This window comes from Eptesicus fuscus, chromosome 8 (genome assembly GCF_027574615.1).
Source record: "Eptesicus fuscus isolate TK198812 chromosome 8, DD_ASM_mEF_20220401, whole genome shotgun sequence".
Classification (NCBI taxonomy): domain Eukaryota; kingdom Metazoa; phylum Chordata; class Mammalia; order Chiroptera; family Vespertilionidae; genus Eptesicus; species Eptesicus fuscus.
In genome coordinates, this window is record NC_072480.1 from 78,840,652 (window position 1) to 78,912,107 (window position 71,456).

The 71,456-nt window shown below is 47.0% G+C and overlaps 1 protein-coding gene across 2 annotated transcripts; it reads left to right on the forward strand.

Annotated features, from left to right (window-relative positions):
• The first annotated feature begins 1,726 nt into the window (after window positions 1-1,726).
• SFRP1 (secreted frizzled related protein 1) lies at window positions 1,727-40,210 on the forward strand. 2 transcript variants are annotated; one of them, XM_028148659.2, is made up of 3 exons: window positions 1,727-2,506; window positions 7,604-7,681; window positions 39,883-40,210. In XM_028148659.2, exons 1-3 carry the CDS (start codon window positions 1,963-1,965, stop codon window positions 40,203-40,205), a joined length of 945 nt encoding a protein of 314 aa, XP_028004460.2. In that variant the 5' UTR covers window positions 1,727-1,962; the 3' UTR covers window positions 40,206-40,210. The 2 variants fall into 2 exon arrangements, with proteins under 2 accessions (XP_028004460.2, XP_054576284.1); XM_054720309.1 differs by lacking the exon at window positions 7,604-7,681.
• Window positions 40,211-71,456: the final 31,246 nt, after the last annotated feature.

Genomic DNA, 71,456 nt, shown 5'->3' on the forward strand with positions numbered 1-71,456 from the left:
CTAAATGCCCCTTGAATTGAGACACAGTTGCCCGGTCTCCTGCAGGCTGTTCTCTGTGAGGAATGTCTTCCCCAGCTTCTCCGCTGAGCTCTACCAATTGTTTAGGGATTAACCCTTTGCCATCCAAACTCTAGCTTTATCTCTCTCCGTCTCTGTCCCTCCATCTGCAATGCTCGGCTTCGGTGCACCTTTCATTAGCCTAAAAATGACAAGAGAAGTTGAATCTGCAGATGCGTTTTGCATGCACAAGTGGAATCACAATCTCCGTATGGGCATGAGTGCTTTAAGAAAATAGTCTCGCTTCTTCACAAACTCAAGTAGCTTTACTTGGAATCTGTCCATCCAAAAATTTGGTCTGCAGAGTCCAAAGCCAGCTTCCCTGGAGCCTTACAAACCAGCTGGCTGGCAAGGCAGCGCCTCCTACAGTGTCTGCCTTACGCGATAGGATCTGTGGCCCATTTGCCCCTCAGAGGCAGGGTTTTCAGCAGTGGTTGCCCCCTTTCACCTACACTTCAGGGCACACGCAGTTCAGACCCACGAACTTCGTAAACTGCTTGCTGATGTCTCCTGTCCCTGGGGTCAGTCATAGTCACACTCAGAATTCCCAGGAACTCTGAGGTGGAGGGTGGCAAGGAGACTTCTGTTTCGGGGGGGCCAGGTGAGAAGGCCCAGCTGTGTTTCTGCTAATACTCTCCCCTTGCTGTCTGCTGTAATGGGGACCCTTGGTTTTGACTTGAGGTTCGTTCCTGGGCCAACTCTGAATGTAGCATGTGTGCCTGAGTGATGGATTTGATATTTACACACACCACCCTGATAAGTGCACATGTGTTTTTAATGTTTTGGCTTTCTACACCACAAACATGTCAGTGTGGATATGCCTGCACACACAGACATGCTGTCGGGCTGGGACTTGAGTATAGTTTTTTTTTCTCTTTTTTTCTTTTCCTTTTTTTTTTTTTTTTAAACTGCCCTCCCAAAGCTAACACCTTTGCACCTTTGCAAGCAATGTTTCCCACCACACTGAACAACATTTACTTAATGCCTCCGGTGTTGTTGGAGGGCCACCATCCGGTTGTCCCACCCGGAAAAGTCCTGCATTTTGAAACCAGCAAACAGCCCCAACTACGCACCTTCCTCGGGTCTTTGCGGGGAGCCCAGCCCGGCCCGCTGGGAATGTAAAAGCAGACCTCCGTGGCTTCTGCCTTCCCGAGCCCCGGTTTGTCCGGGAAACGACTACTTGTCTTTGAATTGCAGCTACAGAGAACAAAACCGAAGAGGTGAGCTGCTTGTCTGGTAGGCTGTTGTTTGAAATGAGGAGAAGGTGTAAAAAAAAAAAAAATAAGTCTTCATTATCTCATGGGTTTGCAAGTACAGTTCAATTCCTCGCTTCTCTGCGATCCGACGCAAGTTAATTCCAGCGTTCAACATTCTCTTTATCCACGCTACACTTCTATTTCCCCTCCCTTTATTTTCCTTTTCTCTCTCTTTGTTTCCCTTCTTTTATTGACTTATTATTTTTTTTTAATTTTGTGTTTTAAGGGGTGTTGACCTGTGTTTAGTTCTAGTAAACCGAGCCCTGTTGCCAGTGAAGCGATTGGCTAATTGCGCGGGTGACTGACGTGCTAAATGAGTGCGGCTCGCCGCAGCCCCGAGCTGATTGGCTGCGCGGGAGACTCAGAGGGCTTTGCAGCGGGAGCACCGGGCACTCGAGTCCTGCAGCCTCGGGAGTAGGTGCCGCGCTCCCGGGAGCCCGGGCAGCACTCAGGCCGCGCGCTCCCCTCCCCGCAGCAGGCCGAGGGCCGCCACCCGCCAGGGACTGGGCAGGAGCGCGCCGCGGAGCCGGGTCGGGGTGGGGACGGCGCCTTTTGTCGCCGGAGACTCCTGGAAGTTTGCGGCGGGACGCGCGCGGGGGAGGCGGCCGAGGCAGCCCCGACGTCGCGGGAGCGAGTGCGCGGAGCCAGCATGGGCAGCGGGCGCGGCGCGGGGGGCCGGCGCGGGGCCGCCGGGGGCGTGCTGCTGGCGCTGGCCGCCGGGCTTCTGGCCGCGGGTTCGGCCAGCGAGTACGACTACGTGAGCTTCCAGTCGGACATCGGCTCGTACCAGAACGGGCGCTTCTACACCAAGGCGCCGCAGTGCGTGGACATCCCGGCGGACTTGCGGCTGTGCCACAACGTGGGCTACAAGAAGATGGTGCTGCCCAACCTGCTGGAGCACGAGACCATGGCCGAGGTGAAACAGCAGGCCAGCAGCTGGGTGCCCCTGCTCAACAAGAACTGCCACATCGGCACCCAGGTCTTCCTCTGCTCGCTCTTCGCGCCCGTCTGCCTGGACCGGCCCATTTTCCCGTGCCGCTGGCTCTGCGAGGCCGTGCGGGACTCCTGCGAGCCGGTCATGCAGTTCTTCGGCTTCTACTGGCCCGAGATGCTCAAGTGTGACAAGTTCCCCGAGGGGGACGTCTGCATCGCCATGACCCCGCCCAATGCCACTGAAGCCTCCAAACCTCAAGGTAAGCCCTCCCCCTCCGACGCCCCGGGCGGCTTGGGACCCCGGGATTCGCCGGGCTGCAGCGGAGGCTGCGGGAAAGCCTTTCCCTGCCACCCGGATCCCCCGGCTGCCGCTCCACCCCGGAGTTCGGACGTGCTCCCTAGAGATTGCTCTTAAGCTGTGCAGAGGGATTTCTCACAGCTTCCAGTCCGTCCTAGGTGTTGCCTAGCGCCCCTCGCGATCCAGGTGCATGGACCTCCGGGGCTCCCCCCTTCCTTAAACGGGGTCCCGCTTCTGGAGCCGCTCTTCTTGGGGTCCAGTCTCTCTTTTCCGTACCTGAGACAAAGCCTTAAGCTCCAAATAAAAGGAGAGCCCGTCTCTCCTCTGGGAGAGAGCCGAGTCCCCATCGCAGTGTTGAACACCCCAGACAGGATGTGCCAGGAGGGAAAAACCCAATACGGTAGAAAGCCCAGAAAGGCCGAGAACATGCTAAGGAGCAGCTTTATTTTCATAGGTTCCATGAGGATTAAAACAAACAAAAACAAACAAACAAACAAACAACTTTTCCCTTAACTAGTCCTTCAGCCTAGCTGCAGTCCTGGCTGAGGAAGAAAGTTTAGAAACCCGGGATTTCTGTTTCTCCACCCCTTTCAGGTAACAGTTTGGGGAGGGTTGGGGGATGGAAAGTCTCTTCTTTCTCATTCTTGCATACCCCCTGCTTCTCTCATTTACACAAATCCTCAGGTAATTAGAAAGATAAAAATGTAATTAGTTCATTGTTCATCTCTCCTTGGGGAGTGGGATTTCTGATACTTTCTTAACTGTCTCAGGGACCACCCGAGGTTCCTCCTCGAAGTCCCTGCCACTTAAAGGGCAGTTCTTGAGTGGCGGGGGGTGGGGGTAGGGTGTGTGTGTGTGTGTGTGTGGGGGGGGGGGTGGGGATATCTCGGTGAGGCAACAAAACAAAACAAACCAGCAAACCCCCCAACTTGGTGGCCTGACTTTTATAGGAGTGAATTCAACCCTGAATTCTTTGGAAGCAGAGTTGAGATTTAAGGATGTGGAGATGGTCTGAGATGGGGAGACATACCCAGGTGTGCTTATTAGCACCGGGGCCGGTGTCCGGAGGGCTTTTCAGGTGTGGGGCTGGCTGCGTGCTGACTTCACCCATCCTCATGTGAAGCCAGAAAGAGATGTCCACTGACGGGCGTGTTCCCGCAGAGTGAGGGTGGGGGTAGGTATGGAGAAAGGGGCGCCCTGAACCTTGAATGCACTTACTTACTCTAGGAAGGGAGGTCAGTCTGATGCACTTGATGTTGGGTGGCGTGGGTCCCGGCCGGTCGGAAGGGCAGCAGCCTGCCTGCAGAGGCGAAGTCCGGGCACCTCTAGCTCTCCGCTTCCTGGGTGTCTGCACAGGGTTAACCTTTGGGAAGTGCAACCCCCGAGCGCTGAGCAGTTACCTAGAGCAAACAAAGCACTTTGTGTTCTGTGTGGAGCCATCCCCTGCAGCCCACAGCATTTTCCTTCTTCCCTTCCTCCGCCGCCGGCCACTGGGGGATTAGCCCAGCCCAGCCCTGCTCCGGGAGGCTGGGGCCAGCTCTGCTTGGGCCGAGTCCACTCATCTTTCTGGGACAGCTAGGTGGTGGGCATGGAGACCTTTGGGGGAATACTTTCTGGGGGAAGACGGGAAGACTGGCTGGGGAGCCTACTTAGGAAGAGGAAAGAATCCTCCCAGCTGAACTCCAAAAGGCTGGGTGTCTTGGCTGCTGTTCCGCTTGTCTGCTTCCTCTTGCCTGGGCCTTTTGGTACATCCTCCCCTCTCCTTCCTCCATCCCAAGTAGTCACCTTCCCAAGACCAGCTGCCGAACAGAGAGGCTGTGAGAGGTCCAGTCAGGTGTGGGACCAGGGGACTGGTTCTCCTTCAGCATTTTTGGTGAGAGGCTCTGCTTTGAGAAGGAAGCTCTTCCTCCTCAGCACTACAGCCACTCAGTGGAGCCCCACAGGACTTCTCTGAGGCAGGATGGCCACTGGAGGTGGAAAGGCTGTGTGTGCATGTGCGTGTGTGTGCGCGTGTGTGTGTGTGTGTGTGTGTGTGTGTGTGTGTGTGTATTGGGACAGGCTGAGATGACCGCACTACTGTTCGTTGTAGCCTTATGGCTGGTAGCTCCCGAATAAGAACTGGTACTTTTGGATGGCAATAAGTACACATGCACTATTTTATTGTTTTATTCTTAAAAATTAAAACAGAGTTTTCAAAGCAGCATCGGATCTCTGCATGATTTAGCTGATTTCTGTTTACATACTTTGGGGTATTGGGCCTCCCTTTGTGGACATGTGTTATTAAAGATAAACTTAGTTATGAGAAATGAGGCAAAAGACCCCCCCCCCCCCCCACTTCCCAAAGGCCATGGCCTGAGCCACATCAAGCATCTGTTATGGGAGAGGCGATGGTTCTTTCCCCAGGAAAGTTATTTCTAAGTCTTGCACTTACATTAGACCTGTGCACTCTGATGAGTTGTCCCCCCTCCCTGCCAGGTTTTACTGATTGAAGTTGTTTGAATAAGCAAGTACTTTTAGTTTAGTTTTGTTGTTGTTTAGGCATGTTGTGCGTTAAATCAGCCTGGCTGTTATAGTCACAGATCACAGCGGCCACAGTGTGAGCATTATGACCAAGAGCCTTCCACAGAGCCCCTTCTCCATGTATCCAGGAGCTGGCTGGGGAAGAGCTGCTGTGTGCATGTGTGTGTGTGTGTGTGTGTGTGTGTGTGTGTGAGGGCGGGGGAGAGGAAGAGGGGGGGGATGTGCTATGTTTGAGAGAGAGGAGGGTAGAGAATGTGCGAGGTGCATGTGTGTGCATTGATTTTTAAAAAATGCACTTAATCCCGATTCCACCTTGGGACTTTCTCTTCTACTTCCCTTTAAATATCAACAAAACACAAAAACATTTTAGGTTTTGGTTCCTTTGCTTTAAACTTTACTTTAAATACACTTTAAAAGGGGTTTTGTTCCACCTCTCAGATAGATGACTGGGTGGATTTCTCCTGCTGAGGCAGCCTGCGGGGCCCCAAGGACAATCGGAGGGGCACAGATTAATATTGCATTACACATTCCTCCCTTCTCTGGATCGAGCTGCTGTGCTCCAGAGTCTGCGGCTGCTCCAAAGTTGGCTATAAGGAAAGCAAGATGGGGGGAAGCCACGTTGAACTCACCTCAGCAAGATCCTGCAGCCCTGAGCGGCACTGCCGGCCAAAGGTCACTGTTGGCACTGAGGGAAGTGCCCCTGTGGGGAACGCAGTGTGTCTACACCACATGACGTGAGTGTGTGGAGCAGATGGAGACCTGGTGTTTACATTCTGATGGCCCTGGTCCCGCTACTTGTTTAGTCAAGGTTGTTTTCATAGAACCTTGCAATATGATCGCTTCCACTTTTTAAAAAAATGAGGAAACAAGGAAAATCCCACAGCAAAGTTGATGCTCCCACCATAAGTAACAACGTCCTTCCCATATTGAGGGACTTCCTTTCCCTGTTTTTCTCCCCATGGAAGCAAGAACCATATGTAAGACGCTGGCTAAGTTTTTCCCTTGGTTAGAAACACTACCAGTTTCAAATTTGATTTTGTGTGAAAAGCAAATTTCCAACATCTGGGCCAAGAGACAGTCAGACAGTCTTCTGCTTGGAGTGTGGCTATGGCTCCTGCTGCACTGAGAATCTGGACGGTGTTTGGCTCTGGGTACAAAGACTAAGGCATGTGGTCTCTGCTAGGCCATGTAGGGACCCTGCTGGGAAGTTGGGGGGTGGGTGGGTGGCCAGCTCTGGGCCGGTTGTGTCCTGGGAGCAGCATTGATCTGGGAGGGCTGTGCAGCTCCCTACCTACCCCCCATCTTGGGAGGCTTTGCTCATTTCACTGAGCCATTGGGGAGCTCACTGAGGAGGAGATGCTATCCCAGAAGCCATGGAGAGGGAAGGGAGGGAGCAGGATGAAGAGCCTTATATTTGAGCAGAGGTCACTCAGACGACATCCTTCCTTGAGGTGACTTTCCTTTGCTCCTTAGCTCCAGCCTGGCATGGCCTCTAATGCTGTGCCAAGGATGGAGTGCCCTTGGAACATGCTAATGCTTTCTTCCTAGAGCATGGATAAAACTCCACGTGGTTTGAAAGATGGTGACAGTGATGGTGATGATGGTAATGATGATGATGATTGTGGTGGTGGTGGTCATGGTGATGGTGGTGATGGTGGTTGTGTGGTGGTGGTGAGGATGGTGATGGTGATGATAAACTACTATGCCCTTCTGGGGATTCCACTGTATCACCTTCTCCCTGCCCTTCCACAGAGACAATTTATCTCCCCAGGATCCCTCTAGCATCAGCAGCATTTTGGCTTGGAGGAGGCCTCTAGCCCTGGCCTCAGATGCCTCTTCCCCTGGAGCTTAGCCACCTACCAGTGGCCCCCAGGTCGGCCATACACACATCTCTTCAAAGCACTTCACAGTGCTGTGAAAGTGCCTCCAGAGAGTCTCTCCCATCCAGCTCTCTCCTCCCATTTGGCAGCTCTTGCTAGCAATTGCCCTTTTGGAGAGGGGTGTTCTGGACCTGGGGTTAGAGTTCATGAGTTGACTGAGTTTTTATTTCTTGGCTCCTAAAGAGCTGGTCAGATCGACCTGCTGTCTTGTTGGGAGTTTGGGAATGGGCAGGGGGTGGGAATTGGATGGGGGATATTTAAAAGAGGGGGAGGGGGGGGAAAGAACAGGAAACCAACAACTGGAATAGATGTGTTTGGTTTATAAGTCAACTTTTCCCGGAGACCCACCATACCCCATTAAGCCACAAGTTACAGGTCTGCCTCCACCCAGCCCCAGATATTGTTGCTGTAAATAGGTGTGCCATGTTCAACAGCTCTAGCCCCGAAATTTTTAGGAAGCCATATGTCTGCTTATAGCTTTAGGTTGTGGGCGTTAGGAGTCTTCTTTTTGATTTTCAGGTTGCCCTTCAGAAATTCCAGAAGACCTTTAACTGCTCTCATTCTGGTCGTGGGCTGATCTCTTTCCCAGGGAAGGCTTCTCTCTGCACCCATTAACCCCATCACTCACAGCTCCTTTTTCTCCGCCTCTCCCTTCCTAGGCACAACTGTGTGTCCTCCATGTGACAACGAGTTGAAATCTGAAGCCATCATTGAGCATCTCTGTGCGAGCGAGTTTGGTAAGAAAGCATCCCTGGCTGCCTTGGGGCGGTTTGGCATTCCCTGGTTCCTCCTGGCCCACGTCCCTGCTGAGCAGAGCCTGTTGATGCATCTTTTTGGGGGCGTTATGTTCTCTACCTCCAGCCACCCTTGTGGCTACTTTTCTCAGGCAGATGGAAGACTAGACAGGGTGGGGATCCGGGCGGTTGTTATTGAAGTCAAACTTTGCTTTTGTCCTTCTGTGTGGGAGGTCCCTGGACAGGTTTATGGCGACCTTCTCTAGGAGCAAGGGAGGTAGACTTGGGGACAAGTGAACAGGAACTAGGGGGAAGCACCACTCCTTGGACACTACCAGGAGGTACGGCGGGCAGCTAGGGCTGGCCTTCTCTCCGCACCGGCTCTTTCTCCATCCACCCCTAGGTGTCAGCATCACTCTACCCAGGATCTAAAATGGCTGGTGGCTGGGTGCCTTCCTAGGGAGGTGAGTCCACTGTTAGGGCATTCAGAGAAGGGGCCCCTGTCAGGTCCTTCCAGGCAAAGAAAATGGAAACCCCACAGTATTGGGATTTAGCTTCCTTTTCCCCAAATCACTCTGGGTTAAAAGGGAATTTCGAATCAGCACTTAGAGCCCAGGAGAAGGGCTTGATGTGTCCTGGGCAGCTGATCTCAGGTGGCCTTTCAGGGATGGTCCCTGGTGGGGATGTGGTGGAAGATCTGTGCTCCAGACACCCTGGGCGTCTCTCCTCAGGGAGAAATAAATGTTCACCGCATCCATTTGAACAGCTGACTCCCTCGTGCCTGCCTCTTATTTTATGGTCCAGGCCAGGCCTGCTTTGCTAAGGACAGGTTCAGCCTGACACGAACAGGGGGTTTCTCATGATGCCTGCACTGTATCCCTGGGGCTGGATTTTGTACAGAATTCTTACCAGGAAAAGCAGCACGGTAGGTAACGCGAGTGTGCCCTTTCAGAACCACCTACTCCGTGTTTCATTAACCAAACATCATCAAGTACACGAAAGGGCCCTTGTACTGGCAGAGTGCCACATCTGAATGAGCTGCACACGTATGTGCGTGCACACGCAAGTTAAAGGACATTGTACATATGACAGATGTGCTCTCAGGGTATTTGCCATGGTGACTGAAGACACTTTGGGGAATTGAGACCCTTTGCCATGGAGAGCTTCTTGAGGAGGGATGTGTTTTGCGTGCTTCATTTCTTTTTTTTAAACCTATTTTTATTGATTTTAGAGAGGAAGGGAGAGATAGAAAACTAACGATGAGAGAAAATCATTGATTGGCTGCCTCCTGTATGCCCCACACTGGGGATCAGCCCGCAACCTGGCATGTGCCCTTGACCAGGATCGAACCTGGGATCCTTCAGTTTGTAGGCTGATGCTTTATCCACTGAGCCAAACTGGCCAGGGCTGCATGCTTCATTTCTACACTAGGTGTCTCTGTCTGCCTCCTTCATCCTTGGGGAGGACAGCAGGACCTCAAAGGTTTGGTCTATTCTGCATTTTGCTGCTTGTGTTTATCACACACTTCTCCTTGTTGTCATCTTAAATGAACTCAAATGAAATTGGTATAGAGGGCTCTGATTACCCTGCCATCTGACCGTAGTGACGTTTGCTTCTTGATGGCCACACTCTTGCTTTGTCAGGAGGTGTTCAATGCCAGGCTGAGCCTGGCGGGTGACCTGTGATAAAGCCTGTGGGTACGCAGCCCCTCACTGCCTTAGCAACAAGCTTTTCATCCACATATGGGATTGGGATTTCTTCCCAAAGACGCCTTTGGATATGGAGAAAAGGGACATAAAATCACTCAGAAATCCTGATGAGAAGCCTTTTGCTACATGGCTGGGGCAGGAAGAATCTGCTCACGTATGGCTGTGTTCCTGAAGGATCCTTAGGAGAGATGACTAAGGGGCCATTCTTGTAGATTTCATTGATCCTCTTCAGCTATTGTAAATCACCACACTTACTTTCAGAAATTGGCCCCCTGGCATTTCATCAAATCCAGGGAATCATATTAAACTCTGAAAGATAATATATTAGCTGATGTGCATGCTCATGTGACTTCTATCAGGCTCAGCTCCTGAGGGAAGAGTGATGGAAAACCCTGGAACGGAGTGTGGAGGTGACTGGCAGGGGGTGTCTTCCTGGTATGGAGCTCAAATCCAGTGCATCTGATTATTCATTGATTCACGTGTCTCTTCATTAAATGTTTCCTGAGTGCAAATTGCAGCCCTGTGCTAGATGCCATATAAAAAAAACTTACCTAGGATAAATTAAAATTTAACTTTCAGAAATTTTAAATCCCGACCAAACACTAACCAATGATTTTTTAGACACTATGGAGTCATTTTATAACTCACCAGCTGAAGGAGAGGGGCTGTGGGGACTCAAGGCCAAAGTTAATGCCAAGGCGGTGTGAGAAGAGATCCATGCTTATGCCCCATACCAACCTGAACTTGTCATCAGGTCTCCTCTAATCTCCCCCAATTACCCACCAAAATTCTGGTAACAGGGGGCTTTGTGGCAATTAGTGACACTGCAGACATTCCCTAGAGGTGAGCTGAAGAGTCAAGCCTTGGGAAATAATTTGAATGTGAAAGGTTGACCTTATGGTGTAGGGCAGTGGTTGGCAAACCGCGGCTCGCGAGCCACATGCGGCTCGTTGGCCCCTTGAGTGTGGCTCTTCCACAAAATACCACGGCCTGGGCGAGTCTGTTTTGAAGAAGTGGTGTTAGAAAAAGTTTAAGTTTAAAAAATTGGTCTCTCAAAAGAAATTTCAATCGTTGTCCTGTTGATATTTGGCTGTTGACTAATGAGTTTGCCGACCACTGGTGTAGGGGATGGACATCTTTTCCCTAACATGGTAGGTGCCTACTAAGTCAGCAAGCACCTCCTCACGGCTTCCAGGAGAGAGGGCTCTCTATCTTATTTTAATAACCAATCAGGTCTTGGTGAATCTGAGTGATTAGCTGTTTGGGACTGTGTTCTTTTAGCTCCGAGATTATTTTCTTCTTGGGTTCATAGAACTTTTGACTTCCTCCCGGAACGTACAGGTTATCTTATCCAGTTCACTTATTTCATAAATAAGGAATCTGACTTTCCCAACTGGAGTTCTTTGACTCTCTGTCACGTTGCCTTCCTCTTTAAGAAAAGACGAACGGCCACTGGACTTGGCCATAGAGATGTTTATCTCTCCAGCATGGGTGTGGTATATGCCAGGCCTCTTTGATTTGGATGCAGAGAGACTTTTAGTTTTTTTTATTTGTGATGTTCTTCTAAGACAATAAGTAGGCTTCCCCGCTCCTCTCTGCAGGGGCTGAGCCTAGCTCTGCCCTTCTCAGCACCCTGGAGAATGCAGCCTGTGGGGAACTTGTTCTGAGCTGAGTTCATTTCAAGTAAGTGAGGCAGTTCGCTTACACTGATGGGATTCAATTAGGAAACAAAGACATTCGGCAATGTCAGCTGACACACAGCAGAAAAGAAAAAGAACATTTTCCTCCCTCCTCCAGGGATCAAACTTTGCAGTAAGTGGCCCTGACATCCCGGATGGGAAGACATCAGGTTGTTGGAAGGCTCTCTGTGAGCTCCAGGAACAAGGGGTGCATTCCTTCTGGGTCAGCACGCACACTTGCCCTCCTGCCAACACATCCTCGGACTCCCGCATGGCCTACCATCCCTCCTCCTCCTCGGGCAGTGCGTGTTTAACTCTGCCTGGTGTGCCTGGCCACCAGTCTCTCCACCCCTGCGCTGGACCCCCTCGGTTCAGAACACATTTTTTTTCCCCCCAACAGGGAAAAGCATCAGGAGAAACACCTGTGTGCTGATGCTCAGGAATGCAGTTGGATCAGCCTGGATCAAGCACCAGATGGGGGAGAGCCAAAAGTTAGGTGGTGCAGTTTCTGAATTCCAGTTGGTGGCCAGCCTGCGTGCAGTGCTCAGTGTAGGATGTCCCGATCTGCTTTTGGTCCTCTCTGGTGTTCCTGCTGCATGACAACAGGGTGCTGCTCTCTCCTGTTACGCAGGCCAATATAGTATTGCAAGTGGCCACACTAATGATCCTGCTGTTAGTAACCCAGTGTCCATGGCCGTCTTCAGGTCAGCTTGTCCCAGGGATGTGAGGGTCTGACTTATCATTGCTGCCAGGTTAGAACCCCACCTCTGGCCACTCACTCTAGCTTCTCCAGCATCTGCAAACACCCTTCAGCTTTTCTGCTGGAGATGTGCGTGATGATGAGATAGTTCAGAGCTTTCTTTTACCGGCTTCCACAGTTTTCTTGAGCTTGGGAGTTGAGTTGACAACTTCTTTAGCCTGGTATTTTTTCACTGTGGAAAAAGATTTCTTTGCCCCCAGAAATTTTCCTTGCTTTCTGGAAGGATCCTCCCCCTCCCCCCCCCACACCGCTTTCATTTATATGTTTCCTCATAAAGAGTAAAACCATACTTTTGCAACACTAAAAATGAGTCAAATAGGAAAGCAAAAAATCATCTCTCACAGTTAAGTGTTTGGGGATATTTCCTAGAAGAAGGATGTTTGAAGGCTCCCTGCACCTTCGCAAATCTGTTCTCACTCCTTTTCCAAGGTGTCTTGGCTGTGCTGCTGTTCGGAGACACAGTGTTTTACGCTGAAGGGCTGTTTGATCTCTTGCAAGAGTAGGTCCAGCCTTTCCAAACTAAGCCTGGAGTTTCCTCCCACAGAGGAGGGAAACTGGCTGCCAGCAAAATAATTGCAACATCTGTAAGCTGCTTGAGAGCAGGGTCTGTATCTTGTACCGTATTTTACTTAATATAAGATGCCCATTAATTGTGAGATGCACGATTGGTTTGGTACCACTAACAAAGAAAACATAGTTTGTGTTCAAATGTAATGATAATCTGTGTCTTAGAATGAACAGAACAAGGTCTGCTTGTACTTAGAGCCACTGGCACGGTGTCTTAGACGTGGAGGCACAATTAAATGTTTGTCAGATGGGAATATGAGTGACACGGGATGGCAGGGATTTGGGAACTGAACTTCCTTTTTTAATAAAAGGACGAAGGCTCCTTTCCAAGTGAATATGTGCCACTTGTTTATTAAGTCCAAGGAAAACCACATGCCCTGTTTGGGGTGACTGAGTGTATATGCAAAAGAAAAAGAAGCCCTAGCATTCAGAAATCCAGTTCAGTCAAAGTAAAATTAAATAGACATGAGAGAAAGGAAACAACGGCTTAAGGGTGTTTGCAGATACTGGAGAAGTCAGAGAGTGGCTGGAGGTGGGGAGAAGGGTAACAGACAATCTCTAAAATACATAATCCATCTATAGTCAGAAGGAGCTGTGGCCTCTCATGTGAGAGAAGAGACGGGGTTGGGCCCATTAAGTGCCCTGGAAGTGTAATGCCCAGCTCATGGCCCGAGACCAGTCTAGTCTTCCCCGGGCACAAGGCGGGCTGGACAGTGCACAGACCTCGCTGAGCCAGGAGCCTTCCAAGCCTTCGAGTTGGCCGGGTGAGTTGTGATGTCATTCCTGGCTCGCCCACAGTCTCCGATAGGAGAGTTCCTGAATAGATGCCAGACCTGGGGTCCTGGCCAGACGAAGCAGCAGGTCCTGAGCAGTTTGGATTGAGGTCAGATTGGGAGCACCTTGCACTCGGAAGTCACGTCGCGGAACGGAGGAAAAGCTGGAGAAAGAGCCCTGGTTCCCCCACTGGTGAGGGTGGTGCATCCATCTCCTCTCATTCCTTCTTATCTATACCTGTCGCAAAAGGACAGTTAGATAAAGCACATTTCAATGAGAAGCACTTCTCTTTAGCATCGTTGAACCTGTGAAAGCATATTTAAGTGTGAGAAAGTACACAGAAACCCAGGATCCATGGGTGGGCATGGCGTTCTCTGGAAGTGAGTTCAGCCCTCCCTCTACCACTCTGCAACACTGGGCAAATCTCTCAACCTCTCCAGCCCTCCGGTTCCCTCTAAGAAATGACAGCTGATAGCCAGGAATAGGTTTTGGTAAGGAGCCGATGAGCTAGTGGGTAAGTGCTGGGCCCGGCACACAGGGTGGACTCACTGAACATTCATGTTGGGGCTCTCCGCAGGTACAGCAGTAGCCCAGCGACCGGTCCCTGGCATTGGACGCCTCCCTTCGTGACTCTCACCTGAGAAGTGAGAGGTGCATCTCAGAAACTCTGCTCTCGGCTTATTTATCGAAATCTTCCCTGAACTGAATTCTGGTTTCAGCCCTTCCCCGTCCTTGCACCGGGCTGGAATGGTGGCTTTTCTTTGTACTAAGACATAGCTAGGTATGGGCTTGGTTGGTTCAGGATTGGCTGACATGTGACTTCCCCCTCTTTGTGGTGAAGTCCAGGTCTGACCCGGGGATGGTCAGTGCCAAACGGTGATGTACTCTACAGTCTGTGATTCTCTAATTCTCCGGGTGTGAGTAGCCCTGCCCAATTGCCTAGCTCTCATCTTTAAAAAAATTTACTGTGGTGAAATGTACATAATATAAAGTTTACCATTTTTAAGTATACAGTTTAGTGGCATTGAGTACATTCCCATTGTTGTCATTCGTCATCCCCATTCACTTTGGTTATTTTTCATCATCCCAAATTGAAACTCTACCCAAACACTAACTCCCCATTCTTCTCTCCCCTCACTCCCAGAAACCCCCATTCTACTTTCTGTCTCGATGACTTTGACTATTCTAGGTACCGAATATAAGTGGAATCCTACAGTATTTATCCTTTTGTGTCTGGCTTATTTCACTTAACAAATGTCCTCTCTATCATCTGATGTATACACAAACTATCATGGAGAAGGGGGGAAGGAGGATTTGCCCTCCAATTCACCCCTGCTATCTGAAGCCTCTCTGAGACTGGCTGGAGGAAGAGGGGTAAAGGATGAGCTCGGATAGAGGGGCTGTTCGTAACCCACACAAGTGGCCCATTTCTTTGAGCGTCGTCTTGCTCATCTGTACCCCGTTGTCATTAGATCTGCTGAGCATGATGGTGCCTCAAGATCAGCCAGTCCAGGGCTTGTACCTAAAGGCTGAGGAAAAGAAGGCTCAGACAGAGGAGTTAGCCAGTGGATTGCCCAAGGCCACTCTGCCTGGCATCCCTTACAGGTTTTGTTCCTATCAGCACGTACCTGGGTAGCCAGTCCAGATTCCATACCCTTCCTCCTTCATGTTCTCTCATGCCCATCACATTTCCGTCCTGCCAGGAACGGTAGAGGAAGCGCCCTGGGAAGGGAGCGCAGGATGTTCCTTCCCGACCTCAGAGTTTGTGGGATCCTCATGGACCGATGTCTGTGCCTAACACACAGGAAGGGCTCAGCAGTCGTGGATTTCTTTCTTTGTGGAGAGAAGCAGGTAGTACAGTAGGATATCAAGAACACATGCCTCGGGCCAGATGGGCTTGGATTAAATCCCAACCCGATAAACTGAGCAACCTTGAGGAAGTCTCTCCACCTCCCCGAGCCCATCCCCTCACTTGTAAAATGTGGACGGCGATTCCGGTGTCACTGTGGGGAGAACTGAATTAATCAAGTGTGTATAGTTCCTGGAATATGGTGGCTGCTCCAACCCTAGTAATGTTCTCTTCTTATTCAAAAAGATTGTTTCAGTATGGAAATTAGCCCAGGTAGGAAGAGCCTGGCACTAATGAAATCATCTGGTTTGCCAAAAAAAAAAAAAAAAAAAAAAAAAAAAATGTTAGGACTTGGAATGGAATGTCCCGATTAATTCTCTGGTTAAAAGAGGATTATGCTGAAGAAGCCTTTTAAAAAGCGCATTTGGAAAAGCTTTAAAAGTTTTATGCAACTTCAAGGTGCTGTAGTTAAAAAACCAAACCCAAACCCAAACCAAACCAAAGCAGACAAAAAAACACACAAACCCTACCTACCAGCAGTTTTAGTTAGATGCCACCCTGACGTCGTCGTAAAACTGGATGTCCTCAGACAGTCCAGCCTGCAGAACACAGGGAGCTTGGGCTGAGTGTAGACCAATTCTAGGACATGCTGACCCACGTTTTTTCTTTGCGTTTTTGTGTGTTACTTAGAAATCTTATTCCTAATATGAGCTTTTCTACTCGTAATTTATTGGGGCCTGTTTAAGAGGGACTTAGACCTTGTGTGTTGAACTTCCCTCCGTCTTCCCCTTTTCTCAAGCAGTATCTTCAGGGCAGTTTTTTAATTTCTTTTCCAACAACTGCCTTGTGATGTTTGATAGGTACTCTTTTGGACTGAAAAACAGGCTATGTTGAGAAGCAACTGAACATTTAAATATTGGTAAATTTTGTCTAATTTTGCAGAAATGAGCCAGAAACTCCAGTCTGTATTTTTTTTTTTTTTTTTAAGGAGAACAAATGGCCACAGAAATGTCAGGCCTTTGCCCTGCCTCAGCCTGCTTGGAGCAGCCAATTAAACATGCATTAGCTTTGAAAGGCTTCTCAAAGGCCTATAGATTGCGCTCGAAATCTTTGTTTAGTCTTTCAGGAACACTGTCACATGGATGATTTATCAAAGAAAGTTGTTTATGTGGCAGTAAAATAAACTCTGGGCCTGTTCAGGCTAAGATTTCCCGTGAATTTCTACCAAGGTAAACACTGCTAACTGGCAGGTTGCAGATTCCGTGTGAAAGCCAGACACATACAATAAATATTTGAGCTACAGCTTTGCCGTGTAAGAGGACGGGCCTGTCACCGGCGCTGTCACTCTCCCTGTGCCGCGAGGACCTGGCGCTGCAGCCTGGCCGCGGGGCCGCAGGGAGCGAGAACTGGCAGCGCCTGCGTGCGCAGGAGCCACCCCCACTGCGCGGGCCTCCCCGGGCTTGAGTGCCACTTAATGCTGGCACGGGGGACTTCCTGGCTCAGAGGGACCAGCCTCAGATGGCTCAGCCTCAGATGGCTTCCCTCAGCATCGCACACACAGCTGGTGATGAGTTATGAGGGCCGTGAACCAGAAGCGGCCGGCTTAGGTTTCTTTGAAAATAGACATTTGTTGAACCAAATTGGCAGGGGACTGGGGCGTGTTGAGTGATTTGGGAGCTGGGGCCAGGGCACAGTGGGAGGGGGAGATCTTTGTGAATTCTGCTGAGCTGGAATTCTAGTGCCATAAGGGCCGAGGTGCTTCCCCGGGGTCCCCGGCTTTGCTCACTGGTGGTGGTCGTGAGAGAGCCACTTGGGAGTCAAGAGGGCGGGTCCTGCTCTGTGGGTGCTGCAGCGAGCAACCAGGACCATCTGAGTGATGAGTGAGTGAACAAACAGAAGGGGATGATGGGGAAGAGAGGAAACAAGCCTTCTCCATCTTTGAATGGAGGCTGTGGTGGTCATTGTTCATCGTGGCTTTCTAGGGAGTGGCCGCTGAGTTATAAACCGCCTCTTCTCAGTCTCAGAGGCTGGAGCTTCCAGACCACCGTTCCTGGTCAGGACCGAGTTTCACTTAGTGCAGGACCGAGTTTCATGGTGTTTGTGGGTACCTTCCGTCACTTAGCCGCCACCCTGGGCCCCTGCCGTGCCGACCTCCGTGCTGGGTCCGGGAGGGGAACCAGGACCCTGGAGAACAGGTGACGTTTGTGTCTGTTTGTTGAGGACTTTTCAGGTTGGGCTCGTGTGCAGGGCATCTGTGCTCAGGGTTGAGTCCCGAGAATAAATGGCCTTTCCAGGTTGGGGGTGCGAGGCCAGGCTGCCGGCAGCGCTTAGAGATTGATGTGCAGGTAACAGATGCTTACTGGCTTGCAGATATTTAGGGGAATAAAGGAGTGCTTTCTGCAGGGCAGGCATGAGGGAAATCATTTACAAATTCTGAAAGGATGTCTGTGAGTTGTACAGAGATGCCCACGATGTGCTTTGGCAATGGGGAGGCATTGGGGACCAGCTCCCTGAGCGGTGTTCTGGCTCCGTCTGGCAGGATTCTGAGCAGGGTTTGGCCTTCCTTGTTTTTTCCAGCCCTTCCATCAGCATCTTCCCAGGACACTTCCTCTACCTCCGATGTTCTCCTTGTGTGAGCCCTTTGAAACCTAGTTCACACTGGTGTGTCTTCCACAACAGATCCATTCAGCTCCTGGGAAAGGCTTTGGGGCTGCAGGTGACCCCGAACTCTGTGTCTGGCAGCAGAGCTAGGAACGGGGGCCTGGAAGAAGCACTTTAGACCCTCAGAACAGCTGGCACCCGGGAGAGTCCCCTCACATGCCCTCCACATGGGGCAGCGGTGCCAGCTGCCACGAACGCATGGGCCTTGGATGCAGGCACTTGGTCTGTGGCAGAGGTGGCCCCGCTTCCAGGCTTCCTGAGTTCTCATCTCCGAGCGGAGGGTCCTGTCCTGCCAGAATTTAAGAATCCGGTGGATGAGGCCTGCCTTGGCCATGCCCGTTTGTCTCTGTTCCTGGTGATTTCAGATGCTCTAGTGCAGCGGTTGTTAACCGGTGGTCCGTGGACCACTAGTGGTCCGGGAGGTCCGCGAAAGGTTGGCGACTCCTGCGTTAGTGCATGGTCCCAACTCCCCGGCCTGAAGAAGGAAGGGTTTTTTGCTTTTGGGGTGGGGGCTGGAGAAATTCAGACACGTTTCCTCGAGGAGAAAAGTAACCTAACTCAGGCTCAAGATTAATGGAGAAAGTAAAGAAAGGCATTCCTGGTGTCAGGAGACGGGCGTTAGAAAAGGGCGTGAAGATTCAAAACAGATAATACTTCTTAAAGTGACAAAACGTAACGCAGCTAAATAAATGCAGGAAAGAAAGTCACATGTCCTTTCTGACTGCCGACTCAGCATCCTGTGTAAGGGCTAGTCCCAGCCAGAAATGCGGGGTCTCGAAGGCTAACTTGAGGTGCGAAGAAGAAAAGTTGGTCTTCTGACTCACACCATTGCCTGTGTACCCCGCTGGCAGGGTGGCGGGGTCCCGGTGGCACTGGGACCACTTCCTATGAATGGGCAGCAGTTGGAATGAGCAGGTGTGGTTACCCATTTGCCGTGACCATGGCCCTGAGTCAGAGACACCACCTGGTGGGGCAGGGCTGCAGGAGGGAAGGAGGTCTGTCACTAAGAATTGTCTGCTTTGGGCAAGGTGCTGGGAAGTGGAAGGGCGACACTGGGCCAATGAGGGCAGCCTCTGACCCCCAGAGAACCCGCAGCCCCCTCCACCCGCAGGGAGCAGGGCTAACTGGAGAGTTACAGTCTTTGTTCTGAGATTCAGAGGTGCAAGGTGCCAAATGCCAGCCACCCAGCCTCTCGGGTTACAGCTTCTTCACTCTAAGCACGTATTCACTTAAAAACAGGTGTGTGATATGTGGGCGTATGTGTGTGTGTGCGCGCGCATGCATTTTCTGTTGAAAATCTATCTGCAGGAGGTGCGCATTCTTGCACAGAGTTAATTCAACAGGCGATTGTTGGGCTTCTACCGAGTACATGGCCCTGCTTATGCTTTACACTTCATACGCTGACTTTGCGATCAGCACCCAAAGAGCTGTCAGTTGTGTGGACGGGAATGTTTGTATCCTTCTCCCCAGGGTCTAGGAAGAGGGCCATCCCTAGTCAAAGCCAAAGAGAGCAGCCGCCTCCTCCCTCTAGGTGGTGCTCTGAACCCTGAGTTGAGCCCTTGGCAAGGAAGGTAAGACCTTAGTTGGCCAGAAGATGGGTCTTATCTGTACACAATTGGCCTCATCCTCATCCTCAGCCTCACCCTCACCCAAACGTCTCTCCTGCCCCAAACATCTCACCCCTGAAGCCTGAAGTTCTGCTGTTAGCACGTCATCGCAGGACGAATGAGTACCTTCTCTTTCAGGTGTCCTCCTGCTCCCCACCCAAGGGCTTCTTTTAAGAGGCTGTGGCTACCATATAGTCACATCCCTTAAGGGCTCAGGGCAGTGCTCGGCCAGGGGTGGGCCAGCGCTGGCCACCCACTGAAAGGAGCTCCTGAAAGCGGGCCTGATGAGGTCAGCACGCGGCCAGGGAAAGGGCCCATCTGCTGTGGTCGGGGCCCCCGAGAAACCTTTGTTCTGGGCGTTTGGAGCAGGAGCCAGAGCTTGTAATCAACTCCGAGTTGGGTCACCGCAGAGCTGGTCATTACCACGAGCAGTCGTCATTAGGGGCCGTCATAAACGGCCCTGACTTTCCTCCCCAGACCTTGTTAGTGGGCCAGGCAGGCAGCAAGCACAGCGCTTCTCTAGCCAGCCCTGTAATCGCTGGACTGGTAATGGCGTTAGTCAGGGCCCCGAGGGGCTGGATCAGCTCAGGTGTCGGGGGTTTTCTGGAGGAGAGAGCCAAGAGAGGCTGTGGCTACAATAAAGGATGAGAGGAGAGGCCTCAGTTGGGGTACATATGTGGTTTGTGTGTGTGTGTTTATGTCTGTGTAATGGGGAGGTCTGAGCTGTGGGTGTAGCCGTGTGATTATCTGTGTGCTCACAGCACATCCGCCTGCTAAGCACAACCATGGCAGCCAGCTGCTTGCACAGTGCATGGGAGCGCGCCTCTTACAGCTGCCCTGGCCTCGCAGGTGCTAAGTCTCCCCTGGTGAGGTCAGAGGCTTGCTCCTTCCCCCATCGCTTCAGAGAGAGGCCCTCAGAATACGGCCCCGATTTCCCCAGGCTTAGAGAAGCCATAAAGATTTCTCTGCAGCACGTCTTTATGCAACACCATCTCGTAAGTCTGGGGACACTGCTACAGCCTTGGTGCTTTGTTTATTACTCCAGATACCAACGTGGCCTATTTTGTTTAGTGTTTGCAGCAAGTCCATTTAGAACTGCTGGTTCTCTGGGCAGGAGTCACTTCCTTAGCAGATTCCAGTGGTTGCAGGGATTGTCATAAAGGGCATGCTGTAATCCCATGGATTTATAAAGCAGAGTGGAAAGAACATGCATGGCTCAGGAGTCACATGGACCTAAAGTCAAGGCCTGGTTCGACCGTCTGCTGTGTCAGCTCAGGCAAGCCACTTAACCTGTCCATGACTCGGTTACCCACCTGTCACAAAACAAAGGTAAAATCTGTGCAAGGAGATGTGATGTGATGGACAATAACACAGATTCTGGAGTCCCGGGATCCGATTTCAGCACGGCCACTAAACGGCTTTGTGACTCCGGCCAGTGTTAGCGTCTCTGAGCCCGTTTCCTTAAGCACATTGAAGGGGTCACCCTAGGGGTCACCCTAAGGCTCCTTCCAGCCCTGAGGTTATATGGTTTTGTTCCACAAAAACTCTGTGACGTAGTTTCTTGATAGGATGTCTTTGTGGGCCCCTCCCTGCTCCCTGGAAGTGTTCACCTGGGAACCTTGGGCCTTTGTCGCAGGCACCTGTGGAGGAGAAGTCAGTGTCTCAGAGTGTGCAGCAGAGGGCAAGGGAGTTGGGTGGAGATGGGGTTGCATTGCTACAATGCAATTGTAGATGAGCATTCGCCTACAGTGCCTGGGGGTATGGACATCCTGGACAACCATCATTCCTACATCTCAGCTCCTTGGACTGGTCCCACATTTGGGGTCCCTCTCCTCACCTTGTCTCAGATGTGACAAGCAACCTTGTCTCAGGTACCATCTTGTCTCAGGTACCATCTCTTCCCTGTGTTTACTCATAAACCTAGGGATGGAGGGCATAGGACCTTCTTTGCCTGCATGGGGAAGGCATGGCCTGATGGGGAGACAGTTTGGAAGCATGGAGCAAGTGGCTTCTGAGGAGTCATGTTTTAATTCCAGCTCCACAATTTACCAGCCATGAGAGTTTGGCCAAGTTTAGTTCTCTGAGCCTCAGTTTTCTCACCTGCCAAGTAGGGATAATTGTGCATACTCCCCAGAACTGGTGTGTAGACCCCACGAGATCCTATCGAAGTGTTCTGGAAATGACAAAGTGCAAATGCACATCTAACAAGTTACCCTGTGGCAGCCGGTCACAGGTGCCACCTTCCAGCTTTGCTTGGCATCCCCAGGAAAGGCTTTCTGTGCAAGCAGAGGCTGTCAGCGTGCCTCCCAAAGCATTTATAGCCTAAGCACACACTTATATTTCCTTGAAAAGGAAAAATAAAAGTTTTACGGATATACTAAATCTGAACCAGGGTAGTAATAGTGATGCTTCTCTCAGAGGAGCTTACAAAGAGTTTCATAGAGGGGATAAATGGTGATGGAAAAAATAAAGAAAAAAAGGTTTTACAGGTTATTCACATATAGGCTGATGTAACCCCTAAGCATCTCCAGGCTCACAGGGAGCACATATTACCTGAAGACTGAGGTCCAAAACCATGGGGTAGGAGAGGAAACTGGGAAAATCAAAACCATGGGGAAGGAGAGGCCTGCATCTTTGTGCCAGCCGGGTCCCCAAAGAGGGGACAGTGGCCATGGCAGGCCCTGGTACAGGTGTGTCACATCTGGGAGTGACCTGGTGCCTCCACTGCCACTGGTACAGTGGTAAAATGAGTGGTCAGCCTCCCTTTGGCCCATGGTGGCCGATGGCAGGTATTTTGTGTACAGGAGCTGTGAGGTGTCAGAAACTGAGCTGCCGGCCATCGTTCCTAGACCTACATGTTGCACAGCTGGGTTGAATGTTTCCCATTTTCCAAGGGGCCTGGCGATTCTCCCATATCTTCCCTCACATGGATAAGCCTGTGCGTCTGAAGCTGTCTGCCTCCCAGGACTACAAGTGTTGGGAGGACAGTAGTCGAGAGAGCTGACACTGTCTACCCAGCAAAGGGGAGACTTGTTCCGCTTGGATCTGGTAGGACCTGGCTTGCTGAGGAAACGAAACCTTGAGCAACAAAGTAGTAGGGTCCCCACCACAGGAGCTGTTTAAAGGCTGGATGGGCTCTTGCCTGCGATACCTGAAAGGCCTACATTTGGCAGGAAGCCAGAAAGCATGGCCCTGTGGTCCTTTCCGACCCTGCAGATTCCACGGTGCACTGATTTATGGAGCACCTGCCGTCTGCTTTCCACCTGGGAGGTGGCTGTGTTCGTGGGTGAACCTTCCTTCTCACGAGGATATCGGAGTATTTTCCTGAGGACGGTTGAGGAATAACCTGGGGCCCCCAGCTCACTAGATCACCCGGCAGCTTGGAATGCCACCTCTGAAATGTGTTTCTCTTCACTTCCAATCTCACGTGTAGACCCACTCTTCAGCCAGGAAAGGGCCAGCTGCTGGGTGTGCAAGAACAGAACCTCGAATTCATTCCTAATTGCATGTCTTCGCAATGAAGACCAGATGGCTCGGAGCATTCTGGTGGGCATGACTCTTGGGGAGTGGTCCTCCAGTTGCCAGAGAGGAGGTCCCACGGGCATGGAATGAGGTGCGGGCCGCAGGCTGGGCCTCCTTCTTCTCCTGCTCCCCTGTCCTGCCTTTTCCTTCATATAACCAAGAGCATTTGGGCTACCCCCCACTCCCTGGTATCAGTTTTCTTGGTGACTTAAAAAAAACCCACCCTTTTTGCCTTCACAGTTGTATAACTATGTGTGATGGGGGAGGGCGGTGAGAATGCTGAATATGAAGCTGCTCCTTCACTGGAAAAGGAGAAGAATCAATAGATTGTGCTGTTGATTTTTCTACGTGACTGACAGCCCATCGCCTGCAGCCTTCTTTTCTTACAGACTTAATGTGTCTCCTGGCAGGTTTCCTTGTTTGAATGATTACTCAAGTGAGGAACAGACAAGCCCAGCAAAGAGCTCAGCACTTGTCCTTTCTTTCGCGCATCGTCCCATAAGGTCCCCTGCCCTGATGCTCTTCGAGAGTTTGTATGCGAGCTGAATCTGGTCCCAGCCGGTGGGAAACTCTCTGTGCCCCTGCCTTGCCTTCTGGGTTCCTGAGAAAGAAACCCAGGTTGGAGTTGGGGAGCTGCTTATTCTTCCCATGGAGCACTCAGCAAGGAGGGGGCTTCTGGGGGGTCTACACCCCAAGACACTCCAGCAGAGGACACAACAGAGAGTCCTTCTGAAGTGGTCTGGGGGGTCATGGTCACTCCCCAGGTCTGAGTGGTGTGAGGTCTGAGAGCCCATTTCTCGGGCTGCTCTCTAAGGAGTGAGCTCACGGGAGCACATCCATCTGTTCTAGTTCCTGCCTCACCCCAACTGGTCCTCAGAGGAAGATAGGTCGGGGACTCATCTGCACAGGCCCCAGACCGCTCAGTAAGTTTCCTGAATCATTGGGGATTGAGTGTGGGGCTGCAGCCCGCTGTTTTACCTGATCTGTGGTCCTGGGCTGGAGCCAGGGACCAGGGGCCAGGCAGCACCTCCCAGGTTCTCCCTGAAGGGGATGAGGATGGGTAGAGGGACCTCTGGTCCAGTGACTTATGTGATAGTGAGCTGGGGTTGTACTTCTTCAGCCTGGATGGAGCTTAGTTTTTCATTTTTGGTATTTTGTCCTGGTGTTGGAGTAGGGAGGGGGTTGCCTGCATTTGGAGAAGGAAGAAGGGAGCACATGCGCCTGGAGCCTTGGAGGCTGGGTGTCAGCTCTCTGAGTGTGCATGTGTGAAGAACAAAAACAACAGGGAACACTGGCCATGGGGACTCGGGGTCCAGGCTCCGGCTCTGGATCAGCTGCTGACGGCTGAAACCGTGGTCCTCATTTTCTCTGAAATGAGACTTTGGCTAGATGGCCTCTTAAACCACATTCCGCTCTAAGAATCTGTGCTTCTGTGTCCTAACTTGCTGATCTGTAAGTGCACACATGCAATGAAGCAGAACCTTCCTTCAAATAAAATTTTACCCTGAACTCCATTATAGGAAACGGGTTGGAAGAAGTGGGGACCTGGAGCTGGGCTGGCCTGGGGTACATCAGCCACTCTTATAAATTACAGGGTATGTGACCTCAGGCAAGAGGGGCTGGATTATCCATCCTTCCTAAATGGAACATTGGGGCCTTTACCAAATGGCCCCTGGCCTGGCCACCTGTGGGTACAAATGATGCCATTTCCATCCCAACTGTGCTAGCCAGGTAGCCCGCCTTTGTTGGAGTTCTTCCCTGCCCACCCAGGCTTGGTGGCAGTCACTGCACAAGGCTACTGGGGCTGGGCTCCCAGTGCTCAGAGGCCCACAGGAGTGCCCCGGGGGAGGGCCCTAAACAAGGCTACCTGGGTCTTGAAGCGTTATAGCCTCCAGGGAAGCAGCTCTTTTTTCTTCTTCCAATTAAAAAAAATATATTTTTATTGATTTCAGAGAGGGAGGGAGAGGGAGGGAGAGAGAGTAACATCAATGATCAGAGAGAATCATGGATTGGCTGCCTCCTGCACACCCACTACTGGGGATTGAGCTAGCAACCTAGGCATGAGCCCTGACCGGGAATCAAACTGTGACCTCCTGGTTCATAGGTCGACGCTCAACCACTGAGCCACAGTGGCCGGGCTGAAATAGCTCTTGAACGTCTTTCCACAGCACATTTTCTCTCCAGCGTGGCTGGTCCGTGCAGTAGCCACTATGTTGCACCCGGAGCCACGATTCCCTCCTTCCTTCAGGTCCTGCTTCTGAGTCTGGGCTGATGAGCTGACTGTCATTCCTCCTGGTGTCTCACTGGCTTCATGTCCTCTCAGTGATGCGGCTCTCAGCAGTTCCTCCAGGTGTTCCTGCGTATGCATGGATCCCACTCACTGTAATCTTAGGGTTCTAGTTTTTCCAGAGAGTTCCTCCATGCTCATGCTAGCGGGTAATCCTGGTGGTGGTGGAGGTCGGGTGGGTGCTGCTACCGGTTGTGCTGTGGCCCCACACGGACACCTGTGTCCAGGGATAGGCAGGACAGAGCAGTCAGTCTGAGCAAAGGAACAAACACTCATCCACTCTACATACTATTTGAACCAATCAACAGATATAAGAGAATTGGAGCAATGATTTTTTTTTTTTCCTTTCTAGAAAGATAATGTTGATCTGGGAGGTTTTTACAAGCTCAGCTGCTGATTTTGGTCGGACTTTCTGATCCCTCCATTGGATTGCCTTTGAGTAAATCTTGAGAACGGCCGAGAAAGCCACCTGGTGCCTGCTCGTTGTCCTTCCAAGGATGGTTTCACTGGGTTTCCTGTCCACCACCAGGTCTGCCTGACATGGGGGACTTGATATATTTCTAGGAAAAAGGCCATTCCATTCTCATTTTACAGGGAGAACCCACAAAAGTTGAAGGGGGCCAGGAAGAGGAGATACAGGCAGTTGCCACCCAGTAGTCTCTCTAATTCTAACACATGTCCGGGAAACATACTTTTTGTTAGAGCAAAGGAAAGAAGCAAAGATGAGGCTGTGTCCTGAAGCTCAAGAAATAAAGATATTGAAATCTAAATGTAGAAAGAGAGGGAGAAGTGGCAGGGAGCATGGAGTTAAAGGTCACATAATGCAAAGCAAGGATTGAAACTCAGCAGTGCTCTTAACCGTGAAATAAATAGTCGGCACCTTCACTCTATAGGGAGTAGGATGAAGAACCATGGGATCGTATATAGATAGTCACAGAGAGTTTCTGGAAAGACCATGGGGAAAATGAACCAACATTCTAAAGCTAGAGTTATTTGGCCTAAACACAGTAGAAAACTATTTTTACTTTTCTACTTCTCCTGAAGGCAGAGGGGTCCTTAAAAATCGGGCAGAAGTTTAGGTGAATAAAATAAATGAATCCGTGAATGAAGAGTAAATAAAAACACAAATCTATACATATACTAGTATACTTTTAAAATTCAGTTTTGAACATGTAATTTCGTTTTAAAAAGGCAATATGTTCACATGATATAAAATTTTAAGAAGTACTAAACAGTAGAGATTTGAAAGTAAGAGTAAGTTTGCCATTTTCAAAATGCTTTTCTATATTTTTATATATATATTTTATTGATTTTTTACAGAGAGGAAGAGAGAGGGATAGAGAATTAGAAACATCGATGAGAGAGAAACATCGATCAGCTGCCTCTTGCACACCCCCTACTGGGGATGTGCCCGCAACCAAGGTACATGCCCTTGACCGGAATCGAACCCGGGACCTTTGAGTCCGCAGGCCAACGCTCTATCCACTGAGCCAAACCGGTTTCGGCTCAAAATGCTTTTCTATATATGAGTTTATTTTTATGCTGAGCCTACTAATGACCCTGTGAGGTGTGGAAAATATTATTACCCCCCTTTTTAGGTTGAGGAAAGTGAAGCTCAGAGGACAAGTGACTTGCCAGAGGTCAGACCCAGGGCAGCATGGGCAGGCCTCCAGCATCAGACATTCCAGCCAACCCTTCATGTTTCTCGTAGTTGACTGGCTACATCTGTGGAGAGACAATAACGCAGTGGGGTTGAGTTTGGTGTGTGTTACTTTCCTAGGGCCGCCATAACAACTGACCACACACCAGGTGGCTTATACAACAGAAGTTTAGTGTCTGACAGTTCAGGGGGGCCAGGCGTGCAAAACCTTGTTCCTCCTGGAGGCTCTGAGGGAGAATCAGTCCCATACCTCTCTCCAGAAAAGAGTCCGCTACACTGCACAGCAATTCTGGGTCCTGAGGCTGCCTCTTCCCTGAAGGGACACGTACATGAAATGCTTCAGACCGGAGGTGCAGCAGTTTCCTCCGAACATTGCACACAGCCCCGCAGGCTACCTGCCACAATAAGCCACGATGTGCATGCTGTACTAGGGGTGGTTTCCCAGAAAACCCTCCATTTATGACAAATCAGCACTATGGCTGTTCTTTATCTGCTGCCTCTCTATGCACATCTGTCTACAAAAGACCTAACCTGGTACCAATGCTTGCACAGCTCGTGCCCGTTGACAAGATGCCTCCCCGCTTACCAGCTTCTCTGAAACCCTCACATGGCAGCCATGAGCTCAAGCATTTGGTGTTCTGAAGTGACTGTGCTGCTGCTCTAGCTGTGGTCAAGGTGACATTCGTCTTCCACCGTCCCCTTTCTGTGGCTGTCACGTCAACTCTCGTAGGCTGAGACAGTGAGGGATGCTGGGACTCCATGTCTTTAGCAAACCCAGGAAGGACCTGCCCAACCTCTGGGACTTCTCCAGGTTGGTACTAGGGTGAAGCCTGCTGGTGAGGCTTGTGTGTGGGGGTGTGATGAGTGCCCTCTGGCAATACCTGAGGTGTTGGAGGTGGGCTGCAGGAGGAGGGGCACCCCTCGCTCCCTGAGTGGCGCAGAAGCCCATGCACAAGGTGTAGGAGCACTTGGCAGGTGGCCCTGGGGAAAGGAACTGGGGAGATGTGCGATGTGAGAAATGGACACACCTGCTGGGGAGCTGGGCGCTGACGGGACTGTCCCATGGAGCTCCAAGCCATTGCCCGGGATTGTGACTGTCTTTAGAAGGAACGGGGCACCAAGGAGACCTGCCAGCTCTGCAGTCAGGAGCTGGGGAAACACACAGAAAGCATTTGCCACCTGAATGGTAGGAGTTGGGGGCAGGACCCCAGCATGTGGCTTGGACACCTGCTTCCTGCTAAGGTCTGTCTCGGTGGTACCCTGAGTCTTGTTCATCCATCAGACTTGATATGACTCCCCTCATATCAGGGCCTGGGGCTGTTTGTTCCTCCTCGGGGGCCACCATGGCCTCCAGAGCCATGGGGAAGTTGATTTGTTCATTGATTAATGTTTGTTTTTGTTGCTTCTTAAGTGGCTTTCCTGAGAAGGAAGGGCACAGAGTGGGAGCGTATGTATTCCCATTGCCTTTATTTCCCTTGCACCCACTGTCCCCTTAGGTCCCGGGACCTCTGCCTGTTACTTGTGTGTGAGGCTCCAAATGGGCGGAGAGAAAGACAAGGTCCGTGAAGGTCAGAGGACCTGGAAGCAGAAGTCCGGACATCCAGCCTTAGGCTGATGCTGCCCAGCTCCCTGAGCGGCCACTCTGAGGAAGTGCCTGCTGAGCTCTGCAGAGGTGCAAACCCCAGGAAGTAAAGAGGCGACCAGCTCGGAGTTAGGACGAGGGGCTGACTCCCATTCACTTTTTAGGTTTTTGGCTTCAACCAAACCTACCTCAGGCCAAGACAGATGTCACCATCGGGAGACCAGCCTCCCCTCCACCCTGTTTGGTGTGTGTTGTAATCCAACCAGATGCAGATCTGTTCCAGCAGGGCTTGGCGGGTGGGAGATAGGAGAACCGGATGTGCTCTGTCACCCCTTCCTGGAACTTGGTAATCAAGCCGGGGCACTGCCCCATGTCCTGGAGGTGGCGGGTGTTTGCTGTGGCTCAGGCTCCCACTGAACCTCAGTACCTGCCAAGCCCCGGAGACGGGCAGGCCGCCTGGGCGACTGGGTCTTCTGAGTCTCCCTGCTGTTTACACAAAGCCTAGAAAGACTGAAAAATGAAACAGAAAATGAAAGTGCAGAAAGTTAGACAGATATGTAGGGTCGGAAACATGGATCAGTAGGAAGAACCATAATATCAGGGATGGGTGAGCCAAGGCCTACGGTGAAGCCTGTTTCTGCTGCAGAGAGAATCCTGCCAGGGGTGGAATGAAGGATCTGGGACATAAGCTTCTTTTTTGTGTCCTCAGCTTGGTACTTTCCAGAAGTCCCGTGATGACTCAGAGGGGCGAGACCCTCTCTGAATCCTGTTATACCAGAATGCCCTTTCCCCTGGCCATCGCTGGACCAGGCAAGGGAGGTTCCCAGGAGAAGGTGGTCTGTGGCTTGGCTGGAAGGATGGGTAGGGAAAGTATACGTTTAGTCGGGATGTACCCTCTGCCTTCAGAAGGATCAACTAAGACATAAAAAAGGGAGAAGAGCCAGTGTGGCTCAGTTGTTTGGAGTGTTGTCCCACTCCGGCCAAGGGGTCAGGGCTCACCCCGGGCCTCTTCTCCCATCTGTCCAATGGGAACACACCTGACACTCCATCGTGCTTGGAGTGTGTCACATGCTTTTCGAGGGGAGCGGGGAGTGTACAATTGTGTTCGCTCTAGTGCTGGGCTATGCTCCATGTAAGCAAGGCTCCCGGGTGGTGTGGGAAGACGGGGGTAGCAGTTACCACCTGAGGTGGGGGTGCTTTTTTTTCCCTTGTGTGAATTTCAAGAAAGAAAGGAAATAGGAAGATGTAGAAAGGTTGCCAGTGCTGGGATGGACATTGAGGTTAAGTCCACATGGCTACACAGAGACCTAGGGAAGTAAAACGATTTACCCCGCTTTGCACAAAAAGGCCCAGTTCTGCTGACTCTGGACTTAAGAGTCCTTTCCTCTGAAATGCGCACCTCTTTGCTGTCAAAGCTTTTGTTTTCCCAACGTTGCGAATCCATCACTGAGGTTCAGGGGCCTACAGACCTGCAATTCTGAGGACAGTGCTAGACAGCTCGCGCGAAGCCCGCTGGTCCTTGGGCATGCCCATGTTGGCCTTGCTGAACTCAGCCTGAGTTTCTGTGAGTTTGGAGGGCTGTCCTGGGCTGCCAGCATGTTTATATACATTCCAACAGAGTCCTCAGACTGGGCCACTGTGGATGGCCACGGTGACAAATCAGAAAGCCCACCTTATCCCACCCCTCAAACTCTGAACCAGTGGTTCTCAAGTGTGGTCCCCAGACCAGCTGCATCAACATCACTTGGGAACTTGTTAGAAATGCTAATTCTTGGGCCCCATCCCATTGCTACCAATCACAGCTCTGGGGGTGGCTCATCCTGTAACAAGGGTCGCCTGCAACAAGTCCTCCCGGTGATTCTGATGACACTGAAGTCTGAGGACCCCTCCCAACAGTAAGCATCTCTCGGAGCCAGGGGTCGCTCATGGCTTTTCCTGTTCATTGGTTGCAAAGCCCACTCCCCACTTTTTTCCTTCCAAGAGGCCATTCCACACTCCAGCTTGCCATTTGTGTGAACAGTAGGGGGTGGAATGGAGAGGAATGGAAAACAGTGACCCTGCGGCAGGAAAAACTGTTTGCCTTGGCAGGTTCGCCCAGACGTGGAGCCAAGATTCAATCAATCCTAGTGATTGACTTTATTTAAGCGACTCTCCCATTCTCCTCTGCCTCCTGCTTGGGGAGGCGGGGAGGAGGGATACAGAGCTTACTGGAAGGAGGGGCCCAAAGCTCTTCTTTGTTCCACTCTGCGGCCCAGGCCCCTGCTGCCAGGGCTGCCAGTGCACACGTCTTCCCAAATAAAACCACCCCAGGAGCTCTTTGCTCTTAAAGTGGGGTTTTCGTTGTGCACCATTAGCTTAAACCAGTGGGGACTTAACACAGTCCATGAAATCGTGCAATTAGGCAGCGGCATCCTGGCTGGCTGACCTCAGGGCCGCTGTGTTGAGTGTGTGTGTTAGGGAGGAGCCTGTAAAGGTGCAAATTCCACTTTCCTACCCCTCTCCCCGCCTCCCCAAGATGTCGGGGGTCCAGAAAACAGAACAACATCAATTAATTTGCCCCAAGTAAGTACTCAAGGAGCATTTTTGACATCTGCTGTTTTTGTAAATGAGAGGAAAAGTAAGCTGCTTTCAGTCTTTTTGAGTGGGGTTTGTTTTTGCTTTCTTTTCTTTCTTTCTTCTTCATTTTTTTTTTTTTTTTTGGTAATGCATGTCCTGCAGTCAGTAAATGCATGTAAGTATGCAGCCTGTGGTTTGTGGTCAGGGGAGAGAGGCCGAGTTATTGTGACCAAGTGCGAGCTCCTTTCTTTCCTAAACGAGTTAATGGTGCCAATCACTGGCTCCTGCTGGGCACAGAGAGGTCTGTTAAGCCTCCATTGCGGGGCCTTTGTCAGCAAGACTCATTTGGCCCTAATGCCTCAAAGCCAGCGCCCCACGGTGCCCAGACCCTCTGCTGAGAGTTGGAAGGAGGCTGCAGTTTCTCACAGCCCAGCCTCTACCCAGCGCTGTTACCCAATCTCATAGGCTCAGTTGGGTTTGGGGACGATGGCGCTTTCTGCCTCAGGGACGCCCACCCAAGAGATTTGTGAAAATGGGGCAGGAAGCAGAAAATCAGGCCCTCTCTGTTTTAAGGCTCAGCGAGGTCTTGTTATCTGAACAGGCTTTTTCATCTGGAGGCTCTATGTGGGATGAGGAGCGTGAGCCAAGGCCACAGAGCTGATGCCCGTGTGCCCATCTGTGGGCTTCTCCTGATCCAAGGGGATGGTAACAGGCCACTTTGTACAGAGTTTGCCAGTCTTACCCGCCTGTTTCGCAAATCATCTATTTGGGAATGTCAGCCCTCTCTGCAAGAGAAAGCAATTGAGGAAAAAAGCAAGTCACTAGGAATCTGGGTGTGTGCTGTTATCTGCTGTGGGATGGCTTTTCTTGAGCAGCCACTAGAGGTGTCCCCAGGATCTTCCTGGACTCATTCATCCCCTCTTGCTTTTCTGCTTGGAGGAGCTATGGAATAAAGGGATGAGCTCTGCTGGAGAGGCCGGGGAGCAGGTTCTCACAGAGCTACGGGAACCTCCGTCTGTATGATCTTGGGCAAGTTACTTTGAGCATTAGTTGAACTAGGTTTAACATCCCTTCCAGTTCAAAGGAAATAATTCGGATTCTAACCTAAGTGTTTTTCTCTATCTCTATCTATCTCTATCTCTATCTATCTCTATCTCTATCTCTATCTATATATATCTATATATTTTATTGATTTCAGAGAGGAAGGGAGAGGGAGAGAGAGAAACATCAATGATGAGAGAGAACCACTGATCGGCTGCCATCCAAGCCTGCAACCTGGGCATGTGCCCTTGACTGGAATCGAACCTGGGACCTTCCAGTCTGCAGGCTGACTCTCTATCCACTGAGCCAAACCAGCTAGGGCCCTAATTGTTTTTTTATCTGAAAAATGATGGGAATTGATTAGATTGATTAGGGCCAACCCCTTTCCCCCAAAAGCACTTGAAAAAGCAGAATTCTCACTCAAACATAAGCCTTAAAGAAGCCCTAGCTACTGCCAAGCCTCTCTAGTTGAAGGGACAGTGGAGGACCAGGAAATGTAATCTTTGTGTTTCTTTTAAGATTCCACATTTTATGACTCATGTATATTTTAAGTTATTTAGAGACTATACACTTTTTTTTTTTTTTACAATTTTAAGTTTTTTGCTTCACAATAAATACAGTTAAAAAAGTCAAATAGTAATAAAAAAAAAAACTGCAGTCCCTTGCCCCAGGCCTTCTACCACTAATTCTCACAACCTAGAGGTAAAATTTTAGTAATTTTTTGTGATATTTAACATGGTTTTTCTTAATTTTAATTTTTAGACATTATTCATTTCCTGTTATTGAAGTTAAACATTTATCTGTTTTATAGTGTCTCCCCACTTCTCCTGAATATAGTTTTATTACACTAGAGGCCTGGTGCATGAAATTCGTGCACTCGGGGGCAGGGGGGTTCCCCTCAGCCTGGCCTGTACCCTCTCACAGTCCAGGAGCCCTCGGAGGATGTCTGACTGATGGCTTAGGCCTGCTCCCCATGGACATCCTTAGCGCTGCCGCAGAGGCAGGAGAGGCTTGCCAGCCATGAGGCCAGCTTCTGGCTGAGTGGCGCTCCCCCTGTGGGAGCGCACTGACCACCAGGGGGCAGCTCCTGTGTTGAACATCTGCCCCCTGGTGGTCAGAGTGCATCATAGCGACCAGTCGTCCTGCCGTTCAGTCGATTTGCATATTAGCCTTTTATTATATAGGATTGTTGGTTAAGTTCCTATTCAATTTTTAATTCATTCTAATTATTTGAGTATTATCTGGAGCTGAGCCATGTAGTGTACTGCATTTATATGTCCTGTACACCTTTGTGTTTTCCCTTGAGTTGCTAATTGCCTCATTTCATTTTCCCAGTTCTAATGTTTGTATTATGAACCCAGCCCCAAACTTCTCTGCAGGTACTCTGCAGGTCTCTTTCCTCCTGTTTCAGTCTGGACTGGCTGAGCTTTAGGCCTGCCACACAGCTGTTCTGGAAAAACCATTCTGACTTCCGTTGCTTTTATTTTAAGTTAGATCTTTGGTTTTCTGAATTCTGTGTCTTCTTGTTCTGCATTTTCTATCAAGTACACCAGGGAGTGGTTTCCTGAGAGGACATATGGGAGATAATTTTTCTTTAATCATTGAATGTCTGAAGATGTCTTTATTCTACTCTTACATGCTGATTGATAGGCTCCATATCTAATGTGGGGATTTTAAAGACATTGATCCGTTTTCTTCTAGCTTCTAGTGTTGCTATTGATAAATCCAATGCCATTCTGATGCCTGTTCCTTTGTATTAGAGGTACACTCTCTTTTTCTCTAGAGGATTTTAAAAGTTCTTTTTATCCCTGCTGTTCCCAGATGTCATGATTCATTGAGCTGGGGACTATTTAATCTGAGAGCTCATGTTCCTCATTTCTGGGAAGTTTTCTTGTATTATTTCTTTGATATTTTCTCCCATTCATATTCTTGGTTCTCTCTATGATGCCTTCTATTCAGATGTTAACTCCTGGATTGACCCACTACCTTATCTTACTTCTTTTGTTTCCCATCTCTGTGTCATTTTGTTTAGCTTTCTAGGGAATTTTTTCAGCCTTACCTTAAAGCACTTGTATTGCATTCTTTACTTCTGCTCTTATATTTTAAATTTCCAAGTACTCTTTCTGTTCTCTAAACATGTCTTTTAATAGCTTTCTGTTTTGGTTTTATGACTACAATATCTTATCTAATATTATCTTTGTACAAGTTTTTTTTTTTTTTAATGCTTCCTACATTGTCTCTGTTATCTCTGATTTATTTATTTTTCCTGATTTGTTTTTGTATGTTTTGGTCTCTTGTAGTTCACATTTAGAGGCTTCCTTCAATGTCCGCGGGTCCTTGGCTGGCCATTTGAATTTAAGAGTGAAGCACTAAACTGGAAGCTCTTTGTATAAATGCCTGTGATTTGTGGGTCCTCATGTTAGTTTCCTGTGGGAGCTGTAGGTCTTTCCTTGTGGGCTTCTAGCTTCTTTAGATGGAAACCCTTCAGTTCCCTGACTGGGGGATATAAATGCAGTGTTCTAAGACCTGAGGGTCTCACTACTCCCCATGCAGCACCTCACTACCCTGTCCTCCTGTCTGGTGTAGCCACGCCCACTGTCTTCTGGTTCAAACTTTCTGGAGAGAATCAAGCTCTTGGTTGCTGCCGGTGAAGGCCAGTCACCTGGCTCTATGGCCCAGACCAATAGCTCTGAGTGTCCTTACACAGACTTTTTACCAGTTCCTCTGTTTAATACAGCCTCTCTAATGGGGTGCAGAAGCACCCAGTGGCCCCGGTTCCTAAGCGTTTCTGGGTCCTGCAGTGAGGATCAACTTGTTCCTGACGGGCAGCGAGGTTTCAGCGTTCCCTCTCCCTGTCAAGCCAGGTTCCACCATCCATTTGCTTTCTATGACACTAAATGTTGATATGTTCTTGCTTCCTTTACCGTTTCCCTCCCTGTGTTTATAACTTTTTTTCACTATAATTTTTAACTGACTTCGGAAAGGAGTGGAAATGATTGCGTGTGCTCGGTCTGATATGTTTGGCTAGAAGTGGCCAGTGGTAAATCCACACAAACATTCCAGAAGCTTGGTGGTTGTCAGTGTGGCATACCTTCCCTTTCCACTTCCCACTGGTGCTTAGCTCCCTGGAATTCACCTCGCCCCTTGGGATCCTGGCCTCCCACAGGTCTTCAGGGACCGCCTGATTGCCAAGGCGAGGGTTGGAGTCTCACACTCGTTCTTAAGCTCTGCAGCCTTTGGGTCAAGGAGCACTTTGTCCCTTCAAAACACCTTCCCCTGGTGCTTTCTGAGGCTCCGGGCTGCCTGGGTTCCCATCTGCCTGCGATAACTTTTGTGATAACCCCTTCTTCCTCTCCCCTGCGAAGGTGCTCTCAGGGGTCCCCCGTTCTCTTTTATGTCCTTTACTCTTCATTGTAACTACGACCTGTCACCAGATGAGTCACAAATCTGATTCCTAACAGCCCCATCCCCACCTCTCCCATCAGATTTTTCTTATGTTCTGGCAGTAGTTCCGTGTCATTTGGTGTGTAAATGACTAGCCCTTGGCTAGAAGTTGCCCTACATCCAAGTGCCCTGTCTAGGTAGTTGGAAGAATAGTGGCACCATTAATATAAGCAGATCAGGAGGAAGAGATGGTTTTGAAGATGGGTTTGCCTAGAGTGTAATGAGTTTCCTATGCTCATTTCAGCCTCAGAAATATGGCCAAGCCTCATGGGGAGCATACCAAGGAAGTGTAATTTGGGAGAGAAAAACCATGGCTTGGGTGACTGAAGTGGAATGAAGCTTTAAGGGTCTACCTGAATAGAAAGGATTATTTACTTTAAAATTTCTGAGAAAGCCCCTAATTGTAGCCTTAAATTTGGGGTTTTCTCAGTTTCTAGGTCTCTGGGTTCTTGCTCGCAGTGACTGGTGAGCTGAAAGGTGGAGTCATCTTCTACTCTTGAAAGATGCTAAGTTGTTGCTACAAATAAACAACAAAAAAACGCCAGAGAAGTGTTTTGTTTTAGTTTGGAGTCCAGCTGTTGCAGGAAGCTGAGGTCAAGGGCCTGAGACCTTTGTAGCATTCTCCCCCAGGTGAGTGGGCTCACCAGGAGGGCAGAGAAGAAAGAGCAGTGTGGGGATGCTGGAGATTAGCTTTGCTGGCTACCCCTCCCCCCCCACCCCCCCCAGTATGCCCAGCATGGTGCCTCCGGATGGTAGTGCTGCTAGGCCTGCAGACTTCACTCTACGCTTTGTAGATGGAGAACAGACACTCAGAAAGCCCAAAACCAGATTTTTGTGGTCACACAGTTAGAACCCAGGACCCAAGACTCCATCACACCAGCTGCTGCCTCCTGGGGCGTCTCCTCCCTGCCCACCACCACCAGGTGCATTGCAAACTGAGAACACAGTCCAGGGGCGTAGCTCCTGGGGACCAAGCACTGTCAGCATTGGGGGCCTGGGAGGGGAGGAAGAGGGGATCAGTCCTAAACTGCTCCTGGGCCAGCATCCACCCCTGTCCCAGCAGTCCCTGGATGAGGCATGGTGGGGGGTTGCCCACGTAACCACAGGCACAGGGAAATCAACCGCGGACGGCTAATCGCCTATCCAAACATTGCTGGTAATCTGCATCCCTAAAATAAACCCTTGAAAGATGGAAAGATGTTAGTAATTTCTGGCCAGATGTGCCTCCTCCTTCCCTACTTTCCCCACCTCAAAAAAAGAAAGTGAGCCAAATGGCAGGGAATAAAGAGTCTAATGCAGAACACATTTCCATCATTTGATTTCCCCTCTCCCCGTGCCGCCCCCCCACTTATGTAAACTAAATTCCTTTACACGGTCATGGCAAAGGACCATTAATTTTTGATTTGAGTTGTGATTAAAGGCAACACAGTCAAAAGAGTGAGATAATTTCCACTGAAGCAATGTCATTTGAAACCCAGTCATGGTATAGTAGGAAAGAGCGGGGGGTCTTTGGGGTTAGGCTGGATTCTACTTCTGATTCTCTCTCTTACAAATGGAGGCCGCGTGTTTTATTACTTAACCCGAGTCCTCTCCCTGATTGTAAGAAATAATAATGCAGATTCTACACATGGATGCTGTGAGCGCTAAGTCAGAGCCACACGGACAGCACCTGTCCTGTGCTCACGGAGCGCCATAGGGTGGGAACTTAAGAAAGGACGGCTCATGTCTGTGCAGAAAAGAAGGCGCCTGCAATGCCAGCGGGGCATGCATCCCCCCCTCTCCTGGTGCTGGAACTGATCACTCACTCAGAGGCAATGCTTGGTTTCCAGCCTTCGACTTTGGGAAGTAGCTTGAGACTCATCTAACCCGTGGGGCCACCTTTCGGAGGGTCTTGTGAAAGGAGGATTGTTCTGACTGCCTCGCCTCCCTGCAGCATTCTTTGCTGCCTTTCTGTGTGGTTTCTCCTAGTCCCATTTACCCTGTTGGGGCCTGAGCAGTGAGTCTCCTCCGGCTGGTTCCTCACTCAACCCCGCTGAGAACCTTTCTTATTTAGCAAGCCACAGACTAGAACAGTCGAGGTCTTCTCTCAAGTGAGCCCCAGGTACACGGGCTGTAAGCCTACAAGGGAAGCTTATCCAGGTGGGGGCCTGTTTGGGCATGTCTGAGGTGAGGTCCTGGAGGGGAGGGGTTTTCTGCCGCTTTCTGTTCTGCACTCCCCCCTGCTGGTCCCACTACACTGTTCCCGGTGGGGGTGGGAGCCACGCATAATCGGTGGTGCTGGGCAATGGCTGGTTCAGGCTGGGGGGAGAGCTAAAGAAAGGAACTCCCTCCCATGTGTGTGGGGAAGCCTGGACCAGCCTGTGAGGTCAGTGCTAATCCTCAGCGAGAGAGCATTCTGCTGCCGGGTGCCCAGATCCTGAACCTTCTGCCACCCTTGGGAGTGAGGCATTTCATAAGCGACACCCGGTCTAGGGTGTTCTGTGGGGTTAAGCAGGCTGCAGGGTCTGGAATCCTTTAGTAAGGAAAAGAAAGCAGTGGGGCCATGCTTAATTTACTGACTTGGACTCATTCATTAAAGATTGTTCCTAGGACAATTTCTTCTCTCCTCCTTATTCTTGGGTTAGGCCAAGGGTGTGCTTTTTAATCAACTAAATATTAACTTATAAAGCCGCCACGAATGCAGTGTTTCCTTTGCCCCAACAGTCTCTTTCAAGCGGGAAGAACTCTTACCATTTCTTAAGTGGGTCATTTCGAAATGTGGGTGAAACTGGGAAAGGAGTTTGAGTTCCTCCCCCTTATTTTCTTGGTCCATTTCATCAGTACTCCAAGTTTCGGGTTCATTATGAAGAATTTTGCGCCCTAACCGGTTTGGCTCAGTGGATCGAGCGTCGGCCTGAGGACTGAAGGGCCCCAGGTTCGATTCCGGTCAAGGGCATGTACCTTGGTTGTGGGTACATCCCCAGTAGGGGGGTGTGCAGGAGGCAGCTGATCGATGTTTCTCTCTCATAGATGTTTCTAACTCTCATCCCTCTCCCTTCCTCTCTGTAAAAAAATCAATAAAATATATTTTAAAAAAAGACGAATTTTGCAACCATAGAGTCAGCATGGGCAGCACAGTGATTAAAAGTGCACATTCAGACATGGGTTTCGGTTTAGGATTAGTGACTTTGGGCAAGGTAACCCCTGTACCTCATTTTTTTCTCATCTGTTAGTTGGGGGGGAATAATGGCACCTTCCTCCTGGCGTTGTTAGGTTTAATTGAGGAAATGCATGGAAATGCTCAGCACACTCGTAGGCATGCCCTACGCTTTCATAATTGTTAGCTATTGTTATTTAGTTCAGATTCAAGTCATTCCTCATGGCTTGTGGGTGGGAGCTTTGTGTTATTAAAAAGAGGGGGCTGAGTAATTTTGAACTCAGAAGAATTCAGAGGATGTACCAATAGTCTGGTGACTAGCATCTAGAAAATGATTTCCAACTCCTTTGGGAATACCCGGGCTGGCTGGCCTCAGAGTGGAGTGGACTGTAACAGCCACGCTTAGAGAATGCCGTCACACTGATTTATCTTCATCCAAAGACCCTTTGCAGCCATCACTGAAGTATCTGGTCCACACGTTAGCATTAAAATAATGTTAACTCAGGATCTGTAATGACAAAGAAGAGAGAAGGCCAAGTTGATGGACTTGCCCTTTCTGCAGGGGGATGTGCTGAGAACAGAAGCAGCCCATGTACTAGATTAGACTTGAGAGTTCATTACTTTGATTTGTCTACCAGGACCCCACCAGGACTTGCTCTAATCTACCAGGAAATTTGGTTCCGTGTAGGTCTACTCAATGGATAGAACATTCGTGGCAGCCGCTGGAGGCTGATCAGTGGTTGACAAGACCTCAGCGGTGCCTGCTGTCAAAACTTCTTAAAAGGCACTCTGGTGGGGGCCCTGATTTTCCCAATGCTGAAGTTGGACATTGATGTTGAATGCACTTTAGCATGACAGTTTGAAGCACTTTCCCTTGTTGGGTGTGCACACATAGATTCTGTTTGTCTTATTCAGAGGACACAACATTTGAGGAATTGTATGACCCTTGGATGTTAAAAAACTAAAAAGAACACAACCCTCAGGGTTTCTCTTTAACTCCAGAGTCTAAAGCATTAGATTATATGGATTATATTGGATTATATGATCCCTTCCCTCTCTCAAAGCGTTGTGTGATATTCTGAGTCACTGAGTTTTAAAAAAGAGAAAAGTGTTTTGGTTTTGAAATTGTATTTGAGACTCCTAGCACCTTGCAGCAACTGGTAGGCACCACAGAACTAGGGGGACAGAGTCAGTTAACTGAGCTGTTGGTACTCATTTATAAAACGGTCTCCTTTTGCCTGCTGTTTGCCTTTCCTTCCACCCTCCTCTTCAGCCATGGGTGTGGGTTATTGTTGTCCATGAAAAGCCGTGTTCTAAAATTCTTGCTCCCCTTCTCTCCTCCCCCCTCCCTGCCCTCTCACCCACTCTAGCACTGAGGATGAAAATAAAAGAAGTAAAGAAAGAAAACGGTGACAAAAAAATCATCCCCAAGAAGAAGAAGCCCCTGAAGTTGGGGCCCATCAAGAAGAAGGAGCTGAAGAAGCTTGTCCTGTACCTGAAGAACGGGGCCGACTGCCCCTGCCACCAGCTGGACAACCTGAGCCACCACTTCCTCATCATGGGCCGCAAGGTGAAGAGCCAGTACCTGCTGACGGCCATCCACAAGTGGGACAAGAAAAACAAGGAATTCAAAAACTTCATGAAGAAAATGAAAAATCACGAGTGTCCCACTTTCCAGTCGGTCTTTAAGTGAAGCTCACGGGCAGGGCGGGTTGGGGCGGGAGCCCTGGGTTGGGGTGAGGGGTGGGGCTGAGCAGACAACGCTGAAACTCACTGCTTCTGTGGGTAGAGAGCGTTGTAATCCCATTGGCTTTCCTCTTGCAGCATCCCTACTCTTCCCTCCACACTCCCCTCCAGCCCCAGTATAGCCAGTATTTAAAGCCGCACACCCAGGTAGGGAAACCCTGTTAGATTAGGAAGTCTTGTCTGATCTCCAGTCTGGAGCCACCTGTCACTGAGTATAAGGAGGTGCAAAACCATTCAACCAGAGACACAGTCCACAAGAGACACACTCACTAAAAAAATAAAAACTTTCCACACCAAAAAAGGGATTAGGCAAAATGTAAGAGACAGCAGCAAGCACTAAGCCCCATGACTTTGTTTATGTCATTGCAAATCGATTGTGGGTCGATCAGCTAATTGATTCCTTTGGAACTAGGAAATTCTAACTATTGGGAAGACATGTTGCTTTCGGTTCCAGGGTAATTTCCTGTCTGCTTTAGGCAGACTTGGACACCCACCACACTTACAACTTCAGATCAGTTCCAGGGAGCTAGAGGTGCAGGGAAGAAAAGCACAGCACAGTATGTAGCAGTGAAAACAAAGGGAGGCCATGTCAGCCCTGCTTCCCCGGGGATTGCCTTTTGCCGTGAATCAGCCAGTCTCAGATGCCATGGGAGTGACAGCTGACATCCGCCTCAGTCAGGATTGAACCCCCACACATGGGGTGGGCAGCACGTGCTGGCCTCTGTGTGAGGAGGGGAAGCACCGCGGCACCAGGCCCACGGCTGAGAGAGAGGACTATTTTCAGACCCCAGAGGCCTTGGTTAGTGGTTTTTAAAAAGCATAGATAGGAGAAGAAAAGAAAAATTTAGAACAGTCCAGCAAATTGTTAGTCCCGGTGAACTGTAATTGGGTGAAGAGATTAGTATTCTAATGTCATCTGTTTGTTCATTTCACATTTTCTTAAGAACAACTGAAAAAACCTACTTTTCAAGGATTTTTTTTTTTTTTTTTAAAGTCCACACTGAGCATTTGAAAGGTGTGCTGAAGACCAGGGTCTCTTGTGCATCTGAGGCTACTTTCTGGCAGGGCGGTGCTATCGCTCGGCATTTTGGGTGGGAGGTGGATGTAGCTGGTGCGTAGCCGTGGGTCCTCCCTCCTGAGGAGTCCTGGATTGCTCTGGCCCCAACACAACGCTCTTCAAAACTCACAGTGCTTCCCATTCCTTTCTTTCCTGTGAAGAAATGGATTCCTTTCAACAGGTCAAAGACATTCAGAACAGCCAGGCTGCCTGTGCTCCTGCATTAAAAATTTTTATTTTTATTTCTGCAGAGGGGAAGTTAAGCCACCAGTGTCTCCCCACTCAAGGAGAGAGTTTCAAAGGCAATACCCCTCTGCAGTTTTTTCTGACTTCCCTAGAGATTCCTCAAAGCCTTCTGTTTAATAAATGATGTGTGCAAACCTGTTCACTTAAGCAACTTCATTCCTCTTGTTCAGTGTATAGGAAGCAGTTCTAAACAATCAATGCTAATTTCTCCCCCAAGCCTGATTCTTAATTCTCTGTAACACCTCGAGGACTTGAGCAGTTGTCCATCTGGGCGAGTGGTTACACCCAATGTAGCTGCTGCAGAGAGGCCGGCAAGTGTTGCCCACGCCGTCCTGGCCCGACACAGAACCAGTGGAACATGCTGTTAACGTCCGAAGACTCCAGACTGAAAAATCTGCCTGCCAACTTCGCTACCTACCTGAGGGTTATCCTGATGTAATTAACCTCTCACAATTAGGGATTCCCATCATTTTAATACCTTTTTTTGGTTCTCTCCAAACTTTAATCGTAAAGTGTTGGGGGGATCTTAAATGATTTGCCTGTAATTTTGAATAGTTTAAAAAAATGTGTGTATATATATATTAGTTAATTAGAAATATTCTACTTTCCTATTGTCAACTGAAATTCAGAGCAATTTCATGAGTGCATGGATCTGGGTCTTAGCTTTGGTTGATTAGCTCAAGAGTTCACTGAACGTATGTATCTGATGTGTCTGCTCGTTTTGACAGAGCATCATGCAATAGGACCCTCATTCCAAGGCAGTGGCCTTGGGAGAGGGGTCTGTGTGGGGTATTCGCAGTTACAGCAGAGAGATTATGGAAGAATAATAGGTGGCCGTGCTGTGCAACCCTCTAAATGGGAATTCTCAGGTAGAAGGTAACATTTTTAGAAAAAGTTCAAAGTAAATTGAAAATATGAATTGCAGCTGGATTTACCCCAATCACAGTGTCCTAGGACTTTGAGGTTTACTGTGGATTTGAGACACCCACCAGCTCTGTGTACAACACAGCGATTTCAGGACGCAAAGGGAGGCTGTGGGCCCAAGTCCGCATTGTTATCCCAAACCTTTGATTTGCTCAAGAAAGGCCATAACAAAACCAATGTGCATACTCATTGGCTTGGTCATCGGCTCCCAAAAGAGAAGGTGTGTGTGTGATGTAATTATTGCTAGTGCAAAGGTCCTGTTTGTACAGGTTTCAGATAATCATTCTGGGTAGAATCCTGTGAGGTCATTGGCAGAACTCAGCTCAGTCTTTGAAAAACATTAGTAATTATCTTAGCAGATAGGAAGGGAGGCGAGAATTCCAGGAACATTTTACTTTTAGAATATCCGGTAGGACACTTGGCTCTCAGTGCCACTGAATTAGCACCAAGGCGGAATCCAATCAGAGCTCCGGTTTCATTTGCATCTGTAAATTACAGAATCACCTTTTGCCAAACCTAGAGGCTGTGTTTCTCCTCAGACTCCAGGTTAACTAGTTGCCCTATTGTAACTGTACAGATGTGGTGGGCTCAGACGATCTGTTTAGAAGCACAGCTTCGGTCACTCCCACAGAATAACGTACTGGCCGTCCCGACCTGTCACCCGCAGACACAAAGGACACAGACACAATTTGTTTCCTCTAGTTCCTTCCTGTAGCACTCCTCTTTTAGAGTCTAAATCTTTTACAAAAGCTTTGAATACTGTGAAAATGTTTTACATTCCATTTCATTTGTGTTGTTTTTTTTTAAACTGCATTTTTACCAGATGTTTTGATGTTATCACTTATGTTAATAGTAATTCCCGTATGTGTTCATTTTATTTTCATGCTTTTCCTGCCATGTATCAATATTCACTTGACTAAAATCACTCAATTATCGATGATCATGTGAGCTGTGACTTTTTCCCCCAATAGTACACCACTCACCCGCTTCCATGGCACACTGACCCCACGCCTCATTTTTTTCAGTGATGTTTTCTGGCCTCAGTGTCATGACTTGCAAGGAGTAGCTGGGCGTGGGTGGGCTGGAGAAGCTCCTGGGGGCACCGCAGGCCGCCCTCACCCTCACCCCCCGTTTACCATCTGCTCCCATGAACGACTCCCAGGTGTGTTTCTCCTGGTTGTGTGTGTTTCAGATCAGAAAGAAGGTCAAATACTTGCTCTACAAGAATGTGTTTTTCCACCCTGCCTGAGTTTTTTTCTGGTTTCAGATGCTCTTGCCCCTCAGACACTGAGACCTTAGAGGGACCATTTTAATTTACAGATGGAGAAGCTAAGATGAGACATAATAAGAGTTTGGGCGTTGCTGGAATTAGAACCCAGGGCTCCCAAGTGCTAGTCTTGTGGGAACAACACGACATACCTCTGAACTTCCCCTTTGGACGCACAGTGTGGCCCTGACCAGGCCCATGCTGTTTCATATTAGGTTAGATGCTTCTTGCCTTAAGGAACTATTCAGTGCAACTTCTTATTCTGTAAGCAATTACAATGACAGTTTCAGTTGATGTCATCCCTGATGAACAAGGCATTTCCAAACCTCAGACAGCTGGCAATTTTACCTACAAGTGAGCAAATACTCCATCACACAAAACCACACCTAAACACAGACACCATTTTCTAGGCATGGTATGGGGATTGTAAAAATTCCACCAAAGTTGCACTCCAGTGTGGAAAGATTTTCTCATCTAGTGTACCTGACTGGTGAACTAGTGATACGCTAGCCCAGCCAAGGCAAATACTGGCATTTCCTTTCAGTTCCCCTGTGATTAATAAGAAGGAAAATGTCTTAGGCTGGGTGTGGATGGCCCATGGTTTCCCAATGCTGTTTGCATTTTTGTAAAATAAATCAGCAAAAGAGTGAAGTTGCCCAGGAGTTTGGGGTGTCCAAGGGGTGCTGGAACCTTGTGTCTTAAGATGCTGGCCCCACCCAAACAGAGGCCTGGCCTTCAATCTCTAGCACCTACATCTCTTCAAGGAATCACACCGGCGCTTGCCTACTTAGGGGCAGAAAGAGCTGAAGGGCCAGTCGCTATATTATCCAACTTAGGCTGGACTCACTTCTAATGCCACCTCCCCACCATGAATCCAGAGGTGCCAACATTTCGTGTTTGTTCCCAAGAAAGGGAAATCCGTACCCATCATCCAATAGTAATCAAAGGACGTAGGGAGAACCATTCTTAAATCTTAGTATGTATCATCGAGGGGAACTTGCTAACATGCAATTTCTGGCTCCCACCCTCCAGATGTTTGGGTTCTATCTAGGTTTGCCATGGGGCCCTGGACTCTGCACTTAGAACTAGCGCTCTAGGTTATCCAGGTGCCTGAAGTCCACTGGGTCTTACTTTGTAAAACATGCTAGTAGGACATAAGTGGCTGGGGATGAAAGATTTTTTTTGGGCATTTCCCTTTTCTCTATCCACACACTTCATATTACTGCAGCCCTTTCTGAAGTTTTCTGAGCTACTCTTACTAAGTATTAGTTAACAGAAGTCAGATACACAAGGTAGAGATTGAGCCTAACTCTTTTATCACTGGGTACGTCTGGCTCTCCAATGAGTGCTTCGCAAACTTTAATATGCATGTGAGTCCTCTGGAGACCTGGTTACAATGCAGATCCCTCTCCATAGGCCTGAGGTGGGGCTGGAGTTCTGCATTTCTTTCTTTTTAAAAAAATATTTTTTATTGATTTCAGAGAGGAAGGGAGAGGGAGAGAGAGATAGAAACATTAATGATGAGAAAAAAATCATTGATCAGCTGCCTCCTGCACGACCCCCCCCCCCCCCCCCCCCACTGGGGACTGAGCCCACAACCCTGGCATGTGCCTTGATCAGGAATTGAACCGTGACCTCCTGGTTCAAAGGTCGATGCTCAACCACTGAGCCACGCCAGCCTGGCTGGAGTTCTGCATTTCGGATGGGCTCCTGCTGTGGGGAGAGGCTGACCCCACCGGGTTCATTTGAAGAGCACACTGAGTAGCAGGCTTTAAGGGGCAAGCAAGAAGGGCTGCCAAAGCTCAGTAGTGTCATTGCTCCCTCCTATTGTAATGAAGCCATTTCCGGAGTGCCCACATAGGGCCCATCTCCTAGGGCCGTGGTCGGCCAACGGCGGCTCGCGAGCCACATGCGGCTCTTTGGCTCCTTGAGTGTGGCTCTTCCACAAAATACCACGGCCTGGGCGAGTCTATTTTGAAGAAGTGGTGTTAGAAGAAGTTTAAGTTTAAAAAATTTGGCTCTCAAAAGAAATTTCAATCATTGTATTGTTGATATTTGGCTCTGTAGACTAATGAGTTTGCCGACCACTGTCCTAGGGAATCAAAATATTAACTATGTTTTGGGTTGGAAAGAAAATCAAACTGCGGAAGGGTTACTGGTGAGATAAGACCTTGGTTCTTATCTTCTTGAAGGAAATATTTTAATCAAGAGACAAAGTGCAGCAAAGCAAGCAAGAACTTATTGGCCAACAAACTGAGGAGAGTAAAACAAGGAAGGGCTGAGCATAGAAGAAGCAACAGGAGAGCCTAGGCTGGGCTGCTTTGGCTCACTAGGAAGTCAGAGAAAAGAGGGCCTTGGAAACAGGGTCAGCGGGTTAGCCTGGGACGAGCTGCCACTGCCCATTGCTCCCCTGGTTACAAGTCTCTTTGGGATCCTTAGAGGGAAAAAATGGGGAAAGGAAATGGCCCAGTGTGCTCCCTGGCGGGGAGAATGTGCGCTGGATCCTTTGCTTTGAGGGTATTTATCTCTCTCTTGCAGGTGGGACTCTTAGGGGAGGTTTCAGGGGAGGCTCTCAATAGACTATTCATCAGCTCTCCAGGTGTGTTCTTTCAGGGTCATGGTCTCACTGATTGGTTCGAGCCAGGGCATGGGATTATTAGTCAATGCAGCTGGTCATGAGGCAGCCACTGCATCACTTGTCTGGTTTTGTTGCTTTTCTGGGCCTGGAGCTGAAATACAACTGAGGCCTAGATATTATCTTTAGGGAGGAAAAGGTCAGGAAGTCCAAACTGCATGACCAGCGATATGAAAGGTAAGGAAACCTAAACCGCATAACCAGTGTTATGCTAGGGGAGGAAATGTTACCCTGGGAGCAACATCCTTATTTTCCCAGCTTTGCCCCTTGCTTGGCACCCGGGGCTTTCGGTCCTGGTGAGCGTTTGCATTGGTTGTCGCTCTGCTCATGTGTCTCTAACTGCCCATTACAGAAGAGTCCTGGTTAGAAACCCAAAGCTGGGGTTCATCGTCTCAACCCATCCATTAGATTTCACTCTTGTCCACGGCCAGAAGGGTTGGTTCTTTTTCCTCCATTTATGTTGGAAACTCACAGATCCCTTCCTTTCAGAACCAGGTCTGTGCCCTTTACCAAACTCCCCCCAGCCCCCTGTCCTGGACCACCAGGGGTCCTTGGCGTTAACCAACTGATGGTTTTTACCTCGACCGCTAAAGTAATATCAGACTTTGACAAGAGAATTGGGACTTTTCATGTTCCATTTGTTCACATCTGGGCAGTTTCAAGCTCAGGTTATGGGAGAGGCCAAGACAAGGGGGGTGGGGAACCGAAGTATTTGGAGGGGAAATCCCACCTCTTTGATAAATTGAGGACAGCCTGCCAAGCAAGGCTGATTTACCGGGGGAACAGGCGTCAGGAATTTCTGTCAGCGAAGGTGGGGAAGGCTGCCTTTTGTAGGCTTGGAGAAGATGGGTACCAGAACCGGCTCCAACTAGGAGCAGAAAGCTCCTGTGTCTTTATACATCTGTGGACTATTTAGATAAGCAGGGGCTGTACTTAATCATGGAGGGAGTTGTTTGCTTAAATAAAGGGAGGGAAAGTTGCATGTGTGTGCTTAAGAGGAGAGAAAGAGGAGGTGGGAGGAAGGAGAAAGGATCCAGCAATTTTCCACGGCTGAAAGCCCACCACGTGGCTTTAATTAGGATGACTTTCCCGTCACCTGGATGCCAGAATTCATGGGTGGGAGCCGGGGTGAAGGATTTGGAATTCTCATGGTTCTGTCCGTGGGGCTCAGCTTGGCTCTGCTGTGGGCATCCGTGAGCTCCAAGGAAAGGTTCCTATTGGTTCTCACTTCCCTTCCCTGGCGTGCCTGCTCCTGGGCTCTCGGACTACGCACACGCAAGAGGCCTGTTCCTTGGCTAGCCAGGTGGGGTCCTGGGCCAGCGCTTCTTTGAGGTTCCATAGATGTTAAGACTTGAAGAAAAAGCAGTTGAAACCCAGAACTTCACATTAGATTTCCTAAAAAAAAAAAAAAAGGACGAGAATTCGCTGCTGAAATGTGTGGGACATGATCCCATCTCTGTGGCACTGTTTACTAATTTTCACCAGAATTGCCTGTCTCTGTTTGGCCCTGCAGATGGATTAGTGGTGGGAGGTGGTTTCAGGGCCTCAGTTTCCCCTTTCGCTGTCTAGTTCTCTGGAGAGTTCATGCAGATCATGGCAATTTTGACTCTTTGCCTAGAAGATGAAGCCCATAATCTGAAGGAATAAAGGCATAACAGGCCGAAACCCAAGTGCCTATTTCACAATGTGGTCCCGGGACAGCCAGGGTGGGTTCCGCAGAATTAACTGGATTCCTCTGGGGTCAGCACTGCCTCCCAAGGCTGGCAGCTCGGGCCATCTGGAACCTAAATTTGGCTGCTGGTCTTGGCCAGTGAAGCAGTGACTTCCAGCAGCAGTATATCCCTCCAGCATGGCAAAGCCGTCCTGACCTGGGCCAGGCCTGGGCAAGGCCCCTGGGCCCCTGCAGAGGAGAGGGAGAAGAAGAGGATGTAGAGCAGGGGAAGGAGGAGGAGGAGGCAGCTTGCGGATGGCTAGAGGAAAAATGAGCACCAGCCTGTAAACTGCAATTAATGTCAGCACGAATCCTTCCTAGCTCTGCCCCCGACTTGCTAACCAGCTCGTGTAAGCTCTGCGTCCTCTCACAATTCTCTCCAGTTGCCTCCTCACTGCAGTGCCAGGACTGCCAGCTCCTATGACATGAGGACTGGACTGGAATGATGATGCAGGCATCCCAGGGTGGAGTCGAGGGAGGCACCGCTTAGATGTGCACCAGAACCCAGACTAGCATTTATTTCTATCCATGAGCTGGCAAGAAAGAGCTCACCTTTCAAACCCTCGGAACTGGCTTGACCATGCCGTGCACCTTGACGATGGGAAAGGACAGCTGGTGTGTCCCGCTCAGTGTGGCTCCTAGCACACGTGGCATCCTAGACCCTCCTCATTTCCATGCAACCTCTCGTGCTGAGCTGGAGAGCACAGCAGTCCGCTGGGGACTGTTCTCTCCGGGTCTGGACGTTTCCCAGCAAGCCTCACACCGAACCTTCAGCAGGTCCCGAGAAAATCCTCTCCTCTCTTCTGACTCACTGTTTCCTCCCCGCCTAGTGGACGGAAATGTGTTTGTTCAGGAGAAGTGGTTTCAACTGCAGGGGAAAGGGATCCAGCTTTCAATCAAGTCAAATGAAATTCATGTGTTTCACAAGGCACAGACACGCGTGTGCGTGCGTGCACACAAGGTCACCTTCGTGCCCAGGGAGGGTCACGGCTCCGCCCCAGGAGGACTCTTTTGCCAAAGCGCAGACTACTCGCTCAGGGTCGGCACTGGTTGCTCTCGTCTTCACAATCACTGTTCTGTGTTCAGATGATTGTGAGTGGCGTGGGGCATGTTTGTTCTCATGTAATTGCTTGTTTCCTACTGAAATTTCCATGTCAGACCCTCTCATTGTTCTCATTATCGCTTGCCTCATATTCTGCCTGCCAGGGAAGGCCCATCACAGCGCCTCTGGCACGGTTGGTATCGATTAGGGGGCCCAGTGCAGGTTCCCCTCGCAGGCGGGCCCTCGGGCGGCTGGGCTGTCAGGAGCCTGCCGCAGGAATTCAGGGCTGTGAGCTGCAGCTCCGACTTGACCAGCTGGGGTTCCTGGTTGCTGGGCCAAGTATCAGGACAAGGGAGACTTGACAAGGGCCTGGCCTGCCTCCTGATTTTGGATTAGGCTAAACGCGGAGTGCATTTTGCATCCCCATTCCAAGTATTTCAGAGGAAATGTGACCCTTGTGTTTCTGATTCATGTGCACTCAGCTCACTAAAATGTTGATTTACAAAGGGTGAGTGATGTCCAAACAGTCCTCCAGGGCCTCTGTTCTGAGCCAGCCTTTCTTCTTCTTCTTTCTTACGGCTTGTTTGTGAGGAGGGTAGGTGGGAAGAAGAAGTCAACGATTTTGACTTTGAACTGGGGAGTTGCATTCCGTTAGGAATAAAACTTGGACTGAGAGGACAGGAGCACAGACCTTTGGAATCAATTGGGTTCTATATTGGACGAGTCATGTGCTTCTAGACCTAATCAGAACCACCTGGACTTCCTCACGGGCCCAGTCGCTTTCCAGGCAGCACAAAGCATTTGAACTTGACCTGTGCTGAAAATGAGCCAGAGTACATAAAAAGAAAGACCATCGTCTGTTTACAGGAATAAACGTGTGTCTACGGAGAGCTCTTGGAATTCTGGGATAAACACCCCATGTTGCCTTCACCTGAAATTCCAGGGACTGCCTCCCATGGACACTGTTACTCTTTCAAAAACTCAGCCTTTCCAGGAACTTGGGGTGCATGCATTTTTCTTGCGGGCTGCACGTAAAACCTGTTTGGAATCGGGCAAAAGGATGATGACATACTATAAATTCAGTCATAAGTGCCTTCATGGGCCACCAAACATTTTTAGGAAGCCCTGGGCCTTTGCCCATTTCTTATTTATTTCAGGAGAGAAACTTAAAAAAAAAAAAAAAACATTCCTGGACTTGTGTGCCAGGAGCACATCTCTTTCCAGGGTGTGGGTGTACGTCAGGGTCAGTGTGTGTAGGTGTTAGCATTGGGGTGTGTGTGCTTGAGTTTGTGTCAGTATCTGTGTGTGTAATTCGGCTCCAAAATCAGGCCCCTCTTCTGCAAGCACCCACCATATGTGATGTACAGTGAGATGTTAAAATGTTAAATCGTGTGGTGCCAAGTCTGTCTTGTATGGATCACTCTTGTTTCTGGGATGCTTTAATCACTTCAGCCTGTTTGTAGACACTGTGAGATACATTATACATTAGAATACCTTCTGCTAGCCCTGGCTGGTTTGGCTCAGTGGATAGATCATTGGCCTGTGGACTGAAGGATTGCAGGTTCGATTCTGGTGAAGGGCATATGCCCAGGTTGTGGGCTCGATCCCCGGTGGGGGGCATGCAGGAGGCAGCCAGTCAATGGATTCTCTCTCATCATTGATGTTTCTATCTCTCTCTCCCTCTCCCTTCCTCTCTCTGAAATCAATAAAAATATATTTAAATAAAAGAATAGGCACATTTAAAAAAAAGAATACCTCATGCTAATATTATACCTGTGTACTGCCAGTTCTGTGTGTCACCCCGTCACCACTGCCATTGCCCTCAGCATTGTGCCTTGCACAGGGCTCGTACTTGAGTAACTTGTGTTCAGAAAGGGGTGGGTGGGAACAGCTGGACTTCAAAGTCTTGCCTACCAGAGCCTCTGTAAGGCCCTCCAGGAGAAAGGAAAGTCACTCTGAAGGGTGAAGAGGTTGGGCAGCATTCCTGTAGCTTTGCTGTCCCTGCTGGGGTGCTCCTTCCTCACCTCCTATTGGTACTGTTGGGTTGAAGGTGTCATCAATGAAACAAGCTTTTTTTTTTTTTTTTTTCCATTCTGAGAGGAAAATGGTGAATTCATGCCAGTAGATTCGAATGTGTTAAAGGTTGGTCTGACTTCACAGACGGTGTCCAGCAGCTGCTGACATACCAGTGAAATTAGGGAAAAGCTGGTTTTCCAGTATTTGTTTGGCAGAGGACCCAGCAACTGACAGTGGATCAGAACGAGGGCTCATAAAGCCCAGAGCCAGGACCCGAACGCTGAGCGCTTTCTCATCAGATGCTTTCAAGTCTTATCTTTCTGAACAGTTAAATGTCTGCATTTGGCTCACTCCCCTCGGGACCATTTATTGACTTTTTAGAATGATCCCTTCTGGTACAAGTAGTAAAAATCTGAGCTGGCCAGAAAATCTGGGACATTTTCTCCTAAATAAGCGGTTCATTTTGGTTCTTTTATGTGGTTCCTAACTCTTCAAGATTCCTTGTGTAGAACTTGAAAAAACATACTCAGAAGGCTGGAAAAAACACACCACCAGCATCAAAACAAAACCCAACCAGCACCAACAAAACAATGAAGCTAAAAATAAAATCCTGCCCTGGCTGGTGTGATCAGTGGTTAGAGCATCAGCCCGTGCACCAAAGGGTCATAGGTTCAATTGCCGGTCAAGGGCACTACCTGGGTTGCAGGTTCCATCTCCCGTCCTGGTCAAGGAGTGTGCGGGAGGCAACCAATCAATGTGTCCTTCTCACATCAATGTTTCTCTCTCTCTTTCTCTCTCTCCCCTTCCTTCCCTGCATTTCACTCTCTCTAAAAATCAATGGAAAAAATATCCTCGGGGGAGGATTAACAATAACATCAAAAAATCCTAAATTTAACATGGGCCTGCAAAGAAAGGATTTCTGATAACCTCATACATAAACTCGGACACAGAAAGTAACAGAAAGAAAGGGTTCATTTAAGCTGGCCCATGCTTGTTCCCCGGGCTGGTCTGAGATACTGGGATGCACATTGTATTCACTGGTGTGGAGTTTTAACTATCACTTAATGGTATCTGGAGAAGAACCATAGTATTGACATTGGCTTAAAATACTGTTCCTTTCATGAACCGTAAGAAAAAAAAAAGATAAATTAGACCACATCAAAATGAAAAACTTCTGTGCATCAAAGAATGCAATCAACAGAGCTGAAAGGCAACCCATGAAATAGAATTTACAAATCATGTATTTGATAAGGGATTCATATCCAGAATGTATAAAGAATCCCTACAACTGAAAAAACCCCCACTCAGAAACCAACAACCCTATTAAAAAGTGGGCAAAAGACTTGAATAGACATTAATCCAAAGAAGATAAAGCAATGGCCATGAAGCACATGAAAAGATGCTCAGCATCAGTTATCATTAGGGAAATACAAATCAAAACTACAGTGAGATACCACCTCACACCCATTAGATTGGCTCCTATAAAAATACCCCTGAAACAAAACAACACCTCCCAAAAAAGACCCCCCGAAAACAATAATTACTGGCAAAGATGTGGAGAAATTGAAAGTCCTCTGCACTATTGGTGGGAATGTAAAATAGTACAGCTGGTATGGGAAATAATATGATAGCTCCTCAGAAATTAAAAATAGAATTACCATCTGATCCAGCAAGTCCACTTCTAAGTATATACTAAAAAAAACTGAAGGCAAGATCTCAAAGAGCTATTTGCACACCCATGTTCCTAGCTGCATTTTTCACAATAAACAAAAGCTAGATGAGTGGATAAACAAAGCATAGTCTATTCATAAAATAGAATGTTATTCAGCCTTAAAAAATAAGGAAATCCTGACACATGTTACAACATGGATGAAACCTGAAGACATTATACGAAGTGAAATAAGCCAGTAACAAAAAGACAAACATGGTATGATTATAGGAGGTACCTAGAGTAGTCAAATTTATAGAGACATAAAGTAGAGTGGTGGCTGCCAGGAGCTCGAGCAGGGGGAGTGGAGAATTGCTTAATGGTTATAGTTTCAAGGTTGGAAGATGAAAAGAGAACGAGAGATCGGTTGCACAGCTGTGCACTTAAAAACAGTTAAGATGGTAAATTTTGTTTTGTCTATTTACCACGATTATAAATACTGTCCCTTTTATCCTGGGCATTTCTGGGACAGAAGAGGTTTTCCAAAGTTCAGGAAGATGTGAGTTGGAAGCTCTATGTGCAGCAGACCCTCATTTCTGAATTACTTCTGCAGCTTAGGCCTCCTAAATGGAAAAAAACCCTCATGAAGTGCTTTTTCCACTCCCTTCAGCTCACCACACTGGGGAGCATGAGGGGAAAACAGCTACACCCAATCCAAAGTGATCGGAACTCTTGCAGTGGCAAGATTTTCCAACCCCAGCAGGCAAGCTCCTCATCCTTCTCTCAAAGCTCTCTCTCTCTCTCTCTCTCTGTCTCTGGATCACTGGGCAGTACAAGGGTTGAAAGGAACTGTCCTGCCTGACAGAGACAGGGAGGAGCGACACAGAGCCCTTCAAAAGGGACCACTTAGCAACCAACCATTTTTCCTTCATGCTGTTGGGATTTCCCTGGTCCATCAGGGCCTTCACCTTCCTGGCACCCGAGGTAGGAAGAGCAGACAAATAGCTGTTTACCTCTGCCCGGCCTGCTCCATGCGGACTCAGGGAGTGGGTTCTGCTGTTTTCTAGCATTGAGAAAAGTCAGCTTTACTGGGCAGCCATGTGCCAGCTGTTATGAAGGCTGCAAGGAACAAGTGGAAATAAATCCACCCCCAAGTACTTTAGACTCTCACAGGGAAGGTAAAACACGGGCATCAGTGACCACAGCGCCAGGCAGGGAGTGAGGTGTGCAAGAGGAGAAGTATGATGACTCCCGAGAGGTCCTGGGAAGATTGCAGGTGGGAGACCTCTTGGGAATCATCATACTTCCATCCAGGATGATCAAAGAGTGGGGCAGGTGGCACTGCATTTGGGCTTCAGAGAACGGTTAGGCCTGGATATGCCAAGTCACGGAGAGGGCATCCCAGGCCCAGGGGATGGCAGGAACACAAAGGAAATTCAGAGCTGGTGCTGGGACCCACTGAAGGTTGATGTTTGGGAAACCAACTGAATCAAAACTTGCTTCCAGGAGACTGGAGAGCCAGCAGGGACCACAGCCTGGGTCTTAAATGCCTGTGGGTTTTAATCACCGGCTACTTCGAAAGTGCAGTGGCTGCCACTAATTGACCCCAGCTCATGCTCCTCAGAGCATGATCTACAGACTGGCTACCACTGATACACAATGAAATAAGTGCAGAAATTGCAATTTAATGGAGTAATTTTGTCTGTCAAATCTAATAATACAAGTTTTGAGCTTGTTGCATGCTTTGCTTTTATTCAATATTTTTCTAATAATTTGCTTTCATTGTATTTTACAAAATACAGTAATTTTGTGACAGATCAGAAAGAAAGAAAGAAAGAAAAAAACAACCAGCTACAGTAATTTTTTATGTCAGAGAGTTTTGGTAGCACCATCCTAGCTTGTCCCTGCCGTTCTTCCTGGAACAGGCTCCATGTCCATCAGTGACACGTATTTGAACCTCACAGGGTTTGCTGAGGTCGATCTGGGGTCTGATACCTCATCTGTTCCCTGTCCATAGGGACCACAGATAGCATGTACCATGTCTGCACAGCTGTGTGGGAGTTCCACAAGGAGGGGCAGGGGTGCAGCTCTAAGGTGTCTATGGGAGCAGTGCTGACATTTTGGACTCCTCCCATGGTGGGCGCTCATGGGTGGTGAGGCAGATCTGGACCGGAGCCCTGCCATTGGTCTGCACCAGTGTGGACCCAGGAGAGGCCCAGCAGCAGCCTGCTCTTTGTCTGAACCTCAGGAGTCCCATCTCTTTCCCATAAACTATCTTCACAAATTATATATATAACACAATGCATAATATTAGAAATAAACTACAATAAAAAAATTCAAACACTTGGAAGCTGAATAGCATGCTATTAAACAATGATTGGGTTACCAAAGAGATCAAAGAAGAAATTAAAAACATCCTGGAAATAAATGACAATGAAAACACAACAATCCAAAATATATGGGACACAATGAAAGCAATCCTGAGAGGGAAGTTTATAGCTCTACAGGCCTATCTCAAAAAACAAGAAAAAAGTGGTAGTAAATCATCTAACTCTACAACTTAAAGAATTAGAAAGAGAGCAACAATAAAAGCCCAGAGTCAGCAGAAGGAAGGAGATAATAAAGATCAGAGCACAAAAAAAATGACATAGAGATAAACCAACAACAGCAAAACACACACACACACACACACACACACACACACACACACACACACACACAACACAATACAAAAGATCAATGAAACCAAGAGCTGGTTCTTTGAAAGGATAAATAAGATTGATGAACCTCTAGCCAGGCTCACCAAGAAGCAAAGAGAGACGACCCAAATAAACAAAATCAGAAATGAAAGAGGCGAAATAACAACAGACCCCACAGAAATACAAAGGATTGTTAAAAAATACTATGAACAACTCTATTCTAACAAATTAGACAACCTGGAGGAAATGGACATATTCCTAGAAAAATACAACCTACCAAAACTCAATCAGGAAGAATCTAAAAATCTCAATAGGCCAATAACTATGGAGGAAATTGAAGCAGTCATCAAAAAGCTCCAGCAAACAAAAGCCCCGGGGCCAGGCGGCTTCACAGGGGAGTTTTACCAAACATTCAAGGAAGAACTAAAACTTATCCTCCTCAGATCATCCCAAAAAATTCAAGAGGAAGAAACACTTCCAAGCTCATTTTATGAAGCCAGCATCACCCTAATACCAAAACCAGATAAAGCAACACAAAGAAAGAGAATTACAGGCCAGTATTCCTCATGAACATATATGCCAAAATCCTCAACAAAATTCTAGCAAATCAGATCTAGCAGTACATCAGAAAGATCATACACCATGACCAAGTAGGATTTATCCCAGGGATGCAAGGATGGTACAATATCCGCAAATCAATAAACGTGATACATCACATAAACAAATTGAGAGATAAAAATCACATAGTCATATCAATTGATGCAGAAAAAGCAGTTGACAAAATCCAACACCCTTTCTTGATAAAAACCCTCAGTAAAATGGGAAAAGAGGGATCATAACTCAACATAATAAAAGCCTTATATGACAAACCTACAGCCAACATCATACTCAATGGGCAAAAACTAAAACCATTTCACCTAAGAACAGGAATGAGACAGGGATGCCCACTTTCACCACTCCTGTTTTACATAGTTTTGGAAGTGCTAGCCATAGCAATAAGACAAGAAGAAGAAATAAAAGGTATCTAAATTGGAAAAGAAGATGTAAAACTGTCATTATTTGCAGATGACATGATACTGCACATAGAAAACCCTAAAGACTCCATCAAAAAATTATTAGACTTAATAAATGAATTTGGCAATGTAGCAGGATACAAAATTAATGCAAAGAAATCTATGGCATTTCTATACACCAATAGTGAACTTATAGAAAGAGAGACTAAAAAAACAAACAAACCCCAAAACAATCCCATTTACCATCGCACCAAAAAAAATTAAGATACCTAGGAATAAACCTAACTAAGGAGGTGAAAAGACCTGTACTCAGAAAACTACAGGACACTGAAAAAAGAAATAGAGGAAGACATAAACAGATAGAAGAACATACTGTGTTCATGGATTGGTAGAATCAACATCATTAAAATGTCCATATTACCCAAAGCAATCTATAGATTCAATGCACTCCCCATTAAAATACCAACGGCATATTTCACAGACCTAGAAAGAACTCTCCAAAAATTCATCGGCAATAAAAAAAGACCCTGAATAGCTGCAATAATCCTGAGAAAGAAGAACAAAGTAGGAGGGATCTCAATACCAGATATCAAGCTGTATTACAAAGCCACTGTTCTAAAAAGAGCCTGGTACTGGCACAAGAACAGACATATACCAGGTGTCCTGGTTAATAATGCGGATTTTGTAATCAAAGAAAACACGATATTTTCAAGAGAAACATGGAAAGTGCTTTATTCAGAGTAATGTCCATCGCTAGGTACACATTTCCCTCATTTTTCAGGTAATTTGTGGTTACCATCCCAATAGAACTTTTCTTGTTTTGAGGCAAACCATTCAGAGACCCAATTTTCTACTTCTTCATACGTTTTGAAGTGCTGCTCAGAAAGTGCGTGTGCCATCGATCGGAACAAGTGGTAACCTGCAGGAGCAAGGCCTGGTGAATACAGCAAGTGGGTTAATACTTCCCAGGCAAAATCTTTTAACGTGTCTTTAACTGGTTTTGAAGTGTGTGATGGTGCATTATCATGAAGCAAAATTACTTTGCCGTGTCTTCTGGCCCAGTCTGGTTATTTTACGATCAAAGTGTGGTTAAAATTGATTATTTGTTGTCAGTAGTGATCAGTATTAATGGTTTCACCTGGTTTTAGAAGCTCACAATATACCACACCTTCCTGATCCCACCAAACACAGAGCATTGTTTTCTTTCCGAAGCGATTTGGCCTTGCAGTCGATGTTAATGGTTGACCTGGATCAACCCATGATTTTGTGCATTTGGGATTCTCAAAATAAATTCACTTTTCATCATCAGTCACAATTTGATGCAAAAAAGACTTTCTTTCATGCCATTGAAGCAACATTTTACTGATGACTTTTCGGTTTTCCATTTGTCTTTTATTCAGTTGATGTGGCACCCATTTCCCTTCCTTTAAATCTGTCCCATTGCTTGTAAACGATCCGAAATTGTTTGCCGAGCAACGTTTAATCTTTCCGCAAGTTTTTTTTTTTTTTTTGAGTTTGACATGCATCTTCATCCAATAATGCTTGTAATTGTTGGTCTTCAAACTTTTTCAGTTGACCTGGATGTTCTTTGTCTTTCACATAGAAATCATCTCGTTTAAAGCATTTAAACCAGCGTTCACAAGTATCTTGAGGTGGAGCATGTTCACTATAAGCTTCTCGAAGTATACGATAACTTTCAGCAGCACTTTTCTTCAAAATAAAGCAATGAATTAAAACTTCCCGCAAATGCTCTTTTTTTTTGTCACGAAATTTGACATTTTTAAGCATAAAAATATCTATGATGTTAACACCTTCAGCAAATTTGACTATGAAGTTTTGAAGCTTGCTGTCAATAAAACAAAATAGCATACATATCAAATCACATATATATCAACATATGTGTAACTCCATCTACTGAAAAAAATCCACATTATTAACCGGTACACTTGGTAGATCACTGGAATAGAATAGAGAACCTAGAAATCAACCCAAACCACTATGCTCAATTAATATTTGACAAAGGAGGCAAGAACATACAATGGAGTCAAGACAGTCTCTTCAATAAATGGTGTTGGAAAAATTGGACAGATACATGCAAAGAAATAAAACTAGACCACCAACTTACACCATACACAAAAATAAACTCAAAATGGACAAAGGACTTAAACATAAGATGGGAAATCATAAAAATATTAGAGGAATCTACAGGCAGCACAATCTCAGACATATGCTGAAACAATATCTTCACCGATACAGCTCCTAGGGCAATGGAACTAAAGAGAAAATAAACAAATGGGACTACATCAAAACAAAAAGCTTTTGCACAGCTAAAGAAACCATCAACAAAACAACAAGAAAGCCCATGCATGGGAGAACATATTTGCCAATGTTATCACTGATAAGGGTTTAATCTCCAACATTTACAGGGAACTCATACAACTTAACAAAAGGAAGATAAATGATCCAATCAAAAAATGGGCAACGGACCTAAATAGATATTTTTCAAAAGAAGTCATAAGGAAGGCCAAGAGACATATGAAAACATACTCAAAGTCACTAATCATGCAAGAGATGCAAATCAAAATGACAATGCAGTACCATCTCACACCTGTCAGAATGGCTATCATCAACAAACAACAAGTGTTGGCGAGGATGTAGAGTAAAAGGAATCCTCATGCACTGCTGGTGGGAATGCAGACTGGTGCAGCCACTGTGGAAAACAGTATGGAGTTTCCTCAAAAAACTAAAAATGGAACTCCCATTTGACCCAGTGATCCCACTTCTAGGAATATATCCCAAGAAACTGGAAACACCAATCAGAAAGGACATCTGCACCCCTATGTTCATAGCAGCACAATTTACCATAGCTAAGATTTGGAAACAGCCTGAGTGCCCATTAGCAGTTGAGTGGATTAGAAAACTGTGGTACATCTACACAATGGAATACTATACTGCTGTAAAAAAGAAGAAATTTCTACCATTTGCAACAGCATGGATGGAACTGGAGAGCATTATGCTAAGTGAAATAAGCCAGTCAGAGAAAGATAAATATCATATGATCTCACTCATTTGTAGAATATAATGAACAACATAAACTGATGAACAAAAACAGATCCAGAGACAGAGAAGCATTAGACCGTTAAACCTCAGAGGGAAGGTAGGGGAAGGGGAGGGTAAGGGGGAGAGATCAACCAAAGGACTTGTATGCATGCATATAAGCCTAACCAATGGACACAGACACTGGGAGGGGGGGGGGAGGGCATAAGTGGGGGTGGGTTTTGAGGGGACAATGGGGAGATAAGGACACATATGTAATACCTTAATCAATAAAGAAAAAAAATTAAAAGAAAACAAAAGGTGTCATAAAAGCCCAAAAGATGAAACTGATATGCAACTAATTTATCTGACAGCCAGATTAAAGTCCAGCACTCTTTAAAGAAATGCAACAAAATCCAGCATTCAGGAAGGTGAAATTCACAATATCACTAGATTTGCACAGAAGCAGGGAAGTGTAACCCATAACTAGGACATACACACAAAAAATTATCCAAAAGAAACAAACCCAGAAACAGACATGATGGAAATTGCAAAAAATACTTAAAATTTCCCTGCCTCACCCCCATGAGTATGGCTGAACTCAGTAACTCACTTCCAAAGAATAGAGTATGGAATAGGAAAAACAGTAATTTTATAGCAAGAGACCTGGCATATATTACCTTTATCAAGTAATCAAGGTTCATATCACCAGTGATATGTTAATATCTTTGTCCTCCTGATATGTTATCATGAACAGGGCACTTCCTCTCTTCAAAAAAAGATCCTATATAACTCCAGTCTAAACATGAGAAACACGAATGGAGGTACATTCTATAAAATATTTGACTGGTGCTCTTCAAAACTGTCCAGATCTTGAAAGTGAAGAAAGAGTGACAAATAGTCACAGTCCAGAAGAACTAAGGAGTGGTGGTGACTAAATGCAATGTGGTATCCTCCATTAGAGTCTGGGATAGAAAAGGACATTAATGGAAAAACTGGCAAAATCCAAGTAAAGTCTGGAGTTTAGTTCATAGTAAATGTACCAAGGTTAATCTTTTAGTTTTAACAAATGTGCCACTGTTATGTAAAATGTTAGTTATAGGGAAACAGGAGGTAAGTAAACAATCTCATTGTAGAACAAAGAGAAAAATGGGTGAAAAAATTGAACAGAATTTCATTGCTGTGTAGAACAATGAATATCAATTGATCAACATACATGTAATTGGAGTCCCAGGAAGGGAAGAAGACCTTACTTGGAATTATACTGGTCATTGCCAGTATAATTAGTTAAGATGAGGTCATACTGGAGTAGAATGGGCCTGTAATCCAATATGACTGGTGTCCTATAAAAAGAATAGCATGGGAATACACACACACACACACACACACACACACACACACACACACACAGTTGAGAATTGAACGTCAAGGCAGAGATGGAGGTGATGCATCTACAAGCCAGGGAAGCTCAAAGATTCCAAGAAAACCACCAGAAGCCAGGAGAAAGTCCTGGAGCAGATTCTTCCTCACAGCCTTCAGAAGAAACCAACCCTGCCCACACCTTGGTCTTGGACTTTCAGCCTCCAGAGCTGCAAGACAATTTCTGTTGTTCTAAGCCACTCAGTCCATGGTACTTTGTTACATCAGCCCAAGCAAACTAATAATACAATGGTGGTAGCTGGAGTGGTCCCAAGAGACTTAAGCATGTTCATGCCAGCGAGGAAATTGGAGCCCAGAGAGGTTAAGTGGTTGTACAAGGTCACCCAGTTAGTTAATGGGAGAGCTAAGACTGAAACCCAGGTCTCTGACTTGCTGACAGATTCTGTTCACCAGACTGATGCTCAGTCCACTAAGCAGTCAGCCGCCTTGGGTGCACCTTTCAAACAGCCCTTCCCAGAGTCCTCCCAGAACCAGAAATTTATCTTCCTTGAGTGGATGTTTTGAGTTTGAAAAGTTATGGCTGTGGCCTGCCGTTTCTGGGGGCTGAGCCAACAAGGGACCAGAACCTTGGGAATTAACAGTGTTTAAGGAGGAGAGGTGCCGGCACTTGAGTTGAGTGAGAGGCAAGAGCACATCATAACTCTCACGTTCATTCTTGTCCAGAGCTGGGGTGCCTATTATCTCTGCACAAAGCCCCTCAAACCACAGTCTTAAGGGGCTGTAGATCAACTTCCTGCTAAGTTGCTAGGATGACAAGCTACCTAGTGCCAATTTTGCACACTTATTCAGAATGTATTTGCTGAACAAACTGCTGAATGAATGGTTGTCACAACAAATTTGTGAGCTAGCTGGAGGGAAGGGACCATGCCGTCCTTTGCAAAGCTTGGCTCTGCTGCAGAGCTCGGCCTAGAGCAGGAGCCCATTCTTTCTTGTCCTGTGTTCCCTGTTTCTGTCAGGACACCACATCCTTCGTGTTGCCCAGATGCAAAACCCCATATTTATACTCAATACAGTGCCTCTCCTTGTCCTCTCCCAGGATTGCACACATTTAACTAGCCTATGTGTTCTACCTGGGTGACCACCTCTTTACTCTCTCTCCACACCTTAAATCTTTTTATCATTCGCATACTATTTTACACACACACACACACACACACACACACACACACACACACACTCATTAGCTGGCATTTGGACTACTGGGAAACAGACTCGTCTTCCTCTTGTTGCCTAGAAAGCAACACAAATGCAAGAGACAGCAAAGGCTTTTGTCTGGTCACTGATATGTCCAAAGTGCCTGTAACGGTGATTGACACATAACCATCCCTCAATAAATACTGAGTGAATGAACCTTCCCCCCATTACTCCTGTAAGATTATCTCTTAAATGGATGCTCTGATCAAGTAACTCATGTTTGAAAACTTTCAATTATTTTCTATAAATACAGTGTATTTATCTATAGAGTTTGACACCCCCCCTCCCAACTAGGTGACCTCTATCTTGAATTTGGTGTTTATTATTCTCACATTATTTTATATACATACATACACAGATACACACATATGGGCTGTTTCTACATAGTATGTATTCACACCATAACAACAATAATAGCATAATTTTTAAAATAAACGGCATCATATATATATACGCTCCACAAAAAACCGAGGAAACAAGGCACTGAGAACTGAAGTAACTTGCCCAAGTTTCCACAGAAAATGGAAGAGCTAGAATTTAAACTTGACCTCCTAATGCCTGGATCTGTGAGGGAAAGTGTGGTCCGATAGCGTAGGGCCGTGGTCGGCAAACTGGGGCTCGCAAGCCACATGCGGCTATTTGGCCCCTTGAGTGTGGCTCTTCCACAAACTACCACGGCCTGGGCGAGTCTATTTTGAAGAAGTGGCGTTAGAAGAAGTTTAAGTTTAAAAAATTTGGCTCTCAAAAGAAATTTTAATCGTTGTACTGTTGATATTTGGCTCTGTTGACGAATGAGTTTAGGGCATGGTTTTTCCAGTCAGATTGCAAATTCAAGCTTTAAAACATGTGCTTATCCAATGACCCAGCAATTCCATTCCCAAGTGAAATGAAATCCTATGTTTAAACAAATACTTCTACGAGAATATTCATATCAGCTATTCCAGCCCCAACTGGAAACAACCCAAATGCCCAGAAATAAGAGAATGGATAAACACACTACAGTATGTTCATACAGTGAAATACTATTTAGAAATAAAAAGAATGAACTACTTATAGACCTAACAACATAGTTGAATCTCAAACATTTTATACTTTTGAAAAAAAATACTCATTCTGTGATTCCATTTTTATAAAATCCCAATATAGTCAAATATAGTCTGTAGTAAAGCTATCAAATAGGAAATGGAAATGTTCTGTATCTTGGTTTTTGGATGGTGGTTATAAAAGTGTATAGAAGGTCAAAACTTATCAAATTGAATACGTAAGATCTGTGGATTTTATTGTGTGCTAATTATACTTTAATACAAAATAAAATCTTGGCTTTACCACTTACTGGCTGTGTCATTTGATTTTTGAGTTGCTTTATGTCCTAAACTTGAGTTTTCTCATTTATAAAGAAAAAAAACACTGGCAGCTTTTCTTTTCTTTTTTTAAAAATTTGCTCTATGTTTTTTAAAAAAATATATAGTTTTATTGATTTCAGAGAGGAAGAGAGAGGGAGAGAGAGATAGAAACATCAATGATGAGAGAGAATCTTTGTTAGGCTACCTCCTGTATGGCCCCTACTGGGGACTGAGCCTGCAACACGGGCATGTGCCCCTGACCGGAATTCAACCCGGGACCCTTCAGTCTGCAGGCCAATGCTCTATCCACTGAGCCAAACCAGGTAGGGCCAGCTTTTCTAATTGATATATGTTCTTACTTTATACATCTTCCTAATTATCTAAAAAAAAAAAAAAATACAGGAGAACATTGAACTGATCTTGGGATGGGCAGAGCTATCTATTTATAATAATAAAAGGGTAATATGCTAATTAGACCAGATGTCATTCCTGATGTCCTTCCAGATGAAACCGGGCCGGAGCAAAGCCTGGGTTCTGGGTGCCTGCCAGCGGCTGGAGGGAAGCCGCCTGGGTCCCGGGTGCCAGAGGGAAGCCAGTGCTGGCAGCTGGGGGAAGGAAGGCCTGCTCTTGCATGAATGTTCATGCATTGGGCCTCTAGTATAAGTATAAAGCCCTGAGATAAATCACAAAGAAAACTGTTGTTAGATTTAACTACATAGACAACCCCCCAAGTTGCCTGTATTTAAAAAGAATACCACTATATAAAATTAAAAATAAAATTTAAAAATGGCAAAAATATTTGCAATGAATATGGCAAATAATAAACAGCTTTAATTATATCAAGTCAATAAAAAGATACTAGCACACTGATTTAAAAATGACTAAAAAAAAATAAACAAGCAACTCATAGAAGAAATCCAAATGGCCAACAAACCTAAGAATTGGTCAATGGAACCTGGCCAGTGTGGCTCAGTTGGTTGAGTGTCATCCTCTGTACCGAAAGGTTGCTGGTTTGATTCCTGGTTAGGGCACATACCTGGGTTGTGGGCTTGATTCCCTCAGGGCATGTATGGTACAGAAGGCAACCAATCAATATTTCTCTCTCACATGGATGTTTCTCTCTCTCTACCCCGTTCCTTTTTTCTAAGCATGTCCTCCGGTAAGGATTATAAAATAAATAAATAAAAGTTAAGAAAAAGAATTGCTCAATTGAACCATTAATTAAAGAAATATGAATCAAAATAATGAGATACCATTTCCTCCCATTAGTCTGAAAAACATTGAGAAATACTGACTTGTTTTTGTAGTGCTTTTGTGCTAACATTGCTGAAAGACTATAAATTAGTACAACCTTTCTGGAGACATTTTGGCAGTAAAAATGTTTCTGTCGTTTGTCCGTTATCCCACTTTTAAGTATCTCTTAAGAAAAATAATCAGAAATATGATAGAAGACTTATGTATAAGGTTGCTCATCATAGTCTTATATATTATAGTACACAATTATAAACAACCTGAATGTCTAAAAAATATTAGTTTGCTATAAATATGGTGTTTTGAAAGAGTACTTAATGCCAAAATATAAAACATTAAGAGAACAAAGCAGAGTAATAAAACACACATCATGAGATTCACTTCATTAAAAAATAGTTTATATTTATTATCCACAGAGAAAAACTTAAAAAGGAATACACCAAAATGTTAGCATAGTTATCTTGGGGAGAAGAAATGAGACCTTGGTGACAATTATTTTCTTCTTAAATTTCTCAGTATGTTTATGTCTCCCAATTTTCTACAACAAACATGTTACTCTTCTTATTTATTTTTAATGAAGGAGTATTATTATTACTTTTACAATCAGAGAACAAAACTTCTTTTTCCTTTGCCAGATTTGGAGGCACAGGCCTGGCCAGGAGTGCCCCTAAGGGCATGGGCCAGTAAGGGGTGGCAGCCTGGTGCTTCCATGGTGAGCAAGACTGGTTGCAGTTGGACATACCGTTAACATCTCCAGTCATCAAGCCAGGTGAGTCCTTGGGGGAGCATCACCCTGATCCTGGGGCTGGAGGTTCCACAGGCTGGATATCCTGAGCAGAGGCTGTAGCTTCCTAACACCCGTACCTCTGACTTGGGCCATTCTACTTGTAGCTGAGTTACATTCCCCTATTAATATCATCTAACTTAAATACTGAGATATAAGGTTAACTACTATTAACACAGCTTAATTGTAGAGGATAGGAAGAAGAATATAAGAAAGAAAAAAATTGGTTACTGTGTTACAGAAATGTATTCTTATCAAAATAAGAAAAATATTCATAACTATTACAGTTCTCATTCTTTAATTGTTCACAGGGTTGTAGCTATGATTTATAAATATGTTCTTGCATTCCTCAATCCATATTTATTCCTTTTGTTGTTAGCAAGCAACTTGGCTGGTCATATTTTCCTCCCTTTTAGGGTAACCCAAATCTTCATTCCTGAAGTGTCTGGGCCATTAATAGGACTGTCTGTAGTTTTCCATTACTTTATTCTCTTATAATTATAAGTCCATTATAATTAATTCTATTAATTTAATCACATGCCCCTGGAGTACTAAAGTTACTCTGTTATTGATTGAATTGTGTCTTTCAAAAAAAGATATGTAGAATTCCTAACCTTCAGTCCTCATGAATGTAACTTTATTTGGAAAGAGGGTCTTTCCAGATATCATCAAGTCAAGATGAAGTCTCTAGGATGGGCCTTAATCCAATTTGACTGGTGGCCTTCTAGGGAGAGGGAATTTTGGACCCAGACACATGCAAACAGAACACCATGTGAAGACAAGACTCGGAAGGAAGATAGCCATGTGACATGGAGATAAAGATAGGAGTTATGCTATCACAAGCCAAGGAGTGCCCAAGACTACAGAAATTGGAAGAGGCAAGGAAGGCTCCTTCCTTGAAGGATTCAGAGTGAGCATTTTGATTTCAGACTTCTGGCCTCCAGAACTGAGAGAAAACAAGTTCCTGTTGTTTCAAGCCACTCTGTTTGTGGCTACTTTGATACAGCAGCCCTAGAAAACTAACACACACCCCAGGGAACCCCCTGCATTCCATTATAATCTTGCTTACCCTCACTGTACAGTAATAATCTGATTTCCCAATAGTAATCAGGATCAGTCACCCCAGCTAGCAGAGTTACCCCTGCTTGGCCTGCTGATTTACTGGCATGAGGAACTCAAAGTGTCCAAATAGCAGTATCAACTTCCATGTTAATGGAACCATTGCTTTGTCCCCTGTTGAAAGCAATTCCTCCCATAGGGACTAAGACTTCTAGACAAGCAGAGCCCAAAGTTGACAGGGTCAGAAAGCAAAACATTTCACTAGTGACTCAGTAGGAATAATAGAGGGAGGATCTACTTTCATTTCACTCCTTGGTTTCTGGACCTGTGAGTCCTGATGATGCTAGAAACAGCATCATCTATCTAGAGCCTATCTTCCACCGTGGGGGACATTATTCCTATCCTGCAAGGCGTTGCCCTCCAGCTGGTGCTGTAACTGAGCCTTTGAAGGCTGTTTCACCATTATATCAGGCCAGCTGCTTCAGGGTGGTGGGAACATAGTAAGACCAGTGAATTTCATTAGCCCATTTGCTATAAGACAAATTCTTCGGTAAAAAAATACAATGCAGTATTGTATACCATGGCAGTGAATAAAGTAAAGTCTTCTTTTATTTTGGACTCCACTTAAAGCTGCAGCTTTTTGGGTTCCTCAGTAAATATGTAATAGTACCCAAATGAGGTATATGTTGCCTTAAAATCCAAAGACTCCACTAGGCACAGTGCTTCTTTCTTGGTGGTAGGAGGGGCTAGATTCAGCAACTTGTCCTTCAATTTGGAAGTAATATTTCAACATGCTCCAGACCACTGGAATCCAAGAAGTTTCACCAAGGTGGAAGGCCTCTGAATTTTTGTGGGAAATTTACTTTCTATTCTCTGGCATTCATGCGTCTTTTCAATATATCTAGTGCCTTTGCTACCTGCTATTCACCAGGCCCAATTACCATAATGTCATCAATGTAATGGATCAACATGATATCTGTAGAATGGAGAGACTAATCAAGGTCCCTATGACATAGTGATGATGACATAGGGCTGCAGGGTTGATTAGTGCTGAGATAGGACAGTGAAGGTGAATCGCTGGTCCTGCAAGCTGAAAGCAAACTGCCTCTGGTGGTCCTTAGTAACAGGTATTGCATTGCCCTGGGTTGAGTATTCCCCTCATACCTCCTACCAAATTCACGTCTACCACAATCTCAGACTGTGAATTTTTTTTGGAAACAGGGTCTTTGCAGATATATTAAGGTGAGTCAGACCTTAAATTTAATATGACTGGTGTCTTTATAAGAAGAGAAGAGGAAACACAGGGGAAAATACCATGTGAAGGTGAGGGTAGAGATTGGAGTGATGCATCTACAAACCAAGGAAACCCATTAATGGCCAGCAACCACAGAGAAAAACTTAAAAAGGAATTAGAGTTTGGATATCTAGCTTCCAGATTGTGAAAGAATAAATTTCTGTTGTTTTCAGCCACCCAATTTGTGGTACTCTGTTACCACACAATTTGTAGTATTTTGTTACAGCAGCCCTAGGAAACAAATACAGGATATAACAAAAAAGAATTTACCATGTTAATAGCTACATACAGATCCCACTGGATTTATTGATTTCCTCCATCTATTAAAAAAACTCAGGTTTTTTAACAGCAGCTGAATTGGAATTGCCATCTAATTAAGTTTATTATAATCCACTGTCATTTCCATCTTTATTCCACACAGGTCAAATAAGTGAGTTAAAAGGGATACCCTTACACCTTTCAAGGTATTAGGTGTGGTATTATAATCTCTTTGGTCCCTCTAGAAATTGGTATTGTTTCTGGTTTAATATTTTAGTAGATAAATGCAGTTGTGGTGACTTCTACTTGACTTTTTCTATCATAATAGCTCTCACTCTATGAGTCAGGAAGGAATTCTGCCAGTTGCTAGAATGGGGAATTAACCACAGAATGGGTTTGGGGTTTGAGGACCCTTTGTGTGGTGGACATGAGCAAAAACTCCTTTGATTTTCCAACCACCATAAGCCTCTACACTAACTAGTATACCATTGTTGTGTTTTGAGTGTCTAGGAATTAGTTTCAGTTCAAAGTCACTGTCAAGTAATCTCCCAAAATTCTGATAATTTCCCTTTTCCTGAAGGACAGTCACTTGGGCAAAGGGTGCCTTTGGAGGAGACTCAGGAGGAAATTACACAATGCAACTTTTTGGTTATGTGGCAGGTCCCTCCTCAAGAACACCTGGCGTGCTCCTCATTCAAGGGTCTCTGGGACTGTGAACTGACTTCAATAGGGAATGAACTCAGTGGCCATGACTGTCTATTGTGACTAAGTCAGACCTGAAACTTTTAGCTTACATAGATCAAGGAAGACTCTAGTAGGCTGCTCATCTTTATCAGTTCTAGAGGCTCCAGGAGCTCTGGGGTCCCTAATAGCAACTGGGTCAATTACCTTTCTCCACATTCTGCCAAGGAAATTTTGGCATTTTACCCACATTTATGTGGTCCACCTTTTGATCCAGGTTTCTGCCGACTAACCAAGTAAATTATTGGAGCCACTACCAGCCCCTTGAATGAACACATTGAATCTGAAATCTCTGCTTAATGGTTCATATCAATAAGTTTGGCTTGATCCAACTTTATTTATTTTTATTTTTTAAAATATATTTATTGATTTTAGAGAGAGGAAGGGAGAGGGATAAAGGGATAGAAACATCTATTAGAGAGAAGTATCGCTTGGCTGTCTCCTGCACGTTCCCTAGTGGGGATCAAGCAACTCAGGCATGTGCCCTGATTGGAAATTGAATTGTGGCCTCCTGGTTCATGGACCAATGCTCAACAACTGAGCCACACTGGCTGGGCAATCCAACTTTATTTTCCTTCTAGTTTGATCCCACACCATTAGGAGCTATTCCACACATGTTTCCCAGGTTTTTGTCCACATAAGTTGGCAAAAGTATGCAATTCTTTTGGTGTACATCATACTTCCTCATGGATCGCACTTTGTACTTTATCCTCTGGGGCCTGTGGACGTGTGTCTGGCTATAAATCTAGAAGCATTGAGAGATGGTGAAAGGCAGCCGCTTCAGGTGAAGTCATTGTAGATTCTTTGGCCAAGGGAAGACTAACCTCCTCATTGATGGGTGGAAATACTAGCAAAAGGTGCAGCCCAACTGAGGGGTTAGAACCTAGCCATAAGTCTCTGTCCCAATTTTCAGGGTCCCACTCCTTCAAAATCAGTGCCCTAACTAATGTAAGAAACTCTCTGAGGTTGATAACGCAATCTGTGTTACAATTGAACTCCCTGCAGAACTAGACTTTGGGTTTAGTTTTGGTTTTTAGAAATCCCAACCTGGTGGCTCCAGGAGGTAGGTTTATTTTAGGGCCATAATTAAAGCTTTCAAATCCCTTTTATGAACATTGAGCTGGACATTGAAAGCCTCGATCTCATCATTTTTTCTCATGACTTCTCCAATGCACTTAGAAACAATTATCCAGTTCTACTATATTTCTTAATTTCACTAACTTTTTTTATTGGCTGTTAATTCTTGGTTATTAAAAGCCTTGACTTCTATAGACACTTGATTATAAGTATCTGCAGGTGATAATTTAGGTAACTATTTTGCCACTGAATACCATACACTACCAGTGTCCCTTAACCCCTAGAAATAAGGTCACTAATACTTTAAATCTAGGTCAGATCAGAAAGCCAATTCCAGAAAAGCCAGGCCCAATTCAGAGAACCCATTAAAAAAGTTTTATTTATTTTTAGAGAGAGAGGAAGAGAGAGGGATAGAGAGGTAGAAACATCAGTGATGAGAGAGAATCATTGATTGACTGCCTCCTGCACCCCTCTACTGGGGATCGAGCCCACAACCTGGGCATGTGCCCTGACCAGAATCCAACCGTGACCTCCTGGCTTAAGAGTTGATGCTCAACCACTGAGCCATGCCAGCTGGGCCAGAGAACCCATTTTTAAGGTCTGTTACTCTGGATCCTTCTGATCCCACATCCTGTCTCAGACAAGGTTCTATCAGAGAAGAAGAACCATCCATGGATATTCACAAGGGATTTATTATGGGAATTTGACCTCAAGCTATTGTGGATGCTCCAGGAGAGGTGGTTGCTTCAGAAACTCTCACTGGATCCTGAAGCCAGCAGGACAGGCAGTCTGGAAAGATGGTGGTGAATTGGGGGAATTAAGGCTACACTGGAACTTAGATGATCTAGAACCCATGAAGATGGACCAGAACTGGTCTCTCACCAGCCGAGCCTGTAACTTTGGTGACAGGTGTTCTGCTGGAGGAACTGGTGCCCTTTGCCACATAGCTAAAACACACCTGGCCCAACTGTGGAAGATGCTGGGGGAGGAGATCTGGCAGGATTTGAGTTGCCGAGGGCCTGGCTGCTTCCCCAAGTTGACAAGGTGAGCTGCAGGCAAGTGAGGATGTGCATGAGCTGCCAGGCAGCACTTGGTATGCTGTCCTGACCTCCTGCGTGCCAAAGGAATCTGACTTCTGCTTTACATCCAGTTTCATCAAGCTGACACCGTGCAAATCCACCACCCTGGCGAAGCTTGGGAAAGTGCTCTTCCCAAGGCTCCACTCTTCTTTTAAACACTGACACCTTGAGAGGGAACTTCTTAGCCGTGTTTCTGAGACTGAAAACATGCTGCTTTGCTCTGGGCTGATGCTGGCATCTAGGTATCCAGCGGGAAGACTGGCCCCTGCCCCCACCCTACTGTGTGAGGGGTGCTCTAGTTTCAGAGTCTAAAATAGTCAGGCCTGTTTTCCCTCAGCCTTCCCACACTGAGGTCTTTATAGCACTTTGTCCAGGGTTCTGGGC

Coding starts and splice junctions, on each gene's coding strand:
- SFRP1 (XM_028148659.2), top strand. CDS start 1,963: ATGGGCAGCGGGCGCGGCGCGGGGGGCCGGCGCGGGGCCGCCGGGGGC. Junction 2,507..7,603: donor TGAAGCCTCCAAACCTCAAG/GTAAGCCCTCCC, acceptor CTCCCTTCCTAG/GCACAACTGTGTGTCCTCCA. Junction 7,682..39,882: donor TCTCTGTGCGAGCGAGTTTG/GTAAGAAAGCAT, acceptor CACCCACTCTAG/CACTGAGGATGAAAATAAAA.